General features: G+C 34.7%; 1 protein-coding gene and 1 pseudogene across 3 annotated transcripts; both read right to left on the bottom strand.

Moving 5' to 3' along the window:
* Positions 1-11647: 11647 nt before the first annotated feature.
* On the bottom strand, positions 11648-26443 carry LOC101140616 (UDP-glucuronosyltransferase 2B11-like). 3 transcript variants are annotated; one of them, XM_031010517.3, is made up of 6 exons: positions 25708-26443; positions 24273-24421; positions 20048-20179; positions 17179-17266; positions 16120-16339; positions 11648-12393 (listed from the first exon to the last, which is right to left on the bottom strand). In XM_031010517.3, exons 1-6 carry the CDS (start codon positions 26426-26428, stop codon positions 12114-12116), a joined length of 1590 nt encoding a protein of 529 aa, XP_030866377.2. In that variant the 5' UTR covers positions 26429-26443; the 3' UTR covers positions 11648-12113. The 3 variants fall into 3 exon arrangements, 2 of the variants coding, with proteins under 2 accessions (XP_030866377.2, XP_055240439.2); XM_055384464.2 differs by having other exon boundaries at positions 12312-12393; positions 16260-16339; XR_008678948.2 differs by lacking the exon at positions 11648-12393 and adding an exon at positions 19179-19437 and having other exon boundaries at positions 16260-16339.
* Positions 26444-32907: 6464 nt separating this feature from the next.
* LOC115934350 (UDP-glucuronosyltransferase 2B11-like) lies at positions 32908-46869 on the bottom strand (annotated as a pseudogene).
* Positions 46870-72089: the final 25220 nt, after the last annotated feature.

Below are 72089 nucleotides of genomic sequence, written 5' to 3'. Positions count from 1 at the left end.
CAGTGCTTTGAATATGACATACCACTGCCTTAGGGGCAGCATTGTTTCTGATGAGTAGTCAGCTATTAATGTTATCTGAGTTCCCTTATGTGTGGTTACTTGTTTTTGTCTTTGTGCCTTATAATTTTCTTTCTTTAGCTTTCAACTTATTGTGCCTCAGTTTGGATCTTTTTGTGTTTACCCTAAACTAAGAATTTATAGAACCTCTGAAATGCATAAATTAGTGTTTTTAAAATAGTTAATGGGGTGTTTGGGGCATTATTTATGAATATTTTTCACTGAATCTTTCCCTTCTTCACGTGGTACTCTTATTTCGCATATGTTGCTGTGCTTAAGTGTGTCCCAAAAGTCTACAAGGTTCTGTGTATTTCTCTTCATTCTTTGTTTCTCTGTTCTTTGGATTATGTAATCTCTATTGATCTCTCTTCAGCATTTTTTTGGCTCTTATTCACCTGCCTCAAACATGAAGCAGAATCCTGCTTATGCAATCTCTATGTCTGTTATTATATTTTCATTCCAGTATGTTCACTTGGTTCTTTGAAAAACATATAACTTCCATTTCTTGTGAATTATAATGACAATGTGACATTGTCATTATAGCTTAATTTTCAGCTTTATGTGTGGTTTCCTTTAGGTCTTTGAGTATATTTATAATGTCTAATTTAAAGTTTTGCCTACTAAATCTACAACTCATTTTTTTTTTTTTGAGAGAGTCTCACTCTGTTGTCCAGGCTGGAGTGCAGTGGCACCATCTTGGCTCACTGCAACCTCCACCTCCCTTGTTCAAGCAATTCTCCTGTCCCAGCCTCCCAAGTAGCTGGGATTATAGACATGCACCACCAGGCCCGTATAATTTTGTATTTTTAGTAGATGGGATTTCACCATGTTGGCCAGGCTGGTCTTGAACTCCTGACCTCAAGTGATCCACCCACCATGACCTCCCAAAGTGCTGGGATTACAGGTGTGACCCATTCCACCCGACCCAACTCATTCCTTTCACAGGCATGTTTCATTGCCCGTTTTCCCCATATAGCAGTCCCACTTTCCTGTTTCTTTGTACACTTGTTTAAATTTGTTAAATCCTCAATATTTTAAATAATATAATTACTCTGGAAATTATATCCCCATCTTCTTTTAATTTTCATTGTTAATTTGTTTGGTGAATAGATGGACTATTTTAATGAAGTCTCTTTACATTGCAGTGTTATTTCCATGGAATTTCTACTCAGAAAGTGAACCCTTGGGCATTTTCACAAGCCCTAGAGTAACAGTGGTTTTAATAGGAACACTCTTTGACTCTTTTCTGTTTTTTTGTTCGTTAATTTTACAAGCTCAGTCTAGCTCTTAGCCTTCACAAATTATTGGCTGATTGATATTTTGCTTTTGGCATTGCCCTTGGGGCATATATCACTTCATAGTCTGATCCAATAATATTTAGGCACTTTTGCAGTGATCGTTTCTGAGGCATTTCAGGGTGGTATGAACACAGGAAATGCTGTTCTTTCCTATCTTTCTTTTTTTTTCTGATTAACTTTCTTATGGTCGAGCATTTACTTCAAGATAATTTTGTCACAAAACATCTGGCTTTTATTATTATTTTTTCATTTCTCTAGTATATCAACTTTGGAAAAAAATCATTCTATTCGTAGTGTTCTATTTGTAGTGGTGCTATTTCCATTTACAAAATATAGAAATTTTCAATCGTTGAAAATGTCAAATCCTAGAAAATACACGATGATGTTAACATTATTATCAAGCAGTTGTTGGCTGAAGGTTAATTTGATAAATTCTATTTTTCTAAATTAGATGATTCAGATGATTCTGATATTAGCTCTGTTTAGAAATAACTCCAAGAAGAGTTTATAGAATGTATGTTCACACTGAAAATGAGTCAGATTTGCTTCAGCCTCAAAGAGTGTATTTATGTAAAATTAAATGAGTGCTGGCTGTGAGCTGCACTATTTTTTTCCTAAACTAGAAAACGGTAAAGAGGTGTGGTTTCACAAAGTTGCCCAGGCTGGCCTTGAACTCTTGGGCTCAAGTAATCCTCCCTCCTCAGCCTCCTGAGTAGCTGGAACTATAGGTGCATGCCACTGCAGTCAACTTCTCCTAATATGTTTACATAGTTGTCTCTAAAAAAAATTTTCACTATTTATTCTTGTTACATTTAGAAGCTGATTCATGGTGCTTTTTATGCTACCAATCCAGAAGCGGCTAGGTCACATTTCTTCTGAAATGTCGGTCTGCCTTCTCGTCATAAGTTTGTTTTGCCTCAGCATTGATTTTTAGGCTTAACATGAGTTGCTTAAGACCTAGTCATAGGTTGTCACTATTGCCTTTGTTAAAACTTCCCTTCTTTGAGATAGAGTCTACATGTTTCTCATCCTAATGACCCAGAAACACAACACATCACAGAGGTAATGACCATGATATAACCTAATGATCAATACCAGAGTCATATAATAATTTTCCCCTTCATGTGTGTTCCCTTAAGCTGGCCATTCCTCAACTCCTGCAGAGAAGCCTAGGAAATAATACCCAAGATCCTTAATAAAAGACTTCCCACAAGGGTTCCCCCTCACACTTCTAGGCAGCTGGTTGAGCTCTCTACCACCTCTGGACTTTCTGTCAGTTTCCTATCATCATCCCTAACATCACTTAGGAACTGTGAGTAATAAATTTCCTCTACTTTTGCATTTTGTTCTTTCTTTCTCATTTCGTTGTATTTTACCAGACTCATATATCTGAAACTCACTTCCCCACCTTATTCAGAGCTATCCAGGATCTTGGTTTATGGCCATCCTCAAGAAAAATACTTCAATATAAAATCGGAGAGAACTCACAACAATGTAAATCAGAACACCTCTGAATATATTTAATAACAGAGCAATTAGAACATAGAAGTTTAATTTTATGCATCATAAAATTGCTGTTTAGAAACAAATAGGACATGTTAGAAGTAAGAAAAAATAAAACACTTTGTTGAAGTTATATACCTATTTGCATTTAAAAAAAAATATTACCCAATAAGCTATACAATGATGCCAACACATAATGCCAGGTTGCAAGGCACGGATAATGGGAGAATGCAAGATGACTCTCTAATGGATGTAAAGCTTCCTTTTGAAGTGAAAAAAAATAATTTGGATCTAGATCTGGTAGTGGTACAACATTTCAAATGTGTTACATGCCAATGAATCATACAGATTAAATGCTTAAAGTGTATAATTTTGTGGTGTGAAATTATTATACCAATTATTTTTTTAAAAAGCAAGTAGCTGACAAGATTTGACCAGCCAAGAGGCCATAGTTTGTCAGCCCTTGGTTTATGCTACAAATTTAATTCCCACATGCTTGAAATAGTAAATGCTGTCATTTTTATCATTTGCATTAGAAACATAACATGTTTTGAAACTATAATATATTATGCAATTATATGAACACTAAAATTATTGTGGAAATTTTTTGACTTGTTTAATGATAATAGTACAATTTTATTTTGCTGTACACACAATTGTTAGTGCTTTGCAATATTAATGAATTCGTTCTTTCAGCAACCCATGATATTGATAATGTGATGACAACTATTGCCATTTCATTGGTGAGGAAGCTGAGTCAAATAAAGTTCAAGTAACTTGTCCAGTCCCAAATCATTATATAGTGGTTTCTAAGACTTGAATCAAGGCCATCTGGATCCAGAGCGCCAGCTCTTAACCACCAGGTTATATTGACTCTCCTATTTGGGGTACAGATATTTTCCAAGTGTAGTATCACAGTTTCCCATTATGTAGGTATATATTAATTGTAATTTTATTACAAATATATAATTTAAAATATGTAGAATTATTATTCCAGGTGTGTATCACTGCATAACAAATAGTTTTCAAATGTAGGGCCTTAAAACAACTGTAATCACTTTATTATCATCTCTCAGAATCTGTGTGTTACGTGGGCTCAGTTATGTGTTCCTTCACAGAGTTTCTTATGTAGCTACTTTTCTACGGTGCCTGGGTGTGTAATTATATGAAGATCATTCACTTACATACTTAGAGATTCGTGTTCAAAGGCTCAAAGTGCTAGTGGGCTACCAGGATTCCTTAGGCATATATTTGTATCTCTCTACAAATTGTCATTTATTATGGGGACTACAGGTTGAGTTATTTAGTAATAGCGAAAAAAAAGACATGAAAAGAAGAAACAGACGGTGGCCATGGAAGTCAGAATCCGCTAAGGAGTGTGTAACAACTCACCTGCCGAATCAACTAGCCCTGAAAATGGATGGCGCTGGAGTGTCGGGCCGATACCAGGCTGTCGCCGGCAGTCGAGAGTGGACAGGAGCAGCCTGGGCGGCGCGCGCGTGCGAGTGCAGTGGGGGATCCTCCCCCCTCCCCTCCTCCCCCATCCCCGGAGCTCTCCTTAAGCTGATAAGCAACTTCAGCAAAGTCTCAGGATACAAAATCAATGTACAAAAATCACAAGCATTCTTATACACCAATAACAGACGAACAGAGAGCCAAATCATGAGTGAACTCCCATTCACAATTGCTTCAAAGACAATAAAATACTTAGGAATCCAACTTACAAGGGACGCGCAGGACCTCTTCAAGGAGAACTACAAACCACTGCTCAATGAAATAAAAGAAGATACAAACAAATGGAAGAACATTCCATGCTCATGGGTAGGAAGAATCAATATCGTGAAAATGGCCATACTGCCCAAGGTCATTTACAGATTCAATGCCATCCCCATAAAGCTACCAATGACTTTCTTCACAGAATTGGAAAAAACTACTTTAAAGTTCATATGAAACCAAAAAAGAGCCCGCATTGCCAAGTCAATCCTAAGCCAAAAGAACAAAGCTGGAGGCATCATGCTACCTGACTTCAAACTATACTACAAGGCTACGGTAACCAAAACAGCATGGTACTGGTACCAAAACAGAGATATAGATCAATGGAACAGAAGAGAGCCCTCAGAAATAACGCCGCATATCTACAACTATCTGATCTTTGACAAACCTGAGAAAAACAAACAATGGGGAAAGGATTCCCTATTTAATAAATGGTGCTGGGAAAACTGGCTAGCCATATATAGAGAGCTGAAACTGGATCCCTTCCTTATACCTTATACAAAAATTAATTCAAGATGGATTAAAGACTTAAATGTTAGACCTAAAACCATAAAAACCCTAGAAGAAAACCTAGGCATTACCATTCAGGACATAGGCATGGGCTAGGACTTCATGTCCGAAACACCAAAAGCAATGGCAACAAAAGCCAAAATTGACAAATGGGATCTAATTAAACTAAAGAGCTTCTGCACAGCAAAAGAAACCACCATCAGAGTGAACAGGCAACCTACAAAATGGGAGAAAATTTTTGCAACCTGCTCATCTGACAAAAGGCTAATATCCAGAATCTACAATGAACTCAAACAAATTTACAAGAAAAAAACAAACAACCCCATCAAAAAGTGGGCAAAGGATATGAACAGACACTTCTCAAAAGAAGACATTTATGCAGCCAAAAGACACATGAAAAAATGCTCATCATCACTGGCCATCAGAGAAATGCAAATCAAAACCACAATGAGATACCATCTCACACCAGTTAGAATGGCAATCATTAAAAAGTCAGGAAACAACAGGTGCTGGAGAGGATGTGGAGAAATAGGAACACTTTTACACTGTTGGTGGGACTGTAAACTAGTTCAACCATTGTGGAAGTCAGTGTGGTGACTCCTCAGGGATCTAGAACTAGAAATACCATTTGACCCAGCCATCCCATTACTGGGTATATACCCAAAGGACTATAAATCATGCTGCTATAAAGACACATGCACATGTATGTTTATTGCGGCACTACTCACAACAGCAAAGACTTGGAACCAACCCAAATGTCCAACAATGATAGACTGGATTAAGAAAATGTGGCACATATACACCATGGAATACTATGCAGCCATAAAAAATGATGAGTTCATGTCCTTTGTAGGGACATGGATGAAATTGGAAATCATCATTCTCAGTAAACTATCACAAGGACAAAAGCCCAAACACTGCATGTTCTCACTCATAGATGGGAATTGAACAAAGAGAACACATGGACACAGGAAGGGGAACATCACACTCTGGGGACTGTTGTGGTGTGGGGGGAGGGGGGAGGGATAACATTAGGAGATATACCTAATGCTAAATGAGGAGTTAATGGGTGCAGCACACCAGCATGGCACATGTATACATATGTAACTAACCTGCACAATGTGAACATGTACCCTAAAACTTAAAGTATAATAAGAAAAAAGAAAAAAAAAAAAGAAACAGAAAGAGAGAAAGAGAAACAGAGGGAGAATACACTGTGTTTCCAGCAGAGCTTTGAAAGTTTAGCCACATTATTTTCATTACATTCTTTTTGTTGAGACAGCTACAAAGTTTGCCAATCTTCAAAAGGAGGGGATATTAATTGATAGGAAAATTGTCAATGTATTTATATTCATGTCTCAAAATAACAACAAATATAACCCTTTGAAGAAGGCAGCAGAAGTTATTAAACAATAGTTTAATACTTACATGTATGAATAATACAATAGTATGATTCATAAAATATTAAAAATAGTACAAGAAAAAATATTAAAATTGCATGAATTTAGGTTTCTACAATTATTGCAATTTTTAAACATTGTATTATATTTATTCATACATATTTTCAAAACTAGAAGGATTGTCCTAAAAACAACCTGCAAATGGGTACAATAATATATGAGAAACATTATCAAGTTTTTTGAATAACACTAGCGAATTAATAATGCAATGTCACATTTTGAAACTTTCTGTCTTAAATGGATGTGCTTATTTCACAAATTAAACTTTAAATATGATAATTAATACATGAAAACTTTGTGGAAAGTTAAACATTGCAGAATTATATAGAATAAAAATTAAAATTTTCATCCTTGGAATTACATGTGTTTTTTGAGATTCTTTCTTGTTTGTACCAGTTTACATATATTTTATTTCATTGCAAAAAATACTTTTTTTTCTGGAAACTACTTTTTCTGTTTAGCAATGTGATAGTCAGCCTGTTTTCTGCAATGGCTCCCCTCATACATCTGTTGGAGGTACACGTGTTCAGTGGCTGAAAGCCATTTAAGTGCTGGAGGAATCATTCTGCTCATACATGTGTTTATGTGCATGGATTTTTCATGAGAGATTCCTAAGTGTAGAACTTCAGTTTCAAATGGCATATTTACATTTTATTTAAAAGGGTTATTTCAAATTATACTCCCTCAAAATAGATTTCTCAGGTTTTTATAGGGTGCAAATCTTCTCTATGACATCAATTTGTTGGCATTACTTCTATTTTACTGAGCATCAGTAACTTTTTAATCTTTTATGTCTTATGGGCCATTTTTACTTTGAATTGCTTCTTCATATTTTAATCACTTTTTTATTAGATTGTTTGTCAGTTTTTGTTAGTGATTTGTAGTTCTCACTGAACAGTGGATACCAATCTTTTGTTATGTGTGTTATAGGATGGGTTTTATGTGAATTACTTCAGATTTACAACCATGATAAAACAACATTATTAATCTTTGGCACTATATAAGTTCTGTGTTTCTTTATATCTGTATTAATTCCTAGATGATTTGTATAAAATTTTCTATAATCTCTCTATCTCATCAATGTTTTCAAGTGGGTGTGTATATGTATATTACATGATTCATCTATGTCTATATAATTATAATTATACATATATGTGCATATATATGTTTTTAATCAGACCTTATGCAGTAGAATATTTTTGTGAGAAGTGGTTAATGGTAAGACTTCTAGTGACAAAGACAACTAGGTTTCTGTTAATCTGGACTAGTTTGATCATAAAGTGCTTCCCTGATGTGTAGATTAAAGGAGATTTATGGCTTGACTTAGCTGTTTTCCACAAAATTTATAAACTTTTTGGTATCCTTTGTATATATTTTTTGACTTACTAAAAATTTATGTTTACATATTACATTTATAGGAGGGATGAATCAAAAATATCTGTGGAAAATAAAAAAATAGATATGATCATTTAAAGTATAGTTATGTAGAATAATAATAATTATTTCAAGGTGTCTTCAAAATACACATTAAATTTCACAGCATATCTATTAGCTAGTTGATGCTGTGTCTTGTTTTAAAAGAAATGGACATATATATGTACCTGTATATTTAGCAAGATTGAAAAGTCACTAAGTCCCTTTAGAGTGCAATTTCTATATTATCACAACCTAAAATAAAGGACTTACATTTGTTATTAAAGGTCAAAAATGATAATAAAACCCATATGAAATTTAGGATTGTTTTTTCTAGTTCTCTTAAGCATGATGATGGCATTTTGATGAGAATTAAATTGGATTTATAGATTTCTTTTGGCAATGTGCTCATTTTCATAAAATTGATTCTACCCATCCATGAGCATGGGATGTATTTCCATTTGTTTGTGTCATCTATGACGTTTTTCAGCAGTGTTTAGTAGTTTTCTTTGTAGAGGTCTTTCACCTTCTTGGTTAGGTATATTCCTTAGTAATTTGTTTTGTTTTTCTTTTTTCTTTGCAACTATTTTCAAAATGGATGAGTTCTTTATTTGATTCTAAGCTTTGAAACCTGCATAGCCAAAGAAAGACTAAGAAAAAGAAGAAATCTGTAGGCATCACATTACCCAACATATTACAAGGCATATTACAAGTTACCAAAACAACATGGTATCGGTATAAAAACAGGCATGCAGATCAATGGAACAGAAGAGAGCTACCAGAAATAAAGACAAATACTTACAGCCCACTGAACTTTGACAAAGCAAAAAAATACATAAAGTGGGGAAATGACACACTATTCAACAAATGGGGCGGAATAATTGCAATCCCCATGTAGAAGAATGAAACTGCATCTTTGTCTCTCACCTTATAAAAAGTCAACTCAAGATGGATCAAATAATGAAATCTAAGACCTGAAACAATACAAAATTCTAGAACGTAACATTGGGAAAACTCTTCTAGACATTGGGTTGGGCAAAAACCTCATGACTAAAAATCCAAAAGCAAATGCAACTAAAACAAAGATAAATAGTTGTGATTTAATTAAACTAAAAAACTTCTGCCAGCAAAAGAAATAATCAGCTGTGTAAACAGACAACCCACAGAGTAGTGGAAAATATTCATGAACTATGCATCTCACGAAGGACTAATGTCCAGAATCTTCAAAGGGCAAAAAATAAAAAATAAAAAAAATTAAAAAAAATAATCCACAGGAGAAAAACAAATAACCCCAAAAAAATGTAGGCTAAGGTAAAAAATAGACAGTTCTTAAAAGAAGATATATAAATGGCCAACATATATGAAAAAATGCTGAACTTCACTAATTATCAGGAAAATGCAAATCAAAACCACAATACAATACCACCATACTCCTTCAAGAATGCATATAATTTAAAAATCCAAAAATAATAAAATATTGGCATGGATGTGGTAAAGAGGGGACACTTTTATGCTGCTATGAGAAGGTAAACTAGTACAACTACTATGGAAAACCATATGAAGATTTCTATAAGAAATAACCGTAGAAATACCATTTGCTCCACCTATCGCACTACTGTGTATCTTCCCAGAGGAAAGAAAGTTTTTATATGAAAAAGACCCACACACATACACGTTTACAACAGAGCTATTTGCAATTAAAAAAAAAGAATGGAACTAGCCTAAATGCACATCAACCAACCAATAGGTGGATAAAGAAAATGTAGTATACATCCATACACACACACACAGATGTTGCAGAAAGTCAGGGACCCTGAATGGACGGACTAGCTGGAGCTGAGGCAGAGGAACATAAATTGTGAGATTTCATTTTAATATGGACATTTATCAGTTCCCAAATAATACTTTTATAATTTCTTACTCCTGTCTTACTTTAATCTCTTAATCCTGTTATCTTCGTAACCTGAGGATGTACGTCACCTCAGGACCACTGTGATAATTGCGTTAACTGTACAAATTGCTTGTAAAACTTGTGTTTGAACAATATGAAATCAGCGCACCTTGAAAAAGAACAGAATAACAGCAATTTTTAGGGGAGAATGGAGGACAACCATAACGTCTGACTGCCTGCGGGGTCAGGCAAAAAGAGCCATATTTTTCTTCTTTCAGAGAGCCTATAAATGGCCGTGCAAGTAGGGAAGATATCGCCAAATTCTTTTCCTAGCAAGGAATATTTATATTAGTACTCTGGGAAAGGAATGCATTCCTGGGGGGAGGTCTATAAACGGCCACTCTGGGAATGTCTGTCTTAAATGCGGTTGAGATAAGGGCTGAGATATGCCCTGGTCTCCTGCAGTACCCTCAGGCTTATTACGGTGGGGAAAAACTCCGCCATAGTAAATTTGTGGTCAGACGAGTTCTCTGCTCTCGAACCCTGTTTTCTGTTGTTTAAGATGTTTATAAAGACAATACATGCACTGCTGAACATAGACCCTTATCAGTAGTTCTGCTTTTGCCCTTTGCCTTGTGATCTTTTTTGGACCCTTATCAGTAGCTCTCCTTTGCTCTTTGCCATGTTCCCTGAGAAGCATGTGATCTTTGTTCTGCCTTTTGCCCTTTGAAGCATGTGATCTTTGTACCTACTCCCTGTTCTTACACACCCCCCACCCCTGCCTTTTGAAACCCTTAATAAAAAACTTGCTGGTTTGAGGCTCAGGTGGGCATCACAGTCCCACCGATATGTGATGTCACCCCCGGTGGCCCAACTGTAAAATTCCTCTCTTTGCACCCTTTCTCTTTATTTCTCAGCCAGCCAACACTTATGGAAAATAGAAAGAAACTCCATTGAAATATTGAGGGTGGGTTCCCCTGATACACACACACACACACACACACACACGCACATATGTATACACACGCATATACACACTATATATATATATATATATATATATATATATATATATATACACCATGGAATACTACTAAGCTGTAAAAAGAAACAAACTAATGGCATTAACAGCAACAGAGCATTATTCTAAGTGAAGTAATTCAGGAATAGAAAACTGAACATCGTCAATTGTCACTTATAAGTGGGATCTAAGCTATTAGGATGCAAAGGCATAAGAATGATATAATGGGCTCTAAGGATTCAGATGGGAGGGTGTGAGGGGGGCAAGGGATGATAGACTATATATTCAGTGCAAGGTACACTTCTCACATGATATGTGCACCAAAACCTCAGAAATTACCACTAAAAAACTTATCCATCTAATCAAACACAACCTGTTCCCAAATAACTATTGAAGTAATTAAAACTATGAGAATAAAATCAACCAGACAAATATGTTTAAATATCTGGAAAACATAGAATTTGCTCACGAAACCAAAGATGTGGCAAAATAGTTAAATTTTACAGTAGGAAGCAGGAAAGATTGGCTATATTTCTAATTCCACATAATTTCCACTGAGAAATGACTTAAGTTCTTAAAACAGTAAACATCTGGCCATCAATTTTAGCAAAAAATTTGACAATAAAGCTGCATGGAGTGTAAAAGTGAAGCAATACTACTTATCTCAAAATATCAAAAGGCAGAGAGAGACTTTCTGTACAATTTAACTATGTGATAGTATCTTTAGCAACAGTTAAAACAACAGAATCCTGTGCAAAATGAAGCCAAATTATTCTGAGTATGTGCAAAACAGTACTGATACTGTCAGTAGACTTCTTAATGTTCTTGTGTTTATGTAAAATGTGTGAAATATAGTTAAGCTGAGTAATTTTTTTTCGTGTAACTTGCGAATTAAAACAACAAATCTCGATATAAGCGCAACAAATTTCAATATGAGCTCATATGGCTTTATATTTTTTTTTTATTTTCCCTAGTGTTTTCTTCATTGCCACAAAATATTTCTAATCATTACCTGGGTGGTAAATCTCTGAAAAACAAATTTTTACTTGACAAGGTAGATTTTGAAAAGTTTTTTTTTTTTTTTTTTGTCACGGGAAGAAAGAAATCTTGCATCACAATCTTTCTTGCTGGAATAAACTGATGTCATCCCATCTGTCAGGGATTCCAGCTTCAAATGTCAGACATAACTAATCCCTTTTTCCCTTCTTCCCTTTTCTAGCAAACTTCCAAAAACAAAACAGACAAAACTTTGTGATGATAAATATCACAGTTGCCACCCAGGCCAGCAAAAACCCAATCACATCCAAAGAGTGGTACTGGAACCAGGTGAGGTCACGGGCTGCAACTCGAAGGTGTTTGGCTCCTTTGTGGCGCATGACAAATTCAATCCAGAAGACTGCTCGATCCAGGGGCTTCACTGGTTGATCATGTTGAATTCTTGATAATTTCATAACATTCTCTTTATATCTGAAGGATAAAAATAAAGATACCAACACTGAAAGTAAGTTAATTTGCCTGTACATATCAAGTCTCTGAAAGGCTTTTAAAGTGTCAAATAATTCAAAGTAAATGTCAAAGAATTGACAGAGAATTTGTGTATGTTAATTTGAGTCATCATAGATAGTTTGGCTTTTAAATTGGACTTTTCTCATTGACAAATATTTTTAAGGTAGAAATGGAAGATCGGGTGAGAAAGTTAATTTTTTTCAAGCAGAGAAAATATAAGGCATTTTAATTGTTTTTAACTGTTTAATTTTAAGTTTTTGTGGGTCCATATTAAGTGTATATATTTATGGGGTACATGAGATGTTTCGATACAATGTGAAATAATCACATCATGAAAAATAGGATATTCACCCTTTAAGCATTTATCGTTTGTATTATGAACAATCCAATTACACTCTTAGTTCTCAAACAGGTATATTAGTACATGCTCAACATCATGAACCATTTCAAGTGCCGTAAGAAAGATTGTGAAAATGCGATGTGAGAATTATCATCTGTAAGTTCCTAAAAAGGAATTTTATCATGGTGAGTGATATATCTCATAGCTTGTCACTTTGCTTCTACATTACTCTTTTGTCTCCTTCTGTTTCCCACCCTGTAGCCAGAATGACTTTTAGAAATTAAAGTCAGATTATGGCACTCTTCTGATTAAGATTTTTGCCTGGCTTCTCACTGTTTTAATCATAAAATTCAGCTCTGTTATTTGGTCTACAGAACCCTACATTGTAAGACACTGGCAAGCTGTTATTCTAACACTTTTCCCCTGCACACTGTCTTCTAGATTGGCCTTCTAATTTTCTTTAAGCTTCCAAAGGTGTTCTCATCTTACCACTTTACACATTTTGTCCCTTCTCTCCTGCTTTTGGAGTATTCTTTCTTGCTACAACCCAAGGCATGCTTCTCTCCCTTTTTGTGGCTACCCTCTAAGTGTTACCTCTAAGAGAGGCTTTTACTGGCCAGACTATGATGGAGCCTCTAGGATTTTCTCTATTTTCTGTGCTTATTTTCTATCTGATTCCTAGAATTTTGTAAATGATTTATATATCTCATAAAATATACATTTAAATATAAAACACAAAAGATAAATATACACACACTAAGTGAATAGTTCAAAAATGGAAGATCATCTTGAACGTTATCTTGAGGTGAAGATACCAATTTACCTACTGTTCAGGTCATGTTATAGGCTATTACAACCTGCCCAGAATAGCTTTCTTTTTCTGAACCATTTAGTGACTACTTTTGTCCTCCAACTAAGAACAAAACTAAGGATTAGCCTGACTTCGAATAACAACATTAGTTTTGCTTGTTTGTGTAATTGAATTATATAATATGTACTCATTAGTGTCTTTTTCTTTAATGTAGCAGTTCTTGGGTAATTCCATTGCTATGTAGTATTCTGTTGATTGATAAACCACAGATTACGTTTTTATTTTATGATGAATAGATATTTGGGTTGCTAACAATTTTTGGACACTGTTGATAATTCTGTCATGAACACTCTTCTATACAGCATTAGATTTATATATTTATGTATATCTGTTGGGTATATAATTGAGAGCAGAATTGCTGTGATAAAAGTGCATGCATACTTATGATTTACTTCTTGACTTTAAACTTTTTTGAAGTGTATTTTGCTAACTTCCAAAATTTAAAGGTATTTTAGTAATAGTATTTTTAACCTCCTTTATTTCCACTATGGCTGGATCATATAGTCTTCATAATATTGAATCTTTTTATATTTCCTAAGTCTTGATTTATTGCCCACCACACATCACTTCAAGTAAAGATTAACTATTTGACGTACTCTAGGAAAATGTCTTCAAGTTGATATATACAATACATACATGTGTATTATTTATATATATATGTGTGTGTATATCATTTTACATTATAAGATTCCATTTGTTAATTGTGTTCTTCAAATGTTTTCTGTCCTTACTCATTATTTGCTCTTTTATTAAAAGTCTGTTTAGATTGAGTGAAAGTATTTGTATAATCACATTTAAATCTACCACTTTGTTTTATATTTCTTTTCTATTTGTCCAAGCTGGTTTGTGTTGCCTTTCAATTATTTCCCATCTTCTTTAAAGGTATATTGATCATTCACTATCCTTCTATTTTCTTTGGGATAAAGTATTCTTAAAGTATTCCTTTAGATGATACCCTCCTTACACAAAAACTTTATTGAGAATAGTTATAAATGCTGAATTGATGGTAGCTGGACTCCAAATGGAATTATTCACATTGTTATCTTTGGGGTGTGAACAAATTCAATTATTAAAAATATAACTTAAAATTATATTTTTTGTGCTTCTAAGACCATCATCAAAAAGTAAAAAGTTAGTGCACCCAGAATGGGAAAAATATTTTAAAATTATATATCTGATTTGACCCATAATATATAAATAGTTCTTAAAACTTAATAATAAGACAAATAACAAAGGTAAAAATATTCCAAGCATTGGAGTAGACATGTTTTCTAAGAAGATACGTGAATGATCAATAAGCACACTTAAAGATTCTTAACATCTTCAGCAGTAATGAAAATGCAATCCAAGACCAGGATGAGAGATTATTACACCCACTAAGAAGGCTGTAACAAAAAGACAGAAAATAAAAGGTTTGGCAACAGTGTGGAGGAATTGGAACCATGTTATACTGATGATGGTAGTGATGAATGGAACAAGTACTTTGGAAAACAGTTTAGCAGTTCTTCATAAACATACAGCTCTCACATGAGGCAGCAATTCCACTTATAGCATCAACCCAAAAGAAAGTAAAACATGTTTATGCAAAACATGTATAGCAATATTCCTAGTATCCACAATTGGAAACAATCAAAAGGCCAATGCACTGACAAATGAACAACAAAATTATGACATATCCATACTATAAAATATTATTCAAGTGTAAAGGAAATGAAATATTAAAACACACAACCATATGAATTAAAATAAAAACCATAAAACAACACAAAAAGTTAGGCTAAGTGAAATGTCATTTACACAGCACCCAAGACTGTATGATTCCATTTATATGAAATATCTAGAGAGAATAGCTTATAGAGAAAGAAAACAAATTGGTGTTAGACTAGGACTAAGCAGTCGTGAGAATTGATTTTGGTGTCATTGCAGTTTCTTCTGTGTTGATAAAAATGTTCTAAAATTATATAATGATGATAATTTCATGACTCTGTAAATGTAGTAAAAATATTTGCATTTTATGGCATAAATAGGTGGATTTTAAGCTATCAAAATTAAATCTCATTTTCAAGTCTGTTACAATAATGATGATAAAAATTAATTTTTCAGCAAGAAAATAGTTATATTCTGAGTCATTTTAGATATTTAATGAAAACATTTTATTATATTATTTCAAATTTATTCTTCCTTTCTACTATGGATCCATTATGTTAAAATTTTAAGAAATGTATTTTTTATATTATTTATCATTTTAAAATTATTTTTGTTTAGATAATTGTTTCACTAACTGGTTACTCATTAGATATATGGGGTTCAAACACAATTTTTAAATAACAGATTAAAAAAAGCAGATTTCAGATTGGTTAAACTATTTAAATTCTTTCAAAATCACTCTCTTATAAAAAGGATGAAACTCATGCTCACTATTGACAAGAAAAGCTGACTACAAATACCACCTAGTGAAAAACATTGTTCTACTCACAAAGGATCATTAATTACTGTCTTCAGTGCATTCAACAAGTCTGTACTCGACATTGTGTGGAAGTCCAATCTAACAGCTGCTCCCTTGGCCTTCATGTAAGCAATGTTATCAGGTTGATCCCAAAACAATGGAATGCCCACCATAGGGATCCCGTGGTAGATCGCCTCATAGATGCCACTGGCTCCACCATGAGTTATAAAAGCTCTGGTTTTTGGATGACCTAGGATTGGATGAATTTTAGCAAAATTATTCATAGGAATAAAATGAGATGCACAATAAAAGGCTCTGAAAGTGACAGTGTTTTCTAGATAACACACTGAACTAATTTGCTATTACTTTTCAGCCTTCAGAAGAAAAAACACGTACTTGTTTAGGAGATGTAACTGAAAGCTATGTGGTGTGTGTGACTTCAGACTGCAAAACTTCATACAAGATTTTCAGTTGGACTAATGAAAAGTGCATTCTAGATTTTTTAAATGTGCACAAAAGAGGACAGCAAAGAGATGGGCATGAAATAAAGTTTTATTTTAAGTACAGTCACAGAGTGTGATATGTGGGGTGTGCAAGGCAGCAGGCAGTGGGTTGTTGGTGGTGCTAGGATTGAGGAAAGACAGGTTACACTTCATCATGAAATGTGTCATTACTTTAAGATTAAGATTAGGAATTTAGTCCTCCGGAAAATAGAGTCACTGGTGATAGAAGAGCTATTATATTTAGTGGCATTTGAAATAACCCTGCAGGAGAGGAGAAAACAGGTGTAAAGTTGTAGAAATGGGAGACAGAGAGACAGCCAAGGAAGATATTGAAAAATTCTGTGAGATATAATAACACCTGAAATAAAGATTCTCTCTGATTCTGACCATAAAGAATGTGAGTGTATATCATAAAATGCCAACAATTATAGCATATCCTTTTCCCCCTAGGACTGGAAAATAAATATAAAGAAGTTCCTTTTTGTTTTCCTATAAGAAATATTCAATAAGCATGTTTCAAGATGAACTATTAACACTCTAATGTGCAGTTACTAATATATCCAGTATTTGTTCACCAGAGTGTTACCTAGAAGGTCATTCTGGGGTATCCACTTGTACAGCCGAGTATTGAGACCTAAGGCATCTGGTTTATTCCCATCAAATCTCCACAGAACCTGTTACAGTAAAGAGAATATCTTATTCCATGAGTGGAACTCAAAAATTGTAGAATGTTAGAACTGTAAAAAGGGTAGGAATGAGATCAAGGGATGTTAGTAAATAAATCTACTCAAAGACTGATGTAAAAAGAATACTCACATTTTATTTTCTTAGCTTTTATAATGATTTAGATATATAAGAAACCATGAATTTCCAAAATAGTACCTTAGAAAAATAAGATTATCAATGAAAAGTTCAAGTATTTAAAAAATTGTTACACTTTTTAAAAGACCTACCTGCGGCCAACCATCATATGAAGAAAAATAACTTAACATCACAGATCATTAGAGAAATTCAAATCAAAACCATAATGAGATAGCATCTCACACCAGTCAGAATGGCCATTATTAAAAATTCAAAAAATATCATGACTTTGGTGAGGTTATATAGAAAATGAATGCTTATACTCTGTTAGTTGGAATGTAAGTTAGTTCAACCATTGTGGAAGACAGTGTGGCCATTCCTCAAAAACCTAGAGGCAAAAATACCTTGAAACCCAGCAATTGCATTACTGGGTATATAACCAAAGGACTATAACTTGTTCTTTATAAAGATCCATGAGCATATATGTTAGTTGCAGTACTATTCACAATAGCAAGGACATGCAATCAACCTAAATGACCATCAATTATGGAATGAATAAAGAAAATATGGCATATATACACTACAGAATATTATGCAGCCATTAAAAAACAAAAATATGTATTTTTGCAGGGATAAGGATGGAGCAGGAGGCCATTAGCCTTAGCAAACTAACATAGGAATTGAAATCCAAATGTGACATGTCCTCACTTATGAGTGGAAGCTAAAAGATGAGAACACGTGGACACATAGATGGCAACAACATACACTGAGATGTATAGGAGGGTGGAGGGTGGGAGGAAAGAGAGGATCAGGTAAAATAATAAACAAATATTAGTTTTAATACCTGGGTGATGAAACAATCAGTACAGCAAACCCCCATGACACTAGTTTACCTATGTAAGAAACTTGCACATGTACTCCTGAACTTAAAATAAAAGTTAAAAATAAAAGTTAAATTCATTTAATTTAAAAAATAAAAATATTCTAAAAAAAGTATAAAAAATTATAGGGAGTCATTGTAATTCCAGTGTAAAAAAACAGTAACTATTTAGTAATGAGCTATATGTTTGTTTTATGTATTTTATATTAGTCTTCATCTCCAAATTTAATTGCAGTGTATTCATTTATTTTTGAATAATATGAGAAGTAGTTTCAATATATCTATTTGTCGGTAGGTTATTATATTAGAGCCTGTTGTCCTTTGATTGACAAAATAGCAAGTCTATAAAATAAGCTACTTATAAGAAATAAATAAATGCTGCCAAGGTTTTATGTATAACTTCATTGGAATTACAAATTATCAAGCACTACTTCCAAGAAAAATTTCAAGTGACAATTTTTGACACAAATTCAGAATATTACCGTATTGTTAATTTTGGATTTTTTTTTTTTTGCCTAGAAATGAGGAACCTGTTGGTATCATGAATACAAATAAAGCTGTTGAATAAACTCAAAATTGTATTTTGCTGAATTTGGTCAACTGATTATTAACACTTAGACAACGTGCTACAAACTTTGACAACAGTGATTAATATGTTCTGCTATAGCCAAGACATTTTTATGTTTAAGTTACTAATTTTGAAACTCCAAAGCAGTCCTCACAAACTGAACAATAATTTACAGTGTTTAACTTTTATTTGCTACATCAGTGTTAAAGTAACTCAGGTTTCAGCAAAAAGTTAGAGGTCATTACAAGAAAGCTTTATCAGATATGAAATTAAAAAGTAATTCACAAATACACAAAGGTCCCTGGTTTATTTTATATAGAAGAAAATATATTCCTACTATGTTCTATGGAGGGGACATCTGAACCTGTTCCCCCGCTTGGCTTCCTTCTGTTTGACTCCTTTCTAGATTTCCTTCTGCTGCCTCCATTGGGAGGAGTTGTTAATCTGGTAGTTAGTGCTGAGTCCTTGTGGGGCCACATTTTATACTGGACAGGATCCACCTTCAGGTCGGGATCCATCTCCATCCTTTCTCTTTCATCTTCCTGCTTCAGGCAGTGTTCTCTATTTGTTGTCACATATTTCACATAAGCATTTGACTTAAAGTACAAACAGAAATAGTACATTCCTTAATTGTAAACATTCACCAAGAGCTTCCAGAGTACAATAAGTAATAGAGATGGCCCAAGAGTAAGTCAAATCTTCTTCACTCATTGGATACTGCTGAGATTAGGAAAACAGCTTTGAAGAAAATGATCATAAGTCTTCCTTGTATTTCTACAAAGACACAGTTCTGGATATATATTTTTAGTTGAAAACACCTAAAAGTCATTCTAAAGACTACATTAAGCACCATTTTCACCTACCTGAAATATATTGAGTTAATTTCAGCAGTATGTATGACTGCTAATATCAGAAATTAAAAATAACCATGAGTCTCAAGTTCCCTTTTGTGGATACATACGGGGTACTGAGTTCCCATTGGTACTAAAGGAACCACTCAGGCGTACCAAGGGCAGTAACTCCCCCAGGGCCACATGTAACCACTAAGTCTGAGGCACAACTATTACTTGTGTCAGTGGAAGCTATACAAGCATATTTAAGGCTGTATTTGGCTGTAAAGAGTTCAATCTACTCTTAATATTCTTTCTATATAGATCTCAAGCCTCTTTCAGTAGTTTTCCACACCAGTAAGGCACTTTATCTTACCTTTTGTGGGATCTTGGCAAGGGCTGTTGCAATTACATTGGCCCTTTCTGCTGTCATGTTACTGACCATTGACCCCAGAGAAAACACCACAACACCATTTTCTCCAGAGCTCTGTACAAACTCCTCCATTTCCTGTGAAAAAAAATTGTTTCATCACAAAAGAGCATCACCACAGCAGGCACTACTGAAAGAATTTGTACCAAATATTAAAGAGAGAAAATCAAGTATTTTGAGGAATTATTGGAGTAAATAATACTTTTTAACTGACTCAATCACTCAGTTTCTTTGCAAGAAGATGTTTGAGATAGTTGGCCTCTGTTAAGGATATTTGTGTAAATATGTGTGTGTATGTAGGTATGCGTCTGCATGTGTGTAATGGAGAAAAGAAATGGAGCTATTACATTGTAGTCAGGGAGATAATGTTAAAAAAATATACCCAGACCCTTCACTTATAATACTATAATTACTAACATAAGTTCTTGGAATAGTGGCACCACTCGGCTTTAATCCTATGTTTTTGTTCTACTAAATCACTTGTGTTTATTTCAGGCAGGTTTTCTGTAGAATTCTTTTAGTTTGTAGCCATTAGTGGTTTACTTCCCTAAATATGAGCACTGAGGAAAAGCTATTCACAGTTGGGATAATTTGATATCTACATTTATGTTCCTCTACAATGCTTTATGCTTCACTTAAAGTTTGTCAGAGTTTTCCAGTAGTTTTTCAAAAAATGAAAATAAAAGCTGGTGGTTAAGAATCACTGACATTCCTGAGTCGAATATTGTGATTTGGAATTTTTATGAATCAGTCTTGGGAGTCTCATTTATCATATGGAATTGTAGAGTTTATAGTTAGTTGTTGAATAATTGTACCTTTCAGGTTATTGTTCAGGTGGAGCACCTATTGCCCTGAAATCACACTGTTAAATTGATGTGCTATTTATAACAGCATGTGAGGAACTCTCATCATCACTTTGTTGTGTCTCAGAGGCAGCACTTGCACCAGAATAGAAGAGGCCACCAGGCCTTTCTGCAGGGGAGATCTTGTCTCTCTTTTGAGTAGCTCACGCACACCACATTACACTCCTGGTGAAGATGTGCTTGGCTGCAATTGATTGAGAATTATTCTGACTTGAGTTCCCCAATGTATACCAATATTTAAATTTAAATATTTTCAGATTTAATCATTGGGGTAAAACTTTTCCAAATGGTTTTTAACAAAACAAAGAAAAAATTAGCTAAACGTAAACAGTGCACCACATATGGCAGAGTGTTTTCTTAAAATATGATTTTTAATCTTACGTTAACGTGAGAGTCCTTGTACTACTATTCCACGTAATACCTGGGGCTTCTAGGTGTTGTGTGTGATTGCAGTCACCTGTAGCCACATTTAATGTAACTTGTTTTCAGTGTTTCATCTCACTGGCTTGATATCAGAGCCTTGTTTTTCTGCCAGGTGTTGAAGGAATCTAACCTCTGTTTAGAGATTCATCACTGATATGGACTGGTTGTTTCTCCTTTAGTGATAATATTATAAAAATAATACAAAATTAATGTAAGAAATTGTATAAAAGCATGAAAACCTTTTTAAAAAATAATTTTTCTAAAATTTCTATCTAGAGGTATCATTTATAGAAAATATGTATTTTTTATTATGGATTTTGTCAAATTTATATAGGTCAATGTACACATGTGACACTTATTTAGAAAATTTTAATCTTATTGTATATACATTTCCTCCTGCAAAAACTTGCCATCTTGCTATATTTATCATTTTCTAATTCACTTTGTATTATGGCTGAAAGTGTAACTGAACATTTCATTGATAAAATTATTTTAATGCTACTATATGCACATAAGTTTTAATCATTCTTTCATATAAGATGTTGGATTACTTCTAATGTTAATTTTGTGAATATTTTCCATAAGGTTTAATAGGTGCCCCTTGATTTTTTTTATGATTTCATGTGAATATATTATAAAATTAATAACAATACGCATTTTTAAAACACTTGATACATTTTGTCAAGTGTCTTATTCTCTTAAAACATATAGAAATTATCTGAGAATGTAATATATAATTGAAAAGAAAGCAACCTGGGTTAGCAATTGTTTTACATAATTAACAATTAAAGAAGCAGTTTCACAACAATTGACTTGCATTCAAAGCTTTCTGCAAGTTAATAACAAGACCTAGTATTAGTAATTACCACTATTGTACTACTAGTCAACCTTTTTTCTTGTCCTTCTACACCTCCTACTCTCTTCCTCCTCCTGTTTGCACTGTGAGTTTCCCTTAATGTGAATGGGGAAATCTTTCAAGAGCAGTGTAGAGTGGCATAGATTTTTCATTAGTCTTACCTCAGCTTTTGTCTCTTGAGAAAGTGACTATATAAAGCCCATACAATTTGTATTAAACATAGATAGTGAGTTTTAACAATGGAATAACATCTCAGTTTTATGAAAGCAAACATGTTCTTTTAAGAGGTTGCATAATAATGCATTGAAGAAGGCTTTCTTTGTACATATGTCTTAAAATGTGATATTAATTTTGAGGTGATATTAATATATGAGGTTTTTGTGTTCCTTCAAAAAGAATATAATCTTATATGCTGACAGAATTTTTTTTCGTATTGAAACTAAGGGCACTGTTCAGATACAAGTGGTAGAAATTATTTCATCTTTATTATACATGGATTGTTCACTATCTCTGTGTTTCTCTGTCAGGAAGCTATGATGTTGAGACAAGTTCCCCCAGGAAGCTTTACTGAGTTGCTTGTCATAAGGCATGCATCATCTGCTCTAACAGGGTATGTTTATGCTCTAAAATGTTAAATTCTGGGATCTCGATGCAGAATGACTTAAATGCTTTATTAAAATCAAGTGAACCCTGGGTTTGTCTGCACATGTTTAAGGCACACATTTATATTGCTGAGGAAGTGTTTTAAGCTGGAATACTGGGGAAGATCCTTATTACTTATGGTAGAATTTTAGAATTTCAACTAGCTCATCTTACTGTCACAATTCATATGTCTAATTGTAATCAAGTCCACAGGGTATCTGTCATCTATGACTTTCCAAGAGAATATAACCTTGATGTGATGAATAATCTGGTTATATTAAATGAGGAATGATATCTCAAGTGACTTGCACATATTAAGTAGTTAGTAGTATTAGTAATAATCACGAAATAACCATAATGCAAAATTAATAACATTTCTGAGTCACTGGCTATATGCCAGAGACATTTTAAATGTTTTGTCTGTTTTAATATTTTTTCCACACAACACAATATGAAGTTGGTACTATTTTAGTAAATGTAGGCATAGTTATTTCTATCAACATTCTGGTCCACTTTTCCATTATCTGCTACCTGAGTCCATGCAAAATTTCCTGAATGGTTGGCTCTTTACAGTGTGGCCCTTCTGTAATTTAATCCATTGAATATCTTGGAGGCTTTTCTTAAAAAAGAGAATAATTTCATATATATTTATTTCTTAACTCTTTTTAGTAGTTTTTCAATATTCTTAACAAATATTTCAACTCCTAATACCTATCTGGCTCTAATTTACCTCTTAGTATCATCTGATTCTTAATCATTCCCTGCAAACTAAACCTGAGGACTTGAGAACTGTCCTGACCACTTTATCTGCTTTCCCTTTTTGTCTGCCTCTCCCCGTCATTCTTTTACCTATTCCTACATATTGTTCAGCTCTCATCTTACTAATCAGTGACTCCAGGATACTTTCTATTATCTCCACTGATGCTTTCTTGACATTGGGTTTTTCCTTGAGATAATAGTTTTTTATAACATTTTCATTAATTACTTATATTCTATATTTCAAAGTAGAATGTAAAGTATGTAGGGATGGAAACTGTGTCTTTTTTTTTCCCTGAAATTTCTGCACTTACTTGGGTTTTGTGCTAATCCCTTTATAAATATTCTTTGAATGAATGATCAATACCTTCTTAGGTGTTGCATAATCAAGACTTTAACCAACTCTATTTTCAAAGTCTCCTTACTATTCCTCTCTATTTGTAATATGCATAAAACTCACATATGTGTCATGGTGTTAACATGTACATGAGTTTCTAATTGGTATCTGCTTTACACCACCTACTTCCCATCTTTCTTTCAGTGTAAGTCAAACATTCTGAGTGAAGACTATAGACTCATTTCTACTGAAACTTCGAAGCCAACAAAATAAAACCAACGAAAGTATCTTTACCTTAGGTAGGGGTTTGGCAGGTTTGCAGTGGAGTCCTCCAACAAAATCAACGTTTGGTAAGAATGGATGAGGAAACTGAAAATTCCAGGAGTTTCGCATTAGCCATATGTCAGCTTTCCCCATTGTCTCAAATAAGGTAGTGGGTCTTCCTGACAGGAATAAAGAAAAAGTGGATGACATAAGATAATTACTTTACATAACTTTCTGAAAGGGGTTAGAATAATGTAGGCAAAGATGTAGGTAAAGTTTGTGTGCTTTGAAAAATATATACATATATTCATATGTATGAATAATATATTTTTATATATCATATATTTTGCCCATGTTTATTTATAAGAAAGGCAAAGTGGTGGGAGAATTATGAGCTTAAGCTACATCTCTAATGTCATGTCAGTATACTCACAATTATTAAAATAAGTCATAGATAATTAAACATCAATTTATTTTCTCTTTAAAGCTTCAATAGTAGCATATAGATATTTAAACAACTCTTTGAGCTCTATAATCAATTAATTCTACTGTACCCATAAAAACAATTTTCTAACAGTCTAGTTTACACAGCTCATTTAGCTAATCCTTTTATCCTTGGTTCTTCAAGTGAACTCTGGACTATTTTGAGAGTATGGCAGAAATCCTTGTACCAACTACTCGTTTGGATTTGAGCTAAGATCTTAATAATATTATCTTTTAAGTAAATATATTTCTAAATTATAGCTAGAAGTTTTTGAGAAATTATTAAATTAGAGATCTGTACTCAACCTTAATCTGTCTCATATTTTTAAATAAAGAGACATAGTTTCAAATAAACTATATAGATCTAACAACCTTCACACTTCAACAAGATAATTGGACTTTAAATGAATGAATTCCAATTCTTTAGTGAAGGAGTATCGAAACATTAGAAACTTCAAATTACCCTTATTGATTTTTGCATCTGAAATGTAGACATTATCTCTCTCTACTGTGAAGGAAACCTTCTGGTAACATGAGAATATCTTTTAATTTCTAAATAAGAAAACTGAGATTTACAAAGAAAAATTTCTGCAGTAATATAGATAGTTGTAGAAAAATGTGTAATTACTCATTCTAAATCTATGCATTCAGTAAGTTGTTACTTGATGGATTTTACTGTTTTTAAGATCTAAAACATTATATAGTAAAACAGATGTGTAATTGCTTAAAGTCTTAGGTGTACTAATATTTGTTTATGATTTCCTAGCGTGTTCTATATGAGAGATGGCCACAGGGTTTTAAGAGACCCTATAATTTAAGCTTTTCTATAATATTTGTGAGATTGATGGATCATCTTGTATTTTCATTTCATAAACTCACTTACCAAAAACTCCACTTCCCTGACTTTATGGCTTTATATAAGCTCTGCTTCAAAGACACAATTAAGATAGATATTTATGTTACCGATTGAAAAAATTCTTACCTAAAACTTCACTGTAAAACTGATCCCACTTCTTCATATCACATATGTGGAACCAAAAGTCAAAATAAAGCACATAGAGCATATTTTTTACCCTCTCCATGAAAGTCATTTGATCACTTAATTTTGACATAACAATAGGTATGTAGGAAGGAGGGAAAATCAGTCCTCCACTGTGCCTTTCAATTGTGTAGCCAGGAGTAAAGCGGAGACTGTACACAAAGGGTATGTTAAATAGCTCAGCCAGCAGCTCACCACAAGGAAAAAAAGCATCTGCAAAAACGATGTCAAATCTTGACTCTAATAGTTTTTTCATAAGTTTCTTATTTGTAACGATATCTTTACAGAAGTTTCTAAATATGTCATGTAATTCCCACAGCATTTCTTGTTCTTGTGAAAAATATGACCAAAATGTATCTTTTGGAATGTCTGACCATCTCTTAACCTGTTGCATGATGATATTCTCAAATTCAGTTTTAGTTAAAGATGTAGGATAAACTTCAAATTTAAGAGTGGATGAGTCGTTGGGATCAAAAAGAATGGAAGCTGAAGATGCCAGTACAGTCACCTCATGACCTCTCTGAACAAGCTCTTTCAGGATTGTCTTCATATTCATCCAAAGGCTGTATTCTGTGGCCCACACCAGCACCTTTCCACAACTCCCAGAGCTAAAGTAACAACTGAGATGTATCAGCAGAAGAACTGATGTCCATTTCAGAACCATCCTGGTGCAATGTGATAATTCTTTTCAAGTCACTGTTTCTTTCTCATACTTATATACAGAGATAAATCAATCAAGTTAAAACATAACTCCTTCAATTCAAAGTAAATACATTATATGAACATCCTGAGTCCATGGATGGCAAGGAGACAAACAAAGTTCGATTGCTTCATATTTACTCAAGGATGTTTGATGTTTCTTTTATATTTGCTGTCATCTACCTAAGATTAATGACCTTGCAAGTACCCTGTTTTATGTAACCTATTTTATAATAGTGTCAAGAACAGTGGCAAGTGAGACAGTCCTGCAGGGCCCTTGACACAGAATAAGAGATAAAGAGATTGTACAATGCAAAGAGCATTTTTGAATATCGTAGTTGAAGGAATATCTTGTAAAACTTTGCTGAAGTATAATTCAAATACCGTATGATTCATCAATTATTATTTAAAATTAAGTATTTCCTTGTAAATTCACAGACTTGTGCATCCAACATAACAATGAGTTTTATCTAAAAAAAAAGAAAATTCCCATGTATTAGCTCTCTTCTCCCCACTGAATTTCTGCATCCATCCTGCACTGGGCAACCAGTAATCTAATTTCTGCCTCTACAAACATGCCTATTCAGGATCTTTTTAAAAACAAATGAAACTATATAATATGTGGTCTTTTGTGGCTGCCTTTTATTATTTACTTTAATGTTTTTAAAGGACCATCCACAGAATAGTGTAAATAAGGACTTCGTGTCTATTGCCAAATAGTATCAGATGCTATTTATAAATACAATTTATTTATTCATTTATCAGTTGATGGATATTGATTTTCTTCCACTTTTGGCCATTATGAATAGCATTGATTAACATTGATGTACATGATTTCTGTGGACATGTTTTTATTTTTCTTGGGGATATGCCTAGAAAGGCAATTACTGAATTATGTGGTAAATGTAAGTGTAACCTTCTGAGGAACTGCTAGACTTTTTCACAGTGGGTGAATGATATTCTATTCTCACCAACAATGTATGAGGGTTTCAATGTCTCCACAACCTTGCCCACCCTTGTCTTTCACATAACCAAAAAGGTTATTTTTTATTTTAATTTATAAACACACTCCAACAGACACAAAAAAGGAAGGTTCTTTTCCACATATTGGAGGGAAAAGTGAATAAATTAAACACTAACTTACCTAATACTTCACTGTAAAACTGATCCCACTTCTTTTTGTTAAAAATCTCAAATACAAAGTCAAAATGAAGAAAATGCAACAGACTTTTCACCTTTCTACAAATGTATTTTTGTACTAAGTTCTGATATGACAACAGTTACATCAGAAGGAGGTAATGTAAGTCCTCCACAGAGTTCTTGGTACATACTGCCAGCTGTAAATTGATGATAGTAGACCAAATGTATATCAAATGTTTAACAGACTAAGTTGTTCAGATAGCAGCTCACTACTGAGAACTGACATCTGCAAGAATGACATAAATTCTGGAATCTTGTTGTTCCTGATAATTTTCTTGTTCAAAACAGCATATTCAAAGAGCTTTTGAACAGTATCAGAACATTCATGATATGTAGTTTTTGAATCTTTGAATCATATGCCAACAATGTACTCTTTGGAAACTTATATGTCCACATCTTGATCAACTTCATAAAAATGAAATCAAGTTCACTCTCAGTAAAAGATGTGGGATAAACCTCAAATTTAACAGCAGATTGTTGGAATCAATGAGGATGGAAGCTGAAGGTGACAAGCACAGTTACCTCATGGTGTTCTGAGCAAGTTCATCAAGTATCAACATTAAATTGATACAAAGACTGTATTTCATTGGCCACACCAGCACATTCTCACAGGACTCAGAGCTAGAATACAACTCTCAGCAAAAGAAAAAAAAAAGCCCATTTCTTAGACAACTTGTTAAAATGCTATCTTTCTTTATAACTTTCTCTAACTGGGTACATATCAATATCAATCAATGTCACAATGATTTAAGTATTGACAATAGAGGTTTTGGAAAGCAAGTGAATAAAGAAAAGGATGAAAGATTTTGTGTTTGCGTGTGTGAATAATCAATTTCATTCTTATTGTAAATGTGGCTGTCTCCAGAACAAGAGATAATTTAATTGTATATGAAGAGTTTCTAGTATAAGAAAGCAGCATTGTGTCAACAATGAGGCAGGGGTGTGATCTATTCTTATTTATCTTAACATTCTCAAATAGACCGTCTTCATTTTCTCTATGTACTTTCACAATTATGATATTAGCATCATTTCATGTTTCTTGACATTGTTTTTCTGACTATAGAAATTCATTTTCTTTTTATCCAAACAGATATGTTTTAAGTACAATTACAGTTACTTTGCTTCATTTGAAAATATTTTGTCTAAATCACAATATTTTCTTTTTCTGAATATTTGCAGCATTCCTTATGTTTCTCACTCTTAGAAAGTATTTATCTTCTAAATGCTTACTACTGAACTTGTTTCACAGATTGCCTTGTAATTCAGGTAATTTGTACTTTTAAAAAGTCTCACCAGAAATTTACATCAAAGTAGAATTAGGAAGGAAAACATGCATGTCACAAAATAGACAAGTTTGTTTTTATTCTATTAATAATCTGCTAACCTGAAATGAGATAAGTCTTTCTCAAGAGGATGTTGGAACACAGTTTCTGAGCAAATATTGCCTACAGAGTGGCAATATTGTTCAATATTTTTAATGTCCTTGAGTGCATGCATTATGTGTCACCCAGATTTTTCTTTTGGGAATATAGAAATTACTTTCCAGCTGATGAAGTTTAACAACTGACATACCTCACCTATAAGCTCTGTCTCTCTCAGTACAGCGCTGCTGAAAAGTATCTAGTATAAAGTGACCTTTCCAAGACAGCCCATATCCAATGCCTGGTCATATGTAAGACACTAAAGGCCCATCTTCCTCATTTCAATGTGGATCAACTCTGAAGGGCTAACTTAGCTTCAGAACTCCCAGTGGGTGAGATGAAACCTATGCTGAGACTGCATGTCTTAGCATGCTCAGGGTGCTATACAGAAAAATACCATACATTGCCTAGCATGTAGACAAAAAGCATTTATTTGTCACAGTTCTTGAGGCTGAAGGTTTCACAATCAAGATGCTGCTATTGGGCATTCCTCCAAGATGGCAGCCCGTTACCATGTCTTAATGGGGAAAAGAGAAGAATGAGTTCTTGTGAGCAAATTTTGGAATGGAATTAATTCCACTCAAGAGGACTCTGCCTTCGTGACCTAAACACCTCTTAAAAGGTTTTGTCTGCTAATACAATCATTTTGGTTATAAGAATTTTAACATATTAATCTTTGGAGCACTCAAACATTCAAACCATTGCACTGAATTATATCCTAATTTGTTCCACAGTCCAGTCTTGCTTCCTACTTTTTCACAGATGTTATTTTCAATAAAACTCCTGAATTATCTCCCTCAAAAACATATTCAGCTTAGAGTCTACTTCTTGGAGCCACCCAGCATTTGAAAATATCTACCAGGAGAGGTCAGAAAAAAAGAACAGACAACAAAATGAGATTTTAGAGTTGGATCATTCACTACCAGATGTAATGAGAATCCTATCACTATTGGTAGGGAGAACACAAATAGACCCTGGAATGTGATAATTTAAATTTTTCATACTTTCAGTAATGGCAAATTATGATGGTAATCTTTTGAAAGGGAAAGTGTTACTTATTAGGATATATCACAAATGTATCAATATGGGAAAAGTAGAAATTATGACCACAATAGAGGCAAATATTTTTTTCTTCAGAGTTAATGCTTGGGAGAAAATAATAGAAAAGTGAGGACTAATAACCATCAAATTAAGATAAACAGTGAAAGCCAGAAAGGTCTCCTTGGAAGTGTTCCCAGATAAGGGGGCCTTGATTCAGACACCGAGAGAAGGTTCTCGGATTCCACACAGGAAGGAATTCAAGGTGAGTCACAGAGTGCAGTGAGAAAAGATAGTTCATTGAAAGCTATGACGTTACAGAGTAGGGCATCCTCTGAAGGCAAGGAGTTGAATGCAACAACTTTGTTTCAAGTTTTTCTTATATAGGAGTCTTGTCTCTGTAAAGGACCTATTCACAAAGGTCCCTGGATTTTGTCTGCAGCTCCATCTCTGTGCAATCTCTGGGAGACCCCTCTGCCAGTCCACATGTCCTTGAAGGTATGGAGCCCCATCTAGCCAGAATTCCAGATGTCCACAGTGAGAGGGAGCTGTCTACTATTCCTTTGACTCACCTTTCCCTAGAAATCACTCAGGGTAAAGAACCAGCTGTAGTATTCAGGCACCCCATTCAGCGTCCTCAGCTTTCTTTCTCTTCAGCCTCAGTGACTACTTTTTTTCTCCATCCACATTCAGTATTTTCTCTCTAAAGATCTGTTCAAATTATGTTGGTATGATTAAAAAAACCTGGTGTTTCCCTGGTGGCAGTGGTACTTCCTGACTGCATCTAGTTGATCATCTTGAACATTCCTGTGTATATATTCTTTTGAGAATTCTTTCTTGACATCCCTGCCCCATTTTTTAATGGAGTTATTTGTGTGTGTTTTGTTAATTTGTTTAAGTTCCTTATAGATTTTTGATATTAGACCTTTATCAGATGCATAGTTGACAATTATATTCGCCCATTCTGTAAGTCATCTGTTTATTCTGTTGATAGTTACTTTTGCTGCACAGAGGTTTTTTAGTTCAGTTATGTTCTATTCTCCTGACTTTGTTCTAGGGTTTTATAGTTTTAGGATACTGTACTAGCCTATTCTCATGTTGTTACTAAAGACATACCCGAGACTGGGTAATTTATAAAGGAAAGAGGTTTAATAGATTCACAGTTACACATGGCTTGGGTGGCCTCACAATCATGACAAAAGGCAAATGAGAAGCAATGTTATGTAATACATGGAGGCAGGCAAGAAGGCTTGTGTAGGGAAACTCTCCTTTATAAAACTATAAAATCTCAAGACACTTACTCACTATCATGGGAATATCATGGAAAGATGTGCTATGATGATTCAATTACCTCTCACCAAGTTCCTCCCACAACAGGTGGGAATTATGGGAGCTACAACTCAAGATGAAATTTGGGTGAGGACACAGCCAAATCATGTAATTCTTCCCTTGGCCCCTTCCAGATATCAGGTCCTCACATATTAAAACCAATCATGCACTCCCTTCAGTTCCCCAAAGTCTTAACTAATTTCAGCATTAACTCAAAAGTCCACAGTCCAAAGTCTCATCTGGGATAAGGCAAGTCCTTTTTGCCTATGAGCCTAAAAAACAAAAGCAAGTTAGTTACTTTCTAGATACAATGAAGAAACAGGCATTGGGTAAATACACTCCTTCTAAATGGCAGAAATTGGCCAAGACAAAGGGGCTCTGTGATGCTCTGGTAGGCATCACAGTCCTACGGATATGTGATGTCATCCCCAGTGGCCCTGCTGTAAAATTCCTCTCTTTGTACTCTTTATCTTTATTTCTCAGCTGGCCAACACTTATGGAAAATAGAAGGAACCTACATCGAAATATTGAGGGCAGGTTCCCCTGATACAGACACACACACACACACACACACACACACACACACATATATATATATACACATGCATTTACATACTACACCATAGAATACTACTAAGCCATGAAAAGAAACAAACTAATGGCATTAACAGCAACTTGCATGAAGTGGAAGAGCATTATTCTAAGTGAAGTAATTCAGGAATTGAAAACTGAACATCGTAAATCGTCACTTATAAGTGGGATCTAAGCGATTAGGATGCAAAGGCATAAGGATGGTGTAATGGGCCCTAAGGATTCAGATGGGAGGGTGGGAGGGGGTGAGGGATACAAGACTATACATTCAGGGCAAGGTACACTTCTCACATGATGTGTGCACCAAAACCTCAGAAATTACCACTAAAAAACTTATCCATCTAATCAAACACCACCTGTTCCCAAATAACTATTGAAGTAATTAAAAATATGAGAATAAAATCAACCAGATAAATACTTTTAAATATACGGAAAAAATATGACTTGCTCATGAGACCAAAGATGTAGCAAAATAGTTCAATTTTACAGTAGGAAGCAGGTAACAGTGGCTATATTTCTAATTCCACATAGTTTCCACTGAGAAATGACTTAAGCTCTTAGAACAGTAAACATTTGGCCATCATTTTTAGCAAAAATGTTACAATAAAGCTGCATGCAGCATAAAAGGGAGGCAATACTACATATCTCAAAATATCAAAGGAAGAGAGAGACTTTCTATACAATTTAACTATGTAATAGTTTCTTTAGCAACAGTTAAAACAACAGAATTCTGTTCAAAATGAAGCAAATTATTCTGAGTATGTGCAAAACAGTACTGATACTGTCAGTAGACTTCTTAATGTTCTTGTGTTTATATAAAATGTGTGAAATATAGTTAAGCTGAGTAAAATTTTTTTCATGTAACGTGAATTAAAACAACAAATCTCAATATAAGTGCAACAAATTTCAATATGAGCTCATATGGCTTTATATTATTTTTTATTTTCCCTAGTGTTTTCCTCATTGCCACAAAATATCTCTAACCATTACCTGGGTGGTAAATCTCTGAAAAACAAATTTTTATTTGACAAGGTAGATTTCAAAAGATTTTTTTTTGTCATAGTTAGAAAGAAATCTTGCATCACAATCTTTGTTGCTGGAATAAACTGAAGTCATCCCATCTATCAGGTTTTCCAGCTTCAAATGTCGGACATAACTAATCTCTTTTTTCCTTCTTCACTTTTCTAGTAAACTTCCAGAAACAAAACAGACAACACTTTGTGATGATAAATGTCACAGTTGCCACACAGGCCAGCAGAAACCCAATCACATCCAAAGAGTGGTACTGGAACCAGGTGAGGTCACGGGCTGCAACTCGAAGGTGTTTGGCTCCTTTGTGGCTCATGACAAATTCAATCCAGAAGACTGCTCGATCCAGGGGCTTCACTGGTTGATCATGATGAATTCTTGATAATTTCATAACATTCTCTTTATATCTGAAGGATAAAAATAAAGATACCAACACAGAAAGCAAGTTAATTTGCCTGTAGATATCAAGTCTATGAAATGCTTTTAAAGTGTCAAATAATTCAAAGTAAATGTCGAAGAATTGACAGAGAATTTGTATATTTTAATTTGAGTCATCATAGATAGTTTGGCTTTTAAACTGGACTTTTCTAATTGACAAATATTTTTAAAGTAGAAATGGAAGGCCAGGGGAGAAACTTAGTTCTTTTCAAGCAGAGAAAATATAAGGCATTTTAATTGGTTTTTAATTGTTTAATTTTAAGTTTTTGTGGGTCCATATTAAGTGTATATATTTATGGTGTACATGAGATATTCTTTCTTGCTACAACCCAAGGCATGCATCTCTCCCTTTTTGTGGCTTCCCTCTAAGTGTTACCTCTAAGAGAGGCTTTTACTGGCCAGATTATGATGGAGCCTCTAGGATTTTCTCTATTTTCTGGGCTTATTTTCTATTTGATTCCTAGAATTTTGTAAATGATTTACATATCTCACAAAATATATATTTGAATATAAAATACAAAAGATAAATATACATACACTAAGTGAATAGTTCAAAAATGGAAGATCATCTTGAACATTATCTTGAGGTGAAGATACCAATTTAACTACTGTTCAGGTCATGGTATAGGCTATCACAACCTGCCTAGAATGACTCTTTTTTCTGAACCATTTAGTGACTACTTTTGTCCTCCAACTAAGGATTAGCCTGACTTCGAATACAACATTAGTTTTGCTTGTTTATGTAATTGAATTATATAATATGTACTCATTAGTGTCTTTTTCTTTAATGTAGCAGTTCTTAGGTAATTCCATTGCTATGTATATTCTGTTGATTGATAAACCACAGATGATGTCTTCATTTTATGATGATCAGATCTTTGGGTGGCTAATAAGTTTTGGACACTGTTGATAATTCTGTCATGAACACTCTTCTATATAGCATTAGATTTATATATTTAATTATATCTGTTGGGTATATAATTGAGAGTAGAATTGCTGAGATAAAAGTGCATGCATACTTATGATTTACTTCTTGACTTTAAATTTTTTTGGAGTGTATTTTGTTAATTTCCAAAATTTAAAGATATTTTAGTAATAGTATTTTTAGCCTCCCTTATTTCCACTATGGCTGGATCATATAGTCGTCATGATATTGAATCTTTTTATATTTCCTAAGTCTTGACTTACTGCCCACCACATATCACTACAAGTAACAATTAACTATTTGACGTACTCTAGGAAAATGTGTCTTCAATCTGGTATATACAATACATATATGTGTATTATATATGTATATGTGTGTGTGTATATCATTTTACATTTTAAGATTCCATTTGTTAACTGCGTTCTTCAAATGTTTTCTGTCCTTACTCATTATTTGCTCTTTTATTAAAAGTCTGTTTAGATTGAGTGAAAGTATTTGTATAATCACATTTAAATCTACCACTTTGTTTTATATTTCTTTTCTATTTGTCCAAGCTGGTTTGTGTTGCTTTTCAATTATTTCCCATCTTCTTTAAAGGTATATTGATCATTTGTTATGCTTCTATTTTCTTTGGGATAAAGTATTTTTAAAGTATTCCTTTAGATGATACCCTCCTTACACAAAAACTTTATTGAGAGTAGTTATAAATGCTGAATTGATGGTAGCTGGACTTTGCAAGGAATTTTTCACATTGTCATCTTTGGGGTGTGAACAAAATCAGTTATTAAAAATTTAACTTAAAATTATATTTTTTGTGCTTCAAAGACCATCATCAAAAAGTAAAAAGTTAGTGCACCCAGAATGGGAAAAAGTATTTAAAAATTATTTATCTGATTTGACCCATAATATATAAATAGTTCTTAAAACTTAATAAGACAAATAGGAAAGTTAAAAATATTCCAAGCATTGGAGTAGACATGTTTTCTAAGAAGATATATGAATGATCAATAAGCACATATAAAGATTCTCAACATCTTCAGCAGTAATGAAAATGCAATCCAAGACCAGGATGAGAGATCATTTACACCCACTAAGAAGGCTGTAACAGAGACAGAAAATAAAAGGTTTGGCAACAATGTGGAGGAATTGGAACCATGTTGTACTGATGATGGTAGTGATGAATGGAACAAGTACTTTGGAAAACAGTTTAGCAGTTCTTCATAAACATACAGTTCTCACATGAGGCAGCAGTTCACTTATAGTATCAACCCAAAAGAAAGGAAAACACGTTTATGCAAAGACATGTATATCAGTATTCCTAGTATCCACAATTGGAAACAATCAAAAGGCCAATGAATTGACAAACGAACAAATAAATTATGACATATCCATACTATAAAATATCATATAAGTGTAAAGGAAATGTATTAAAATACACAACAATATGAATTAAAATAAAAACCATAAAAAAACAACAAAAAATTAAGCTAGGTGAAATGTTATTTACACAGCACCCAAGACAGTATGATTCCATTTATATGAAATACCTAGAGAGAATAATCTATAGAGAAAGAAAAAAAATGGTGTTAGTCTAGGACTAAGCAGTCAAGAGAAGTGATTTTGCTGTCATTGAAGTTTCTTTTGTGTTGATAAAAATGTTCTAAAATTATATAATGGTGATAGTTTCATGACTCTAAACATAGTAAAATATTTGGATTTTATGGCATAAATAAGTGGATTTTAAGATATCAAAATTAAATCTCATTTTCAAGTCAGTAACATTAATGATAATAAAAATTAATTTTTCAGCAAGAAAATAGTTATATTCTAAGACATTTTGGATATTGAATTAAAACATTTTGTTATATTATTTCAAGTTTATTCTTCCTTTATACTATGGATTCATTATGTTAAAATTTTAAGAAATGTATTTTTTATATTATCTATATCATTTTAAAATTATTTTTGTTTATAAAATTGTTTCACTAACTGGTTACTCATTAGATATATGGGGTTCAAACACAATTTTTAAATAACAAATAAAAAGCAAAGCAAATTTCAGATTGGTTAAATTATTTAAATTCTTGCAAAATTACTCTCTTATAAAAAGGATGAAACTCATGCTCACTATTGACAAGAGAAGCTATCCACAAATACCACCTAGTGAAAAATATTGTTCTACTCACAAAGGATCATTAATTACTGTCTTCAGTGCATTCAACAAGTCTGTACTCGACATTGTGTGGAAGTCCAATCTAACAGCTGCTCCCTTGGCCTTCATGTGAGCAATATTATCAGGTTGATCGGCAAACAATGGAATGCCCACCATAGGGATCCCATGGTAGATTGCCTCATAGATGCCATTGGCTCCACCATGAGTTATAAAAGCTCTGGTTTTTGGATGACCTAGGATTGGATGAATTTTAGCAAAATTATTCATAGGAATAAAATGAGATGCACAATGAAAGGTTCTGAAAGTGACAGTGTTTTCTAGATAACACATTGAACTAATTTGCTATTACTTTTCAGACTTCAGACGAAAAAAACACGTGCTTGTTTAGGAGATGTAACTGAAGGCTATATGGTGTGTGTGACTTCAGACTGCAAAACGTAATGCAAGATTTCCAGTTGCACTAATGAAAAGTGCATTCTAGATTTTTTAAATGTGCATAAATGAGGACAGCAAAGAGGCATGAAACGAAGTGTTAATTTAAGTACAGTCACAGAGTGTGATATGTGGGGTGTGCAAGGCAGCAGGCAGTGGGTTGTTGGTAGTGCTAGGATTGAGGAAAGACAGGTTACACTTCATCATGAAATGTGTCATTACTTTAAGATTAAGATTAGGAATTTAGTCCTCCAGAAAATACAGAGTCACTGATGATAGAAGAGCTATTATATTTAGTGGCGTTTGAAATAACCCTGCAGGAGAGGAGAAAACAGGTGTAAAGTTGTAGAAATAGGAGACAGAGAGAGAGCCCAGAAAGATACTGAAAAATTCTGTGAGATATAATAACACCTGAAATAAAGATTCTCTCTGATTCTGACCATAAAGAATGTGAGTGTATATCATAAAATGCCAACAATTATAGCATATCCTTTTCCCCCTAGGACTGGAAAATAAATATAAAGAAGTTCCTTTTTGTTTTCCTATAAGAAATATTCAATAAGCATGTTTCAAGATGAACTATTAACACTCTAATGTGCAGTTACTAATATATCCAGTATTTGTTCACCAGAGTGTTACCTAGAAGGTCATTCTGGGGTATCCACTTGTACAGCCGAGTATTGAGACCTAAGGCATCTGGTTTATTCCCATCAAATCTCCACAGAACCTGTTACAGTAAAGAGAATATCTTATTCCATGAGTGGAACTCAAAAATTGTAGAATGTTAGAACTGTAAAAAGGGTAGGAATGAGATCAAGGGATGTTAGTAAATAAATCTACTCAAAGACTGATGTAAAAAGAATACTCACATTTTATTTTCTTAACTTTTATAATGATTTAGATATATAAGAAACCATGATTTTCCAAAATAGTACCTTAGAAAAATAAGATTATCAATGAAAAGTTCAAGTATTTAAAAAATTGTTACACTTTTTAAAAGAAGACCTACCTGCGGCCAACCATCATATGAAGAAAAATAACTTAACATCACAGATCATTAGAGAAATTCAAATCAAAACCATAAAGAGATAGCATCTCACACCAGTCAGAATGGCCATTATTAAAAATTCAAAAAATATCATGATGTTGGCAAGGCTGTATAGAAAAGGAATGCTTATGCTCTGTTGGTTGGAATGTAAGTTAGTTCAACCATTGTGGAAGACAGTGTGGCCATTCCTCAGAAACCTAGAGGCAAAAATACCATGAAACCCAGCAATCGCATTACTGGGTATATAACCAAAGGACTATAACTTGTTCTTTTATAAAGATCCATGAACATATATGTTAGTTGCAGTACTATTCACAATAACAAGGACATGCAGTCAACCTAAATGACCATCAATTATGGAATGAATAAAGAAAATATGGCATATAGACACTACAGAATATTTTGCAGCCATAAAAAAACAAAAATATGTATTTTGCAGAGATAAGGATGGAGCTGGAGGCCGTTGGCCTTAGAAAACTAACATAGGAATTGAAATCCAAATGTGACATGTCCTCACTTATGAGTGGAAGCTAAAAGATGAGAACATGTGGACACATAGATGGCAACAACATACACTGAGATGTATAGGAGGGTGGAGGGTGGGAGGAAAGGGAGGATCAGGTAAAATAATAAATGAATATTAGTCTTAATACCTGGGTGATGAGACAATTAGTACAACAAACCCCCATGACACAAGTTTACCTATGTAAAAAACCTGCACATGTACTCCTGAACTCAAAAGTAAAAATTAAAAGTTAAATTAATTTAATTTAAAAAATAAAAATATTCTAAAAAAAGTATAAAAAATTATAGGGAGTCATTGTAATTCTAGTGTAATAAAACAGTAACTATTTAGTAATGACCTATACGTTTTTTATGTATTTTATATCGTTTTCATCTCCAAATTTAATTGCAGTGTATTCATTTGTTTTTGAATAATAAGAGAAGTAGTTTAAATATATCTACTTGTCGGTAGATTATTATATTAGAGCCTGTTGTCCTTTGATTGACAAAATAGCAAGTCTATAAAATAAGCTACTTATAAGAAATAAATAAATGCTGCCAGGGTTTTATGTATAACTTCATTGGAATTACAAATTATCAAGCACTACTTCCAAGAAAAATTTCAAGTGACAATTTTTGACACAAATTCAGAATATTACCAGTATTCCTAATTATGGATTTTTTTTTGGCCTAGAAATGAGGAACCTGTTGGTATCATGAATACAAATAAAGCTGTTGAATAAACTCAAAATTGTATTTTGCTGAATTTGGTCAACTGATTATTAACACTTAGACAACGTGCTACAAACTTTGACAACAGTGATTAATATGTTCTGCTATAGCCAAGACATTTTTATGTTTAAGTTACTAATTTTGAAACTCCAAAGCAGTCCTCACAAACTGAACAATAATTTACAGTGTTTAACTTTTATTTGCTACATCAGTGTTAAAGTAACTCAGGTTTCAGCAAAAAGTTAGAGGTCATTACAAGAAAGCTTTATCAGATACGAAATTAAAAAGTAATTCACAAATACACAAAGGTCCCTGGTTTATTTTATATAGAAGAAAATATATTCCTACTATGTTCTATGGAGGGGACATCTGAACCTGTTCCCCCGCTTGGCTTCCTTCTGTTTGACTCCTTTCTAGATTTCCTTCTGCTGCCTCCATTGGGAGGAGTTGTTAATCTGGTAGTTAGTGCTGAGTCCTTGTGGGGCCACATTTTATACTGGACAGGATCCACCTTCAGGTCGGGATCCATCTCCATCCTTTCTCTTTCATCTTCCTGCTTCAGGCAGTGTTCTCTATTTGTTGTCACATATTTCACATAAGCATTTGACTTAAAGTACAAACAGAAATAGTACATTCCTTAATTGTAAACATTCACCAAGAGCTTCCAGAGTACAATAAGTAATAGAGATGGCCCAAGAGTAAGTCAAATCTTCTTCACTCATTGGATACTGCTGAGATTAGGAAAACAGCTTTGAAGAAAATGATCATAAGTCTTCCTTGTATTTCTACAAAGACACAGTTCTGGATATATATTTTTAGTTGAAAACACCTAAAAGTCATTCTAAAGACTACATTAAGCACCATTTTCACCTACCTGAAATATATTGAGTTAATTTCAGCAGTATGTATGACTGCTAATATCAGAAATTAAAAATAACCATGAGTCTCAAGTTCCCTTTTGTGGATACATACGGGGTACTGAGTTCCCATTGGTACTAAAGGAACCACTCAGGCGTACCAAGGGCAGTAACTCCCCCAGGGCCACATGTAACCACTAAGTCTGAGGCACAACTATTACTTGTGTCGGTGGAAGCTATACAAGCATATTTAAGGCTGTATTTGGCTGTAAAGAGTTCAATCTACTCTTAATATTCTTTCTATATAGATCTCAAGCCTCTTTCAGTAGTTTTCCACACCAGTAAGGCACTTTATCTTACCTTTTGTGGGATCTTGGCAAGGGCTGTTGCAATTACATTGGCCCTTTCTGCTGTCATGTTTCTTATCATTGACCCCAGAGAAAACACCACAACACCATTTTCTCCAGAGCTCTGTACAAACTCCTCCATTTCCTGTGAAAAAAAATTGTTTCATCACAAAAGAGTATCACCACAGCAGGCACTACTGAAAGAATTTGTACCAAATATTAAAGAGAGAAAATCAAGTATTTTGAGGAATTATTGGAGTAAATAATACTTTTTAACTGACTCAATCACTCAGTTTCTTTGCAAGAAGATGTTTGAGATAGTTGGCCTCTGTTAAGGATATTTGTGTAAATATGTGTGTATAGGTATGTATGTGTCTACATGTGTGTAGTGGAGAAAAGAAATGGAGCTATTACATTGTAGTCAGGGAGATAATGTTAAAAAAATACCCAGACTCTTCACTTATAATACTATAATTACTAATGTAAGTTCTTGGAAAAGTGGCACCACTAGGCTTTAATCCTATATTTTTGTTCTACTAAATCACTTGTGTTTATTTCAGGCAGGTTTTCTGTAGAATTCTTTTAGTTTGAAGCCATTATTGGTTTACTTCCCTAAATATGAGCACTGAGGAAAAGCTATTCACAGTTGGGATAATTTGATATCTACATTTATGTTCCTCTACAATGCTTTATGCTTCACTTAAAGTTTGTCAGAGTTTTCCAGTAGTTTTTCAAAAAATGAAAATAAAAGCTGGTGGTTAAGAATCACTGACATTCCTGAGTCTTGTACTGTGATATGGAATTTTTATGAATCAGTCCTGAGAGTCTCATTTATCACACAGAATTGTAGAGTTTATAGTTAGTTGTTGAATAATTGTACCTTTCAGGTTATTGTTCAGGTGGAGCACCTATTGCCCTGAAATCACACTGTTAAATTGATGTGCTGTTTATAACTGCATGTGAGGAAGTCTCATCATCACTTTGTTGTGTCTCAGAGGCAGCACTTGCACCAGAATAGAAGAGGCCACCAGGCCTTTCTGCAGGGGAGATCTTGCCTCTCTTTTGAGTAGCTCACGCACACCACATTACACTCCTGGTGAAGATGTGCTTGGCTGCAACTGATTGAGAATTATTCTGACTTGAGTTCCCCAATGTATACCAATATTTAAATTTAAATATTTTCAGATTTAATCATTGGGGTAAAACTTTTCCAAATGGTTTTTAACAAAACAAAGAAAAAAATGTCTAAATGTAAACAGTGGACCACATATGGCAGAGCGTTTTTTAAAGTATGATTTTTAATCTTACGTTAACGTGAGAGTCCTTGTACTACTATTCCACGTAATACCTGGGGCTTCTAGGTGTTGTGTGTGATTGCAGTCACCTGTAGCCACATTTAATGTAACTTGTTTTCAGTGTTTCATCTCACTGGCTTGATATCACAGCCTTGTTTTTCTACCCAGTGTTGAAGGAATCTAACCTCTGTTTAGAGATTCATCACTGATATGGACTGGTTGTTTCTCCTTTAGTGATAATATTATAAAAATAATACAAAATTAATGTAAGAAATTGTATAAAAGTATGAAAAGTTTTTTAAAAATAATTTTTCTAAAACTTCTACCTAGAGATATTATTTATAGAAAATATGTTTTTCTATTATGGATTTTGTCCTATTTATATAGGTCAATGTATACATGTGACACTTATTGAGAAAATTTTAATCTTATTGTATATACATTTTATCCTGCAAAAACTTGCCACCTTGTTATATTTATCATTTTCTAACTCTATTTGTATTATGGCTGATGGTGTAATTGAACATTTCATTGATAAAATTATTTTAATGCTATTGTATGCACATAAGTTTTAATCATTCTTTCATGTAAGATTTTGGATTACTTCTAATGTTAATTTTGTGAATATTTTCCATAAGGTTTAATAGGTGCACCTTGATTTTTTTTATGATTTCATGTGAATATATTATAAAATTAATAACAATATGCATTTTTAAAACACGATGCATTTTGTCACGTGTCTTATTCTCTTAAAATATATAGAAATTATCTGAGAATGTAATATATAATTGAAAAGAAAGCAACCTGTGTTAGCAATTATTTTACATAATAAACAGTTAAATAACTGGCTTCATAACCGTTGACTTGCATTCAAAGCTTTCTGCAAGTTAATAACAAGACCTAGTATTAGTAATTACCACTATTGTACTACTAGTCAACCTTTTTTCTTGTCCTTTTACACCTCCTACTCTCTTCCTCCTCCTATTCGCACTGTCAGTTTCCCTTAATGTGAATGGGGAAATCTTTCAAGAGTAGTGTAGAGTGACATAGATTTTTCATTAGTCTTTACCTCAGCTTTTGTCTCTTGAGAAAGTGACTATATAAAGCCCATACAATTTGCATTAAACATAGATAGTGAGTTTTAACAATGGAATAACATCTCAGTTTTATGTAAGCAAACATGTTCTTTTAAGAGGTTGAGTAATAATGCATTGAAGAAGGCTTACTTTGTACATATGTCTTAAAATGTGATATTAATTTAAAATATATGAGATTTTTGTGTTCTTTCAAAAGGAATATAATCTTATATGCTGACAGAATTTTTTTTCATATTGAAACTAAGGGCACTATTCAGCTACAAGTGGTAGAAATTATTTGGTCTTTATTATACGTGCATTGTTCACTATCTCTGTGCTTCTCTGTCAGGCACCTATGATGTTGAGACAAGTTCCCCCAGGAAGCTTTACTGAGTTGCTTGTCACAAGGCAGACATCATCTGCTCTAATAGGGTATGTTTATGCTCTAAAATGTAAAATTCTGGGATCTCAATGCAGAAATGATTTAAATGCTTTATTAAAGTCAAGTGAACCCTGGGTTTGTCTGCACATATTTAAGGCACACAGTTATATTGTTGAGGAAGTGTTTTAAGCTGGAATACTGGTGAAGATCCTTATTACTTATGGTAGAATTTTAGAATTTCAACTAGCTCAACTTGTTGTCACAATTGATATGTCTAATTTTAATCAAGTCCACAGGGTATCTGTCATCTATGACTTTCCAAGAGTATATAACCTTGATGTGCTGAATAATCTGGTTCTCTTAAATGAGGAATGATATCTCAAGTGACTTGCACATGTTAAGCAGTTAGTAGTATTAGTAATAAAATAACCATAATTGCAAAATTAATAACATTTCTGAGTCACTGACTGTATGCCACAGACATTTTAAGTGTTTTGTCTGTTTTAATATTTTTTCCACACAACACAATATGAAGTTGGCACTATTTCTGTAAATGTGGGCATAATGATTTCTATCAACATTCTAGTCCACTTTTCCATCATCTGCTACCTGAATCCATGCAAAATTTCCTGAATGGTTGGCTCTTTACAGTGTGGCCCTTCTGTAATTTAATCCATTGAATATCTTGGAGGCTTTTCTTAAAAAAGAGAATAATTTCATATATATTTATTTCTTAACTCTTTTTAGTAGTTTTTCAATATTCTTAACAAATATTTCCACTCCTAATATGTATCTGGCTCTAATTTACCTCTTAGTATCATCTGATTCTTAGTCATTCCCTGAAAACAAAACCTGAGGACTTGAGAACTGTCCTGACCACTTTATCTGCTTTCCCTTTTTGTCTGCCTCTCCCCATCATTATTTTACCTATTCCTGCATATTGTGTAGCCCTCATCTTACTAATCAGTGACTCCAGGATACTTTCTATTATCTCCACTGATGCTTTCTTGACATTGGGTTTTTCCTTGAGATAATAGTTTTTTATAACATTTTCATTAATTACTTTTCTATATTTCAAAGTAGAATGTAAGATATGTGGGGACAGAAACTGTGTCTATTTTCTTCTCTGAAATTTCTGCACTTACTTGGGTTTTGTGCTAATCCCTTTATAAATATTCTTTGAATGAATGACCAATACCTTCTTAGGTGTTGCATAATCAAGACCTTACTTTAATCAACCCTATTTTCAAAGTCTCCTTACTCTTCCTCTCTATTTGTAATATGCATAAAACTCACATACGTGTGATGGTATTAACATATACATGAGTTTCTAATTGGTATCTGCTTTACACCACCTACTTCCCATCTTTCTTTCAGTGTAAGTCAGACATTCTGAATGAAGACTATAGACTCATTTCTACTGAAACTTCGAAGCCAACAAAATAAAACCAACGAAAGTATGTTTACCTTAGGTAGGGGTTTGGCAGGTTTGCAGTGGAGTCCTCCAACAAAATCAACGTTTGGTAAGAATGGATGAGGAAATTGAAAATTCCAGGAGTTTCGCATAAGCCGTATGTCAGCTTTCCCCATTGTCTCAAATAAGGTAGTGGGTCTTCCTGAGAGGAATAAAGAAAAGAAAAAGTGGATGACATAAGATAATTACTTTACATAACTTTCTGAAAGGGGTTAGAATAATGTAGGCAAAGATGTAGGTAAAGTTTGTGTGCTTTGAAAAATATATACATACATTCATATATATGAATAATATATTTTTTATGTATTATATATTTTGCACATGTTTATTTATAAGAAAGGCAAAGTAGTGGAAGAATTATGAGGTTAAGCGACATCTCTAATGTCAAGTCAGTATACTCACAATTATTAAAATAAGTCATAGATAATTAAACATCAATTTATTTTCTCTTTAAAGCTTCAATAGTAGCATATAGATATTTAAACAACTCTTTGAGCTCCATAATCAATTAATTCTACTGTACCCATAAAACCAATTTTCTAACAGTCTAGTTTACACAACACATTAAGTTAATCCTTTTATCTTTGGTTCTTCAAGTGAACTCTGGACTATTTTGAGAGTATGGCAGAAATCCTTGTACCAACTACTCATTTGGATTTGAGCTAAGATCTTAATAATATTATCTTTTAAGTAAATATATTTGTAAATTATAGCTAGATATTTTTGAGAAATTATTGAAATAGTGATCTGTACTCAAACTTAATCTGTCTCATATTTTTTAATAAAGAGACATAGTTTCAAATAAACTATATAGATCTAACAACCTTCACACTTCAACAAGATAATTGGACTTCAAATGAATGAATTCCAATTTTTTAGTGAGGGAGTATAGAAACATTAGAAACTTCAAATTACCCTTATTGATTTTTGCATCTGAGATGTAGAAATTATCTCTCTCTACTGTGAAGGAAACCTTCTGGTAACATGGGAATATCTTTTAATTTCTAAATAAGAAAACTGAGGTTTACAAGGAAAAATTTCTGCCATTTTATAGATAGTTGTAGAAAAACGTGTAATTACTCATTCTAAATCTATACATTGGGTAAGATGTTACTTGATGGATTTTACTGTTTTTAAGATCTAAAACATTATATAGTAAAACAGATGTGTAATCGCTTAAAGTCTTAGGTGTACTAATATATAGGTTTATGATTTCCTGGGGTGTTCTGTATGAGTGATGACCACAGGGTTTTAAGAGACCCTATAATTTAAGCTTTTCTATAATATTTGTGAGATTGATGGAACATCTTGTATTTTCATTTCATAAATTCACTTAACAAAAACTCCACTTCCGTGACTTTATGGCTTTATATAAGCTCTGCTTCAAATTCTTACCTAAAACTTCACTGTAAAACTGATCCCACTTCTTCATATCACACATTTGGAACCAAAAGTCAAAATAAAGCACATAGATCATATTTTTTACCCTCTCCATGAAAGTCATTTGATCACTTAATTTTGACATAACAATAGGTATGTAGGAAGGAGGGAAAATCAGTCCTCCACTATGCCTTTCAATTGTGTAGCCATGAGTGAAGAAGAGACTGTACACAAAGGGTATGTTAAATAGCTCAGCCAGCAGCTCACCACAAGGAAAAAAGCATCTGCAAAAATGATGTCAAATCTTGATTCTTGTAGTTTTTTCATAAGTTTCTTATTTGAAACTACATCTTTACAGAAGTTTCTAAATATGTCACATAATTCCCACAGGATTTCTTGTTCTTGTGAAAAATATAACCAAAAGCTATCTTTTCGAATGTCTGACCATCTCTTAACCTGTTGCATGATGATATTCTCAAATTCAGTTTTAGTTAAAGATGTAGGATAAACTTCAAATTTAAGAGTGGATGCATCATTGGGATCAAAAAGAATGGAAGCTGAAGATGCCAGTACAGTCACCTCATGACCTCTCTGAACAAGCTCTTTCAGGATTGTCTTCATATTCATCCAAAGGCTGTATTCTGTGGCCCACACCAGCACCTTTCCACAACTCCCAGAGCTAAAGTAACAACTGAGATGTATCAGCAGAAGAACTGATGTCCATTTCAGAGCCATCCTGGTGCAATGTGATAATTCTTTTCAAGTCACTGTTTCTTCCTCATACTTATATACAGAGATAAATCAATCAAGTTAAAACATAACTCCTTCAATTCAAAGTAAATACATTATATGAACATCCTGAGTCCATGGATGGCAAGAAGACAAACAAAGTTCGATTACTTCATATTTACTCAAGGATGTTTGATGTTTCTTGTATGTTTATACTCGCTGTCATCCACCTCAGATTATGACCTTGCAAGTACCCTGTTTTATGTAACCTATTTTATAATAGTGTCAAGAACAGTGGCAAGTGACAGAGTCCTACAGGGACCTTGACACAGAATAAGAGATGAAGTGACTGTACAATGCAAATAGCATTTTTGAATATCGTGGTTCAAGGAATATCTTGTAAAACTTTGTTGAAGTATAATCCAAATACCGTACGATTCATCAATTATTATTTAAAATTAAGTATTTCCTTGTAAATTCACAGATTTGTGCATCCAACATAACAATGAGTTTTATCTAAAAAAAAAAATCCTGTATATTAGCTCCCTTCTCCCCACTGAGTTTCTGCATCCATCCTGCACTGGGCAACTAGTAATCTAATTTCTCCCTCTACAAATACACCTATTCAGGATCTTTTTAAATATAAATGAAACTATACAATATGTGGACTTTTGTGGTTGGCTTCTTTTATTTAGTTTAATGTTTTTAAAGGACCGACCATAGAATAGTGTAAATAAGGACTTCGTGTCTATTGCCAAATAGTATCAGATGCTATTTATAAACACAATTTATTTATTCATTTCTCAGTTGATGGATATTGATTTTCTTCCACTTTTGGCCATTATGAATAGCATTGATTAACATTCATGTGCATCATTTCTGTGGACATGTTTTTATTTTTCTTGGGGATATGCCTAGAAAGGCAATTACTGAATTATGTGGTAAATGTAAGTGTAATCTTTTGAGGAATTGCTAGACTTTTTCACAGTGGGTGAATAATTTTCTATTCTCACCAACAACGTATGAGGGTTTCAATGTCTCCACAACCTTGCCAACCCTTGTCTTTCACATAACCAAAAAGGTTATTTTGTATTTCAATTTATAAACACCACTCCAACAGACACAAAAAAGGAAGGTTTCCTTCCACATATTGGAGGGAAAAGTGAATAAATTAAACACTAACTTACCTAATACTTCACTGTAAAACTGATCCCACTTCTTTTTGTTAAAAATCTCAAATGCAAAGTCAAAATGAAGAAAATGCAACAGATTTTTCACCTTTCTACAAATGTATTTTTGTACTAAGTTCTGATATGACAACACTTACATAAAAAGGAGGTAATGTAAGTTCTCCACAGAGTTCTTGGTACATACTGCCAGTTGTAAATTGATGATAGTAGACCAAATGTATATCAAATGTTTAACAGATTAAGTTGTTCAGATAGCAGCTCACTACTGAGAACTGACATCTGCAAGAATGACATAAATTCTGGAATCTTGTTGTTCCTGATAATTTTCTTGTTCAAAACAGCATACTCAATGAGCTTTTGAACAGTATCAGAACATTCATGATATGTAGTTTTTGCATCTCTGAATCATATGCCAACAATGTACTCTTTGGAAACTTATATGTCCACATCTTGATCAACTTCATAAAAATGAAATCAAGTTCACTCTCAGTAAAAGATGTGGGATAAACCTCAAATTTAACAGCAGATTGTTGGAATCAATGAGGATAGAAGCGAAGGTGACAAGCACAGTTACCTCATGGTGTTCTGAGCAAGCTCATCAATTATCAACATTAAATTGATACAAAGACTGTATTTCATCGGCCACACCAGCACATTCTCGCAGGACTCAGAGCTAGAATACAACTGTCAGCATAAGAAACAAAAAAGCCCATTTCTTAGACAACTTGTTAAAATGCTATCTTTCTTTATAACTTTCTCTAACTGGGTACATATCAATATCAATCAATGTCACAATGATTTAAGTATTGACAGTAGAGGTTTTGGAAAGCAAGTGAATAAAGAAAAGGATGAATGATTTTGTGTTTGCATGTGTGAATAATCAATTTCATTCTTATTGTAAATGTGGCTGTCTCCAGAACAAGAGATAATTTAATTGTATATGAAGAGGAGTTTCTAGTATAAGAAAGCATATTGTGTCAACAATGAGGCAGGGGTGTGATCTATTCTTATTTATCTTAACATTCTCAAATAGACCGTCTTCATTTTCTCTATGTATTTTCACAATTATGATACTAGCATCATTTCATGTTTCTTGACATTGTTTTTCTGACTATAGAAATTCATTTTCTTTTTATCCAAACAGATATGTTTTAAGTACAATTACAGTTACTTTGCTTCATTTGAAAATATTTTGTCTAAATCACAATATTTTCTTTTTCTGAATATTTGCAGCATTCCTTATGTTTCTCACTCTTAGAAAGTATTTATCTTCTAAATACCTACTCCTGAACTTGTTTCACAGATTGCTTTGTAATTCAGGTAATTTGTACTTTTAAAAAGTCTCATCAGAAATTTACATCAAAGTAGAATTAGGAAGGAAAACATGCATGTCACAAAATATACAAATTTATTTTTATTCTATTAATAATCTGTTAACCTGAAATGAGGTAAATCTTTCTTAAAAGGATGTTTGAACACAGTTTCTGAGCAAATATTGCCTACAGAGTGGCAATATTGCTCAATATTTTTAATGTCCTTGAGTGCATGCATTATGTGTCACCCAGATTTTCCCTTTGGGAATATATAAATTACTTTCCAGCTGATGAAGTGACTGACAACTGACATAACTCACCTATAAGCGCTCTCTCTCAGTACAGCGCTGCTGAAGCTATCTAGTGTAAAGTGACCTTTCCAAGACAGCCCATATCCAACGCCTGGTCATATGTAAGACTTTGAAGGCCCATTCTCCTCATTTCAATGTGGTCCAACTATGAAGGGCTAACTTGTCTTCAGAACTCCCAGTGGGTGAGATGAAACCTATGCTGAGACTGCATGTCTTAGCTTGCTCAGGGTGCTATATAGAAAAATACCATACATTGCCTAGCATACAGACAAAAAACATTTATTTGCCACAGTTCTTGAGGCTGAAGGTTTCACAATCAAGATGCTGGTATTGGGCATTCCTCCAAGATGGCAGCCCATCACCATGTCTTAATGGGGAAAAGAGATGAATGTGTTCTTGTGAGCAAATTTTGGAATGAAATTAATTCCACTAATGAGGACTCTGCCTTCATGACCTAAACACCTCCTAAAAGGTTCTGTCTGCTAATACAGTCATTTTGGTTATAAGAATTTTAGCATATTAATCTTTGGATCACTCAAACATTCAAACCATTGCACTGAATTATATCCTAATTTGTTCCACAGTCCAGTCTTGCTTCCTACTTTTGAAAAGGCAAATGAGAAGCAATGTTATGTAATACGTGGAGGCAGGCAAGAAGGCTTGTGTAGGGAAACTCTCTTTTATAAAACTATAATACCTCAAGACACCTATTCACTATCATGGGAACAGCATGGGAAAGATGCCCTACCATGATTCAATTACCTCTCACCAAGTTCCTCCCACAACATGTGGGAATTATGGGAGCTACAATTCAAGATGAAATTTCGGTGAGGACACAGCCAAGTCATATCATTCTTCCCTTGGCCCCTTCCAAATATTAGGTCCTCACATTTAAAAACCAATCATGCACTCCCATCAGTTCCCCAAAGTCTTAACTAATTTCAGCATTAACTCAAAAGTCCACAGTTCAAAGTCTCATCTGAGATAAGACAAGTCCTTTTTGCCTATGAGCCTAAAAAACAAAAGCAAGTTAGTTACTTTCTAGATACAATGAAGAAACAGGCATTGGGTAAATACTCTCCTTCTAAATGGCAGAAATTGGCCAAGACAAAGGGACTACAGGCCCCATGCAAGTCCAAAATCCAGGTAAGGTGGTAAAATCCAGGGGCAGTCATTGCCAAAATGATCTTCTTTGACTCCATGTCTCAAATACAGGTCACACTGATATAGGCAGTGGGATTCCATGGTCTTGGGCAGCTCAGCCCCTTTGGCTTTGCAGGGTACAGCCCTCCTCTTGGCTGTTTTCATGGGCTGGCATTGAATGTCTGTGGTTTTTCCAGTTGGATGGTCTAAACTGTTTGTTGATGTACCATACTGGGGTCTGGAGGATGGTGGCCCACTTCTCACAGCTCCACTAGGTAGTGCTCTGGTGGTGACTCTCTGTGTGGGTGTGTTGGGGGTGGGGGAGCTCACAGCACACATTTTCCTTTCACACTGCGCTAGCAGAGTTTCTTCATGATTGTCTCACCCCTGCAGCAAACTTCTGCTTGAACATACAGGCACTTCCATAAATCTTCTGAAATCTAGGCAGAGGTTCCCAAGCCTCAATTATTGACTTCTCTGTACCCACAGACTCAACACCACATCAAAGCTGACAATCTGCCAATGCTTGGACGTTGCCCCACTGAAGCCATGTCTTGAGCTCTACCTTGGCTCCTTTCAGCCAAAGCTGAGACACAGGGGACCGAGTTCTGACACTGCACAAAGCAGCAAGATGCTGCGCCTAGCTCACAAAACCATTTTTTTTTCCTTCTAGGCCTCCCAGCCTGTAACGGGAAGGGCTACAGCCAGGAAGACCTCTGACATGCCCTGGAGACACTTTCTCCATTGTCTTGACTATTGACAATTGGTTTCCAATTACTTATGCAAGTTTCTGCAGTTAGCTCGAATTTCTCCTCTGAAAATGGGATTTTTCTTTTATACCACATCATCAGGCTATGGATTTTCCAAAATTTTATGCTCTGCTTCCGTTTTCACCATAAGTTCCAATTCCAAACCATATCTTTGTAAATACATAAAACGGAATACTTTTGACTGTACCCAAGTCACCTCTTGAATACTTTGCTGCTTAGACATTTCTTCCATCAGATGTTCTAAATCAGCTATCTCATATTACAAGTTTCACAAATCTCTAGGGCAGGAGTAAAATGCCACCAGTCTTTGCTAAAACATAGCAGAGTCACCTTTGCTCCAGTTACCAACAAGTTCCTTATCTCCATTTGAGACCACCTCTGCCTGGACTTTATTGTCCATATCACTATCGGCATTTTGCTCAAAGCCGTTCAACAAGTCTCTAGGAGGTTTCAAACTTTCCCACATCTTTCTATTTTCTTCTGAGTCTTCCAAACTATTTTAACCTCTGCCTGTTGCCCAGTTCCAAAGTTGCTTCCATATTTTCTGATATCTATACAGGACTACCCCACTACCTAGTACCAATTTACTGTATTAATCTATTCTCATGCTGTTAAAAAAGACATACCCAAAGCTAATTTATAAAGGAAAGAGTTTTAATGGACTCACAGTTTCACATAACCAGGGAGACCTCACAATTATGGCAGAAGGTGAATGAGGAGCAAAGTCACATCTTACACGGCGGCAGGTAAGAGAGCTTATGTAGGGAAATTCCCCTTTATAGAACAATTATATCTCATGAGACTTATTTATTATCAAAAACATATGGGAAAGACCCACCCTTATGATTAAGTTAGCTCTCGCTGGATCCTTCCCACAATAGGTGGAAATTATGGGAGCTACAATTCAAGATGAGATTTGGGTGGGGACACAGCCAAGCCATATTAGTTAAACATTTACATCTTTAACCCGTCTTCAGTTGGTTTTTGCATATGGTAAAAAGAAGATATCTAGTTTCAGTGTTCTGCATATGGCTAGCCAGTTGTTTAGCACCATTTATTGAAGAGTGAGTTGTTTCCCCATTGTTTGTTCTTATTGACTTTCTTTAAATCAGATGACTGTAGGTGTAAGGCTTTATTTCTGGGTGCTTTAACTGGTTCCATTGGTCTATGTGTCTGTTTTTGTACCAGTACCAGGCTGTTTCAGTTACTGTAGTCTTGTATTACAGTGTGAAGTTGGGTATTGTGATGCCCCTGGCTTGGTTTTTGTGCTTAGATCTGTTTTGACTTTTGGGCTATTTTTGGTTTCATAGGAATTTTAGAAGTTTTTTTTCCCAATTGCATTGAAAATGTTCATGGTAGTTTGATAGAAATAGCACTGAATCAGTAAATTACTTTGGGCAGTATGGTCAATTTAACAATATTAATTCTTTCTATAATTAAGCATGAAACACATTTCTTTTTGTTGGTGTTGTTTCTATTTTTTCAACATCATTTTGTAACGTTTAGGGTAGAGATTCCTCACCTCCCTGGTTAGCTGTATTTCTAGGTATTTTATCTGTGGCTGTTGTAAATGGTAGTGCATTCTTGATTTGGCTCTCAGTTTGGATGTTGTTGGTATAAACAAATGTTACTGACGTTTGTGTAATGCCGAAGGTTCTTGCCTTAGCCACACCAAAGATTTGGTGTGGCAGCAGCCTTCGGTGAGAGAGAGACATGGATCAACTGAGAGAAAAAAAAGCTGCAGGCTTTATTGAGCAGAGTGACAGTACAAAGCTTCCACAGCATGGAAGGGGTCCCGAGTGGGTAGCCAGTGTTAGATTTTTTATCACCTTTTAAACTCTTTTAAGGCAGAAAATACATGTGGTGGGAAGATGTTTCCAGAGAGAGAAACAAAGACTATTAACATGTCTTAGGTCTTGAGGAAAACCTGAATTATAACTTAAGTTTTATCTACTTTATAACCTTGCAGTGGCATGGCAAAGGAGACAGAATCTCACAGGATTTTACAAATTGTGTTTACAAGGAATTGGAATTGGGAGCATAGACAAGTTCTGCTGGTCACAGAAAAACTGGCTTTTAAAATTCCTTTTAGTTTCAGGGGAGGAGGAAGGGAGAGAGGGACCATGGACACAGGTAAGCTTACAGCAAAAGTTTCGCTTTTTATAGCTTTCTTGGGGGAAGAAAACACATGCACAAATTCTGATGTTAGGAATATTTTAAGTATATATCGTCAATATTATTCATCCAGGACCAAAGTAAGTCCTGATGTAGGAAATGAGTGAGTTTCGCAGCTTTCTGAGCCCCTACTCAACCCAGGAAGCCCAGCTGGAATCTCCTCAGTCCGCCCTCTAGACAGGACACACCAACCGCTGTTGGGAACTGGACGGCAGTCATTCTGGCTACTTCCTGCTGGTTAGGGGCAAAGAAGGGGACCTGTAGTTGTAGTGTGTTCCAGAGGAGAACTTTTCAGGCTAGTGAGGGACCAGCGGGTGGATCCAGGGGTCCTGGGTAGAAGCATGAGTTGAGCTCATTTGAGGTTCCATGTGTAAGATCATCTGTAGCTTGATGGCCTCTATCCTGGAGGAAACAAATTTGACAAGGAGGTTAAAAATGCAAGGCCCAAAAGCGAGTAATAGTTGGATGGCTGTCACAGGCCTACAAAGGGGAGGATCCAAGGTATCCATTGGTTAAACATATTTCAGGGACCTGAGTGTTCAAGCTCCTTTTTTCTAGTTTCTATTCGTTCTCTTATTTCTTTGACCTTTTCAGTAATGATTCCTGACTGGTTAACGAAATAGCAACATTCTTCTCCTAAGAAGAGGCAGGTTCCTCCTCTTTCAGCCGTTAATAAGTCTAGGGCTCTCCGATTTTGAAGGACTACCACAGTTAGAGAATTAAGCTGGCTTTGTAGGGTCACTAGAGAGTTGGCAACTCATTCCATGTGATCATTTAATTCTCATGATAATTTATAATAGAATTGGGTGGAGGTGGTTATGCCTCCAATTCCAGTCCCAAGCCTGCCTAGTATTCTGGCTCCTATAGTAAAAGGGACACTAAGGGCTTGTGTGTGGCGAGATTGGGTTATAAGGAGACTTTGTAAGTCTTGTTCAGTATATATGGACATGGGAGGTGCTAGAAAGGAGAGAAAGCACAGTTCTTTCGGAGTGCCATTTAGGCATGATAGGCTGTGTTATAACAGATGAAAAAAATGCCTGAAGGTAGACAGGTGAAACCTGAGGTCTTGCACTAGTCTCCACTGACTATTTGGTTTTTGTATTCCTAGAATTGGGGTGTTCCAAGGACTGCTACATATTTTTACTGAACCTTGAGGTTTTAAATTTCTAACAATATCCTGTAATCCTTTGAGAGCTTCAGGCCTTAAGGGATATTGCCTTTGATAAGGAAAAATGGTGGGGTCTTTTAGGTTGATTTGGACTGGATGAGCATTCTTTGCCCTTCCAAATTATCCTTCTAAGGCCCAGACCTCGAAGTTGATTCCTTCTTCAAGTAGGGGACAACAAATGGGTAATTTGTTCCCCATATTCATGTAGATAATGGCCCCAGCTTTGGCTAATATGTCCCTCCCTAATAAGGGTATGGGGCTTTCAGGCATTATAAGAAAGGCATGTGAAAAGAGCAAAGTCTCCCAATTGCAGCTGAGGAGGCAAGAGAAATACCTGGTTACAGGCTGTCCTAAGATTCCTCGGATAGTAACGGACTTTGGGGACAGTCGTCTGGGGCAAGAGGTTAAAACTGAGAAGGCCGCGCCAGTGCCCAGGAGGAAGTCCACTTCCTGGCCCTCAATGGTCAAACTTACCCAGGGCTCTGTGAGGGTGATGGCATGAGCTAGCGCTTGCCCCAGGCACCCTCAGTCCTGTTGCTGAATCATCTGGGTGGGTGCTTCTGGTCCAGGGGGCCTTCATCCTCTGGGGCAGTGCACCAATTGGACATGGGTGAGGGGGTGTTTTTTTTTTTTGTTGAACAATCTTTCTTAAAGTGTCCTTGCAAACCCCATTGATAACAAGCCCTACTAGGCAATTGGCCTCTCCTCACTTGATTCTCTCTGAGCCACCAAGGTCTTCCTGCCTGAGGGCCGTGACTAAGGCTGCAGCCTTTCTCTTATCTCGCTTTTCCCTTTCGGCCTGTTCCTCTTGGTCCCTGTTATAGAACACTGAGGTTGCCAGGTTTAATAATGTCTCTAAATTTTGTTCTGGGCCTAAAGCAGACTTTTGGAGTTTTCTCCTAATGTCAGCCACTGATTGGGTGATAAATTTATCCTTTAAAATAAGTTGGCTTCAACGGAATCTGGAGTTAGGGGTGTGTGTGCTTTCTTAGGGCCTTCCTTAGCCTTTCTGGAAAAGCGGATGGGTTTCCCTCCTTTCCCTGTGTAATTCCCTGTGTAATAATAGCATTGAGTAGTTCATAGGCTTTTTCCTAGTCTTCCTCAACCCACCTAAATGCAAGTTTGCAAATGCCTGCAGCTCCTGTCTCCATGATCTGAGTAAGTATCCCAGTGAGGGTCCACACTAGGGACTGCCTGTTGCCCCGTGGGGGATTTTTCCCTCTCCTCCAGGGTCATTCAATCATTTACGTAGCTAAGGTACCACAGATCCCCAAATTGCCAGGCTGCTGCTAAAGCTGCTTCTTTTTCAGTAGGACTTACGGTCTGATCAAGAAGCAACATGATATCTGTCCATGTTAGATCAAAGGACTGCCCCAATCCTTGCAGGACATCTATATAGTTAGCAGGATCATCTGAGAATTTCCCTAAATCTGCCTTTATTTGTTTCAAATCTGAGAGTGAGAAGGGGGCATGCACGTGAATGGGCCCAAATTCTCCTCCTACTGCTTATAAGGGACATAGTTTGAGTGCCTGGTTCACACAGTTTACATTCTCTTTCCGGTGTGCCTTTAACACTTCAGTAGGGCTGGATGGAGGAGAGTCAGTGCAGGAGGAGAGTAGGGCTGAGGGAAGAGGCCCTGAGTATGGAGGCAACTGTGGCTCTCTGTCATTTGGGCAAACTTGCAGGCTTGGCACAGGGCAGTATTGTCACGAAGGGCAAAGAAAGCCTGTACATAAGGGACTTCACTCCATTTATCTTCCTGTTTACAGAGAAGATCTAGTTGTAGAAATGTGTTATAATTAATACTTCCCTCAGGGGGCCAAGTTTCTCCATTTTGTGAGGAATACTGTGGCCAGGCAATAGTACAGAAGATAATCAGCAGCTTCTTTTTTAAGATTTCTGGGTTGAATTTGTCCCAGTTATTCAGAATACATCTTAAGGGAGTGTCCAGTTTGGAAGGTGTGGTGCCCATCTGGAATTTTAAAAACAGGGATGCCTGCACCCCTGGTTATTCCTGGGACTCGTCTTCCCTTAGGGCGTCCCCCAAGGGTCAGGTCCAATTGTGCTCAAAGCTCATGGCCTCTTTTCCTGAGCCCTCCATCTACTGGATTTAACCATGCTTACCCGCAGGATGGAAACTTCCCTTGTCCCTGCTGTGCACCCATTGACCACTAAATGGAGCACAAGGACTGTTGGATTTATTGTAGTCCTTCTGCCAATGCGTCCTACCTGTTCCATGGTGGCAAGGCCTGGGTCTGAGGCACCACTGATGCTTGCATGCTAAGGCCCAATTTACGTGGGCCTGGCCACAAAAGTGTCCTTCAAGGAGAAATCTCTAAATTAGTGACAGGAGGCTTAGTAAGCTTGAAGGGGGTGGTCGATGTTCTCTAGGCCAGGGCTGAGAGAACAGCTGCTGTACTCTAGCCTTCTGTCCCCACTTGCCATCTAAGGAGCAAGCCCCTCTCTTATGGCGGTACCAGTATCCTGTGTCCCAACTGACTACATTTTCTTCCTTCCAATACCAACTATTGAATGGTTCAAATAGCTTTTCAATGGCTCTAAGAGCTGTACCCATGCACCACAGATTGTACTTGAGAGGCCCCAAGAAGGGCGAAAGTCTATCTGGGGAGCAATGGAGGAAATACCCTAAGACCTCTACTATACACATGAAAATTACAGACCTATATTTAAATTGTCTTGATGTGGGGGACCGTACACTATGGTGGGGAACTGGCCCTTCAAAATAGCCAAGGAACGGAAACACCTGCCTAATCCCTGGACGGCACCATGAACAGGGCTCTTCTGGGCACCATCCCAAGAATTTAAGACTTTTAAATAGAAAATCTTCATCCTGCCTAGTGGGAATAACCTTGCTTGTGAGGTGAGGAAAGAAGTCTAGCTGGCGGACATTAGGACCCAGGAGGAAGGGGTCAGAAGATATGGCGGTCTCACGCTCAGTAACCCTTGCAGGGGGAGCCTTTGGCGGCGCCATGATCTCAACCAGGAAATCTGGGAGACTAGAAAGTCCGCTGATAACTCCCGGTGTACTTCTGGACCACCACGGAAAGTGAAAGAGTATGAACTGCATCCAGACTTACCAACATTCCCAGTCCCAAAGGGTAGGGGTTGTTAGCCCTTTTCCAGAGAGGCTGACATGGTGTCTTTCGTCTCATGGCCGCAATAATCACCTTTAAGTGGCTGACAGGTGCCTGGTTTAGCCTCTGAATTCTAAGGAAGGACAGGATAGAATAGCAAGCCAAAGAGGTCCCATCGTACTCGCCACGTGACGATCTAGATGCCTTTCCTGGAGATCCTCCTGGCTGGCCTGCCAAAAACGTAATGCCAAAGGTTCTTGCCTAAGCCTTGCCAAAGATTTGGTGTGGCGGCAGCCCTCAGTGAGGGTGAGAGAGAGACACGGACCAACCGAGAGAAAAAAAAAAAGCTGTAGGCTTTATCTAGCAGAGTGACGGTACAAAGCTTCCACAGGGTGGAAGGGGTCCCAAGCGGGTAGCTAGTGTTGGATTTTTCGATCACCTTTTTTTTTTTTATTTTTTTTATATTTTTTTATTTTGTTTTTTTTATTTTTATTTTTTATTATACTTTAAGTTTTAGGGTACATGTGCACATTGTGCAGGTTAGTTACATATGTATACATGTGCCATTCTGGTGCGCTGCACCCACTAACTCGTCATCTAGCATTAGGTATATCTCCCAATGCTATCCCTCCCCCCTCCCCCCACCCCACAACAGTCCCCAGAGTGTGATATTCCCCTTCCTGTGTCCATGTGATCTCATTGTTCAATTCCCACCTATGAGTGAGAATACGCGGTGTTTGGTTTTTTGTTCTTGCGATAGTTTACTGAGAATGATGGTTTCCAGTTTCATCCATGTCCCTACAAAGGACATGAACTCATCATTTTTTATGGCTGCATAGTATTCCATGGTGTATATGTGCCACATTTTCTTAATCCAGTCTATCATTGTTGGACATTTGGGTTGGTTCCAAGTCTTTGCTATTGTGAATAATGCCGCAATAAACATACGTGTGCATGTCCTTTGGGTATATACCCAGTAATGGGATGGCTGGGTCAAATGGTATTTCTAGTTCTAGATCCCTGAGGAATCGCCACACTGACTTCCACAATGGTTGAACTAGTTTACAGTCCCACCAACAGTGTAAAAGTGTTCCTCTTTCTCCACATCCTCTCCAGCACCTGTTGTTTCCTGACTTTTTAATGATTGCCATTCTAACTGGTGTGAGATGATATCTCATAGTGGTTTTGATTTGCATTTCTCTGATGGCCAGTGATGATGAGCATTTTTTCATGTGTTTTTTGGCTGCATAAATGTCTTCTTTCGTGAAGTGTCTGTTCATATCCTTCGCCCACTTTTTGATGGGGTTGTCTCAGCCCAAAATCTCCTTAAGCTGATAAGCAACTTCAGCAAAGTCTCAGGATACAAAATCAATGTACAAAAATCACAAGCATTCTTATACACCAACAACAGACAAACAGAGAGCCAAATCATGAGTGAACTCCCATTCACAATTGCTTCAAAGAGAATAAAATACCTAGGAATCCAACTTACAAGGGATGTGAAGGACCTCTTCAAGGAGAACTACAAACCACTGCTCAAGGAAATAAAAGAGGATACAAACAAATGGAAGAACATTCCATGCTCATGGGTAGGAAGAATCAATATCATGAAAATGGCCATACTGCCCAAGGTCATTTACAGATTCAATGCCATCCCCATCAAGCTACCAATGACTTTCTTCACAGAATTGGAAAAAACTACTTTAAAGTTCATATGGAACCAAAAAAGAGCCCGCATCGCCAAGTCAATCCTAAGCCAAAAGAACAAAGCTGGAGGCATCACACTACCTGACTTCAAACTATACTACAGGGCTACAGTAACCAAAACAGCATGGTACTGGTACCAAAACAGAGATATAGATCAATGGAACAGAACAGAGCCCTCAGAAATAACGCCGCATACCTACAACTATCTGATCTTTGACAAACCTGAGAAAAACAAGCAATGGGGAAAGGATTCCCTATTTAATAAATGGTGCTGGGAAAACTGGCTAGCCATATGTAGAAAGCTGAAACTGGATCCCTTCCTTACACCTTATACAAAAATCAATTCAAGATGGATTAAAGATTTAAACGTTAGACCTAAAACCATAAAAACCCTAGAAGAAAACCTAGGCATTACCATTCAGGACATAGGCGTGGGCAAGGACTTCATGTCCAAAACACCGAAAGCAATGGCAACAAAAGACAAAATTGACAAATGGGATCTAATTAAACTAAAGAGCTTCTGCACAGCAAAAGAAACTACCATCAGAGTGAACAGGCAACCTACAACATGGGAGAAAATTTTCGCAACCTACTCATCTGACAAAGGGCTAATATCCAGAATCTACAATGAACTCAAACAAATTTACAAGAAAAAAACAAACAACCTCGATCACCTTTTAAACTCTTTAAGACTGGAAATAAATGCGGTGGGAAGATGTTACCAGAGTGAGAAAAAAAGACAATTAACATGTCTTAGATCTTGAGGAAAACCTGAATTGTAACTTAAGTTTTATCTACTTTATAACCTTGCAGCGGCATGGCAAAGGAGATAGAATCTCATAGGATTTTACAAATTGTGTTTACAAGGAATTGGAATTGGGAGCATAGACAAGGGCTGCTGGTCGTGGAAAAACTGGCCTTTAACATTCCTTTTAGTTTCAGGGGAGGGGGAAGGGAGAGAGGGAGCAACGACACAGGGAAGGTTACAACTAAAGTTTCTCTGTTTATAGCTTTCTTGGGGAAGAAAACACATGCACAAATTCTGATGTTAGGAATATTTTAAGCATATATCTTCAATATGATTCATCCAGGACCAAAGTAAGTTCTGATGCAGGAAATGAGTGAGTTTCACAGTTTTCGGAGCCCCTACTCGACCAAGGAAACACAGCTGGAACCTCCTCTCATTTGTACATACATTTTTTCTTCTGAAACTTTGCTGAAGTTGTTTTTCAGAAGTAGGAGCTTTTGGACAGAGGCTTTGGGGTTTTCTGTGTATAAAATAATACCATCTGAGAAGAGAGATAGTTTGTCTTTCCCTCTTTCTATTTGGATGCCTTTTATTTTTCTCTCTTGCTCTGGCTAGGACTTCCAATACTATACTGAATAGCAATGGTTAGAATGGACATCATTGCCTTGTTCCAGTTCTCAAGAGGAATCCTTTGAGCTTTTGAGCATTCAGTATGATGTTGACTGTGAGTTTTCACAGATGGTTCTTACTATTTTGGAGTATTTTCCCTTAACACATAATTTGCTCAGGGTTTTTTAGAGTAAAATTGAGAACAAACAATCATAGAAAACATCAGCAATACTGAAAGTTTGTTATTTGAAAGAATAAATAAGATTGATTAATTACTAGATAGACTACAAAAGAATAAAAGAGAGATGATCCAAATAAACACACTCAGAAATGGCAAAGAGGGGATCATCATCAACCTCAGGAAAAACAAACTACCTGCAAAGGCCATTATGACCATCTCTAGGCACACAAATTTAAAAACCTAGAAGAAGCAGATAAATTTCTTGACACCTACATCCTCCCAAAGTTGAACCGGGTAGAAATAGAAACACTGAACTGACCCAAAATGAGTTCCGAAACTGAATCAGTAATATAAAGTCCAGCAAACAAAAAAGACCTGATTCAGATAGATTCACAGCCAAATTATTTTATACATATAAAAAGAAATTCTAGCCATCCTACTGAATTATTTCAACAAATTGAGGAGGAGGGACTCCTCCTTAACTCATTCTATGAGGCCAAGATTGCTCTGATACCAAAACCTTGCAGAGACACAGGAAGAAAAGAAAACATCAGGCCAATATCTATCATGAATATAGACACAAAAATCGTCAACAAAGTACTAATTAATTGAATTCAGCAGCACATCAAAACCTAACCAGCACAATCACGTAGGCATTAATCTTAGGATGCAAGATTCGTTAAACATATGCAAATAAATAAATGTGATTCATCACATACCTAGGACTAAAAAGAAATACATCATGATCATTTCAATAGATGCAGCAAAGGCTTTCAAAAAGTTCAACATCACTTTCCTTTTTTGTTTTGAAGCACTCTCAAAGGAAATAGAATTTAATAATTGTGCTCAAACTTCAGAAGGTAGTGGTAACAGACGACTACTAAGATACCTTCATAATCTTGGGAAAAACTGTGGCTACTACAAAATGAAACTTGTGTGCTGGAATGGCCTTGCCAGTGAATGAAAGAGGGAATCAGAAGGCTTATGATAGTGGATATATTAACATAGACTTTTTTTTTAATTTTATTATTATTATACTTTAAGTTTTAGGGTACATGTGCACAAAGTGCAGATTTGTTACATATGTATACATGTGCCATGCTGGTGTGCTGCACCCATTAACTTGTCATTTAGCATTAGGTATATCTCCTAATGTTATCCCTCCCACCTCCCCCACCCCACAACAGTCCCCAGAGTGTGATGTTCCCCTTCCTGTGTCCATGTGTTTTCATTGTTCAATTCCCACCTATGAGTGAGAACATGTGGTATTTGATTTACCTTCCTTGCGATAGTTTGCTGAGAATGACGGTTTCCAGTTTCATCCATGTCCCTATAAAGGACATGAACTCATCATTTTTTATGGCTGCATAGTATTCCATGGTGTATATGTGCTACATTTTCTTAATCCAGTCTATCGTTTTTGGACATAGACATCTTATACAGTGCTGGAAATCTATCAAATATTTGCTAGTTGTAATGAATGTTCAACATGTCTATCCTTTGATAGGTCTTTTTTGACTTACCAAACCAATCTCACTGATACGATTTATGATCAGATATTGAAATAATAGAGACCTTCAGAAGGGAGATGGTCATAATACACATGAGCACTAAGACTGGGGTATTATCCAGAAAGACCTAATTTAGAAAGCTGTATACATAGTAATAGAGAAGATAGCACTAGGGACAAAACAGATAGGTGACCAAGGGAATTTCTCAATATATAATAACAGAAGAGTTCAAGAATGGATACTAAAAAGTTGAGGGCAGCTGTCCTCACTAGAAATCACAGTAAACTGTCAAGGGTCTGGACCTAAGTGTGTTTTCAGACCTGAAATTTATTTACAGACAAAGACACCAGGCCCTTCAGGGAAAAAATTCTGTAAAGCCAAATAAACTCCCATGCTACTGATTCCATATTTTTTTTTTCCTGAAAGAGACAGTGACATCCCTAGGATAACTGATGATTTCCTCAATTTCCAAAATGCATAATTGTGTAGATACACTTTCTCTTTAGAAAAACCGTGAATTATGTCATTCGTGCCTGGATACAAGTCATTTTAGTGGGAAAGGCCAAGTGGATTATCTTTGCATTAGTTTCTTGGGCTGCTTAAAATAGAAGTTATTCTCTGATAGCTATCTAAGCCAGAAAGTCAAAATCTGTGTTCTCAGGGTTCATTTGTTCTGGAGGCTCTAAGAGAAAAACAGTTCAATGCCTGTCTCTTGGCCTTTATTGGTTGCCGACAATTCTTGGAGTCCCATGGCTTATGGCTTCTCACCAATTTCTCCTTCCTCAGCATCATCTTTTCTTTTCTTTCTTCCTAATTTTCTCCTGCCTTTATTCTTTTCAAAAAAATTTGTTTGTTTGTTTTTAATTTTTTGTAGAAGCGATGTCTTGCTATGTTGACTTGGCTGGTCTTGAATTCCTGGCCTCAAGGGACCCTCCTACCTTTCTCCTTATAAAGATATCTGTCATTGGATTTAGAGCACATCATAAATCCAGAATAAATTTGTCTTGATTTTCTTTTTTTACATACATCTGCAAAGATCTTCTCTCCAATAAAGTCACTTTAATAGATTCTGGAGGTTACTCACTGGACACATTTATGGGGAAGACAACTCTTCAATTCACTAGATACATGAAGCTTCTTCATTCCTCCATTACCACAGATGTCAGGTGACCCAGAAAATGGAAAATAATATTGCATTACATGCCTGGGGATTGTGAAAATAAAAGACCTTAAAGGTATAAAGAATGCAGGATGATGGGCTCCATTACATCTTTGATTAAAAGTCTGACCATTGCAAAATCTGATAGATCCTAGAGTCTGGTAGTGGACTCCTGCAATTTCCACCAAGTATTTGCTCCACTGGCATCCCGTATGTCAGATGGAGTATCTTTGCTAGACCAGATGAACATTCATATTATTAAAATGGCTGTACTTCTGACAGTGATTAATGGATTTATTGCAATCTCTATTAAATTCCTATGGCATTTCTTACAGAATTGAAAAAAATCTTAAAATTTATGTGAAAACACAAAAGACTGTTAAAATTCACACCTGGTTTTTTTAAAAAGCACAGGATGATCTTATATGTTACTTTTAAAAAAGGAACTATAAGACTTTATAGAAAAAAGACTTTCTTTTTTTATAGGTTAAAACTGAATCTAGTCAGTTTTATTCAAGATTAAATCTGGCTACTTCTTCTTCACCTCAGAATGTTAAAGTTTTTAATAGGGTTATTCAAAAGTAGCTTAATTATGCCCTGTTCTCCATGTACAAGCCAGGAGACATTAAGTTCTGAGACTTATGTCCCAACTTTTTGGGACTGACTTTTGTTCCAAATATGGGAACTGACTTTTGGTCTTTCCTTTCTTCTACAGTCAAAATGTAAGTGGACTCATTTTGATCCATGCCATCTCCCTCTAAAGAAATATGCTGTTTCCAAATTTTAAACTGTACTTAGCTTGGGAAAGAAGGACTAGTAACAGAGATAGGAGTTATCATTACATATCTAGCTATCATTACATATCTAGCTATCATTACATAATGGAAGTCAGACCTTGTCAACTCAATCTTTTACCAAAATGTTAAACTCATTAAGAGATTATTGAAATGATAACATGATTTCCTCTAGTGCTGCGCACAGGCTTCCCACTTTATTTAAGAAAATCCATTATTATAGAGCCTAGGTGATGGATAAAGCAAGGCATTCACTTGTCTTTTTTTTATGTTATAGACAGAAGCTGGGTTTTGGTCCATAAGATCAAAATGTCCTCTGTTATTTATATTGATATAACTTTCTGAAAACAGTGCAAGTCAAAATTTGCAGTGTTAAAGGAAACCTGGATTTTGAAATTTTATCTCTTTTTGTGGGAAGTAATTTTAAGAATCAGATATAGAGTTTAAAATTTAAATAAATTTCTGTCTGATCTAGGAAATATTATTTTGCTATATTTGTGTTTTTCTCTGTGAAATGTTTGATCATCAGTTCAAATAAAAACCACAATACCATTTTCCCCGACACCTCAATGAATTATTTGATTTCTTGTAGAGAAATAATTTGTACATCAATTTAAGAAATGCATCATATAAATTTCAAAAATAGATGTATATAATTTTAATGGCTTTATTGAAGTACAATTGAATAAAAAACCTGCAAGTATTTTATAGATACATATATATAATATATGTATATATTATATATATAATATATGTATATTATATTATATATTTATATATATGTATATTATATACATATTAATATATGTATATTATATTATATATTATATATAATATATAATATTATATGTATATATTATATATAATATATAATATTATATGTATATATTATATATAATATATAATATTATATATGTATATATGTATATATAGATAATATTATATATGTATATATATTATATATGTATATATAATATAGATAATATTATATATGATATAGATAATATTATATATGTATATATAATATAGATAATATTATATATGATATAGATAATATTATATATGTATATATAATATAGATAATATTATATATGTATATATAATATAGATAATATTATATATGTATATATAATATAGATAATATTATGTGTATATATAGTATATATAATATTATATATGTATATATAGTATATATAATATATGTATATATATTATATATGTATATATATTATATATGTATATATATTATATATGTATATATATTATATATGTATATATATTATATATGTATATATAATATATGTATTATATAAAATATATAATTATAATATTATACATTACATATTATATATACATACATATTATATATACATATATAATATATATGTATAATATATAATATATACACATATATAATATTATATATTATAATATATAATATAATATATGTATATATATTATATATGTAATATATATACATATATAATATTATATATTATAATATATAATATTATATATGTATATATATTATATATGTAATATATATTTATGAATTGTTGAGTTTGGACATATACATGCATCCATGTTGCTGTCATTATAACAGTGAAGGTAATAAACATATCCATCACCTACAAAAGCTCTCTTTGTCACTCTTTGATTTTGATGGTAATAATGCTTGCGATTTACCCTCTTAGCACATTATTAAGTGCACAATACCACGTTGTTAACCATAGGCATTATATTGCAGAGGAAATCACTATGCTTATTCATAAGCATAAGTGAAACTTTATACCCGCTGAGCAACAACTCCCAATTTCTCTCTCTCCCAAACCCCTGGAAAACACTATTTTATTGTCTGCTTCAATTAGTTTGCCTATTTTACTTAACTAATATAAGTGGAATCATAAAATATTAGTCCTTCTTGAACTTTCTTAATTTACTTAGCATAATATCTTCTAGGTTCATCCATTTTGTCAAAAATGGTATCTTTTGTCAAACCTTGGCAACTGAATTAACATTTCCATTACTTCCATATACAGAGAATCAATTCTAACTGAACTTGTGAAAATAATTATATTGATATTAAATTAAAATGCTTATGAATAGTTTTTGAATTTTTGCAAGATCAGATATGGAGAAAAATCACAAATTTATCTTTATTTTAATGAACAAAAATATTTAGGATCTTGAAATAATTAGCTATGTGAAATTAATTTGGAGATTTTCAGATTGTTCTACTGTGTTTTGATTATTATTGACATAATATGATATATCTTAGTTATATTTCTGTATTTACTTTAAAATACATGTTTATATATACATATATACATATATATATATAGACACGGTGAGTAAATTACTGTGTATGTCTTTGTTGGTATGTGTTTTTTTAATGGATTCTCTAGCAGCAGTTATCTAGTGTATGTCATGTCCTAATTAATATTACATCCCAGAAGCAACTCCTAAAACTCCTTTGAATTTTTATATTTTCTGTGCCTTCTTTCTAATAAATGCATGTATGATTGGAACAATACTGTCTGAATTGTTTCATTTTAGCATACTATGTAATAGTATGGTGAAGGGGTGTGAGGACGGCACACAGAGATGGGAATAACAGAGAGACAGAGAGAGAAAGAAAGAAAGAAAAAACGAAAGAAAGAAAGAGAACTTATTATAGTGCAGCCTTATTTATCTTTGTATCAGGAGAGGCTAGCTCACGCCCTGGCCTGAATGGAGCTCATAAAGTGTACATTAAAAGAAATAGGCCACTTATGACATGGATTAGGTCATTCATATTCCAAATTCAATGTAAGACGTTCATTCTAGTCTAAATATATATCATCTTAGGCTTTACAATACAGTAAAATATTGTTACTTTTATACATATGATATAGTTTTAATTTTGAGAACACCCACAATATTTTTTAAAATGCTCTTTAAATAAACTTAAAAATATACTTCTACGTAAATATAATGTGATGTTAATGATTTTATTATTGAGCCTCCCTTTTTTTGTTGTAAAAGAAACCTACAATGATAATATGTAAGTAAAACTGTCATGATTATACCTACTAGACACATAAAAGCTTAGAATTGAAGAATAATTTTATAATAATCTGGGTTAGATTATAATTTAAATTTAGAATTATGGTATTCTAAATTCTCAAACAGATATCATGACTACTTCTTAGTGATGGTACTGAATTGAATAGAATTTTAAATGTGCGTCATTTCTGTGAGCTGACATAGAGGAATCATGATTAAGTAAATCAAAATAGTACTAATGCTCAATGATATGTGGTAGAGAGAAATAATTACTTCTTAAGTTAGAAATCAGGCATTCAAAAACAGGAATCACAGGAATAACAAAAGCACATAACTCTGAACTATGCACACCAGATAAACATGAAATTTATTTTGCAAATGTTTTTGCAGTTTAGTCCTTTGCATCAGTTTATATTGTGGGAAAGTAAGGGATCAAGAGCAGCTGAAATGATATAACATATAGAAATAGAAGAGAATTTTTATTATAAACAGATATAAGATGAACTTGAAAACACCATTGATAAGAAATTAAAGGGGAATATATGTCCCACTTCTTCCTTTTGTATATAAGACCAAAGCCTAAAATTATGATTCTTTATGGAAATATCTCTCCACTTTTTAGTCATTTGTCAAAAGAAGACTAAAATCAATATTTATTTTTATGGCTACATTACTGCATCATGAACCTAAACTTAATGCTGACTCTAGAAACCAAGTCAAACCATTAAGAAATGTAAACCGTGTGCAAATGAGAATAAATGCAATAAAATCACAACCGATATAAAAGGCACAGAGATACTACAAAGAGTAAGATACATCAGAAAGGGCTTAGGTGAAAATATAATAAATATTCCTTTTCTAAAATGTTGTGGTAGCAATAGTTTATTACATAGGCTAGAAAAAAATTATCAGCATTTCTATACTTACCAAAATGAGTATGCAACCTCAAGCTCACTAAAACAGTATATTTTTTAAACTATTACTATACTACGGTATCATTCAACAATGTTAAAAATTTAATCACAATTTAAATATTAAGTATTAATAATTAGGATAATAAGCCTTTACTATGGCCTATGCTATTCATCCCATTCTGGAAATATAACATACAAGACTAGCAGATCATAAGTTAAATAGACCAAAACCCTCTCAAAACCAAAAACAAACAAACGAAAAATACAGACAAAAACATTCAGCTCTGCATTTAAGGGATGTTTTTCATTAATACTGATGTGCTGCCAGGAATATACAAAGAAGTGGTGAGACACCTGGCATTCCCATGGGAAACCAGAAACAAATATATAAATGAAATGTCGAGAAGCCCAGCCATCAACTGTCCGTAGTAAGCTAAAGGGTCAGCAAAACAAAAAAAACTTGGCTGCCTACGGCCTGCTCAGTAACTCCTCATTTATTACACACTGTCATACATACTTTCGGATATGTACAGTTTTATTTTTATATTCTATTTCTGACAATTTTATTTGCCTGCCACACCACGAAAGACTCTGCAGTTCTAAAGAAGCTGTAAGGAGAAAGGAATATATATCTTCTGTGAGGGTTTCTTAGTTACTGAAAGTAGGAGAACCTTCACATTAAAAGGAATCTTAGTATGATCAAGCAGGAGGCTTGGTGGAGGTACTAATATGGTTATCTCACGTCCATCAAGCTGGAGTTTTTCTAGAATAACTTTTAAATTGAGTGACTAAAATTCATGGGCCGGACAAGCAATTTCCAAGACTTTCTAGAGTTGAAGAAACACAGATTCAGCAGAAAAAAAAAAAAAAAAAAGAAGCCATTCACAGTTTTCATGGCCAACTCTTCCTTTAATTTACCCTGGGCTTAAAATAAGTACAGCAAGCTGATAAGCCAGTTTAATCCTAAGTGAGTTTCACGCTTCAATTTCTCAATCAATTGATGGTGAATCAGTCCGGACTTTGGACAGCCTACTTATCTCAATAGTCAAAGTGGAATATAGCTGCCCTCATGGAAAAGATCATCCAATTAAGCAATTTACATAATTACATAAATTACAAATTACATAATTACAAATGACATAAAAGCTTTCTAAAATAATTTTATAGAATAGGAATTTGTGCACTTAAAATTAAATACAATGGAAAGGATTTCTAGTTGAGTCTAAGAAAGTTTGCCATAAGACCTTAATTTTTTAATAAGTTGTTTTGCATTGTCTTCTTTAGATTTATTGGAATGTTCATGTGGACACCATATTTCACTTTGTTCATCTTAATGTTGGGAAAATAGAAAGTATATATGTTGAGAATGCATACTCTACTATTGGTTTTTTTTGGTCAAAATGTATATTTTATTTTGAAATGTTAAATAGTGCTTATAGGCTGAATCATGGCTCATTACTCCGAATTCCTTTGTTTGTGTTCTAACACCCAGTTCCTCAGAATAAGACTACATTTGGAGACAGGGCCATTAAGTAAAAAGTTAAAATGAGGGCATATAGAGGACATCTTATATGGACATAAGGACAAACACAGAGAAGAAAGTCCATGTAAGGAGGGCAACCATCTACAAACCAATCATAGAGACTTTAGAAGAAACCAACACTGTTAATCATACCTCGATTACACACTTCTAGCCTCCTGAATTGTGAGAAAATATGTTTCTTGTTGTGTAAGCCACCACATCTGTGGTACTTTATTATGGCAGCCCTAGCCAACTAACAGAGTGGTATATAGAAATACGCTTGAAGTTTGAATGTTGATGTTATATATGAAATGAATTTTGAGAGTATCAGGTATGTATTAAAATATGAAAGAAGGATTATGCACTATTTGGAAGATGATACATACTTTATTATTTATATATTCTTATCAAATTTTGTCGTTTGAGAAAAAAAAACCTTATATGGTTCCTGGAACATACTGTTTATTTTCTGATTATTCCTTTGCACATTGAATAGCTGTATCCAGATTCTCTTTTATTTTTCATAAATTAGGACTAGCAGTAACCATTAACTTTAAATTTATTAATACATTAGCTTGCTAAATAATATAAAAATATATTTTGTTCACTTGACAATATAGAGCTAGGTCTCTTTCTTTTCTTTCTTTTCTTCTTTCTTTCTTCTTTCTTTCTTTCTTCTTTCTTTCTTTCTTTCTTTCTTCTTTGTTTTTACTGCATAAGTTCTGGGATACGTGTGCAGAATGTGAAGGTTTGTTACATAGGTATGCGTATGCCATGGTGGTTTGCTGCATCTATTGACCCATCCTCTAAGTTTCCTCCCCTCACACCCCACCTCTCAACAGGCCCTGGTGTGTGTTTTTTCCCTCCCTGTGTCCATGTGTCCTCATTGTTCAACTCCCACTTTTGAGTGAGAACATGTAGTGTTTGGTTTTTTGTCCCAGTGTTAGCTTGCTGGGGATGATTGTTTCCAGCTTTATTCATGTCTCTGAAAAGGCTTTGATCTCATTCTATTTTTGGCTGTGCAGTATTTGGTGGTGTCTATGTACCACATTTTCTTTATGCCGTCTATCATTGATGGGCATTTGGGTTAGTTCCATGACTTTGCTATTGTAAACAGTGCTGCAATAAACATGTGTGCATGTGTCTTTATAGTAGAATGATTTATATTCCTTTGGGTATATACCCAGTAATAAAACTGTGGGGTCAAAAGGTATTTCTGTTTCCAGATCCTTGAGAAATCCCCATACTGTCTTCCACAATGGATCTCAATAGATGCACAAAACAGGACTCTGGTAAAATTTACCATCTCTTCATGTTAAAAACTCTCAGTAAACTAGGCATTGATGGCACATATCTCAAAATAATAAGAGCTATTTGTGACAAATGCATCGCCAATATCACATTGAATGGGCAAAAGCTGGAAACATTCCCTTCGAAAATAGGTAGAAGACAAGGACGCCCTCTCTCTCCACTCCTATTCAACATAGTATTTGAAGTTCTGGCTAGGGCAATCAGGTAAGAGAAAGAAATAAAGGGTATTCAAATAAGAAGAGAGGAAGTCAAATTGTCCCTCTTTGTAGATGACATAATTTTTTATTTAGAAAACCCCATCATCTGAGCCCCCAAACTCCTTAAACTGATAAGGAACTTCAGCAATGTCTCAGGATACAAAATCAATGCACAAAAATCACAAGGATACCTTTACGCTAACAATAGACAACCAGAGAGCCAAATCATGAATCAACTCCCATTAACAATTGCTACAAAGAGAATAAAATACCTAGGAATATAGCTAATGAGGGATGTGAATGACTGCTTCAATAAGAACTACAACCCACTGTGCAAGGAAATAAGAAAGGATGAAAACAAA

Source organism: Gorilla gorilla, chromosome 3 (genome assembly GCF_029281585.2).
Source record: "Gorilla gorilla gorilla isolate KB3781 chromosome 3, NHGRI_mGorGor1-v2.1_pri, whole genome shotgun sequence".
Taxonomy (NCBI): domain Eukaryota; kingdom Metazoa; phylum Chordata; class Mammalia; order Primates; family Hominidae; genus Gorilla; species Gorilla gorilla.
The sequence above is the reverse complement of the archived record's forward strand: the minus strand, read 5'-3'. Positions and strand labels throughout refer to the sequence as shown.

What these genes read in the sequence shown, in the direction of transcription:
- LOC101140616 (XM_031010517.3), bottom strand. Translation starts at nt 26,428, where the DNA reads ATGGTTCTGAAATGGACATCAGTTCTTCTGCTGATACATCTCAGTTGT. An exon ending in CTGCCAAACCCCTACCTAAG is followed by an intron (nt 20,180 to 24,272) that starts GTAAAGATACTT and finishes TTTTTTTCACAG; the next exon opens with GAAATGGAGGAGTTTGTACA. An exon ending in ACCCCAGAATGACCTTCTAG is followed by an intron (nt 16,340 to 17,178) that starts GTAACACTCTGG and finishes ATCCAATCCTAG; the next exon opens with GTCATCCAAAAACCAGAGCT.